At 37.3% G+C, this 72,089-nt stretch overlaps 4 protein-coding genes and 1 long non-coding RNA gene across 5 annotated transcripts; all 5 read left to right on the forward strand.

Moving 5' to 3' along the window:
* The first annotated feature begins 25,719 nt into the window (after positions 1-25,719).
* On the forward strand, positions 25,720-29,447 carry LOC117724787 (olfactory receptor 10A4-like). The gene is made up of 2 exons (XM_034524707.2): positions 25,720-25,819; positions 27,917-29,447. Exon 2 carries the CDS (start codon positions 27,920-27,922, stop codon positions 28,883-28,885), a length of 966 nt encoding a protein of 321 aa, XP_034380598.2. The 5' UTR covers positions 25,720-25,819; positions 27,917-27,919; the 3' UTR covers positions 28,886-29,447.
* Positions 29,448-39,407: 9,960 nt separating this feature from the next.
* On the forward strand, positions 39,408-41,305 carry LOC117724299 (olfactory receptor 2G3-like). Its single transcript, XM_034523979.2, has one exon. The coding sequence runs from the start codon at positions 39,491-39,493 to the stop codon at positions 40,454-40,456; it is 966 nt and encodes a 321-aa protein (XP_034379870.1). The 5' UTR covers positions 39,408-39,490; the 3' UTR covers positions 40,457-41,305.
* Positions 41,306-45,449: 4,144 nt separating this feature from the next.
* Positions 45,450-51,616, forward strand: LOC143435270 (uncharacterized). Its single transcript, XR_013105407.1, has 3 exons — positions 45,450-45,633; positions 48,018-48,281; positions 51,268-51,616. It is a non-coding gene; the product is annotated as an uncharacterized LOC143435270 (long non-coding RNA).
* Positions 51,617-51,637: 21 nt separating this feature from the next.
* LOC117724745 (olfactory receptor 2B6-like) lies at positions 51,638-52,982 on the forward strand. Its single transcript, XM_034524648.2, has one exon. It carries the CDS (start codon positions 51,755-51,757, stop codon positions 52,763-52,765), a length of 1,011 nt encoding a protein of 336 aa, XP_034380539.2. The 5' UTR covers positions 51,638-51,754; the 3' UTR covers positions 52,766-52,982.
* Positions 52,983-65,863: 12,881 nt separating this feature from the next.
* LOC117724796 (olfactory receptor 14J1-like) lies at positions 65,864-71,253 on the forward strand. Its single transcript, XM_076916921.1, has 3 exons — positions 65,864-66,063; positions 66,918-67,003; positions 67,775-71,253. The coding sequence occupies exon 3, from the start codon at positions 67,806-67,808 to the stop codon at positions 68,766-68,768; it is 963 nt and encodes a 320-aa protein (XP_076773036.1). The 5' UTR covers positions 65,864-66,063; positions 66,918-67,003; positions 67,775-67,805; the 3' UTR covers positions 68,769-71,253.
* The last annotated feature ends 836 nt before the right edge of the window (positions 71,254-72,089 follow it).

Here is a 72,089-nt window from a genome sequence, read left to right on the forward strand (position 1 = left end):
CCCCTGATTCCAGTGCCTTGCTTTAACTTTTTCTCCATTCAGCTTCATGTTGGTTATTGGCTTGCTGTATACCCCTTTGATTATGTTTAGGTATGTGTTTTGTATCCCTGATCTCTCTAATACTTTTAACATGAAGGGGGGTTGGATTTTGTCAAAGGCTATTCTAGTTTCTAATGAGATAATTGTGTAATTTTTTCTTTACCTTTGTTTATAATGTATATTACATATATTGATGAATTTTCATATATTGAACCATCTGTGCATCCCTGGGATGAAACCTACTTTATCATGATGGATGATGTTTTTAATGTGTTCCCATACCTTTTGCCAGTATTTTATCGAGTATTTTTGCATTAATACTCATGATAGAAATCAGTTTGAAGTTCTCTTTCTTTGTTGAGTCTTTGTTTGGTTTAGGTATCAGTGTGACTGGCTTCATGGAATGAGTTTGGCAGTGTTCCTTTTCTTTCTATTTTGTGGAATAATTTAAAGAGTATTGTTACTAGCTCTTCTTTGAAAGTCTTGTAGAATTCTAAACTAAAATCATCTGGCTTATTTTGTTGGGATATTTTGAGTGTCTGCTTCTACTTTTTTTTAGAGGTGAGAGGGCTATTTAAATAGTTTACCTGATGTTGATTTAACTTTTGGTAAGTAGTATCTGTCTAGAAAATTGTCCATTTCATTATGATTTTTGACTTTTTGGGGGGGAGTACAGGCTTTGGAAGTAAGAACTAATGATTCCTTGAATATCCTCAATGTCTGTTGTTATGTCTCCCTTTTAATTTCTGATTTTGTTTATTTGGATACTGTCGCTCTGTCTTTTGTATAATTTGGCTAAGGATTTTTTTTTTTTCTTGTTGAACTTCTCAAAGAACCAGCTCTTGGATTTGCTGATTCTTTTGTATTGTTTTCTTTGTTTGTAACTGATTGATTTCAGCCCCAATTTTGACTATTTCCTGTCATCTACTCTTGTTGTTCATGTTTGCATTTTTTAGAGCTTTAAGATGCACTTTAAATTGCTGGTATGAAAACTCTTTAATTTCATTATGGAGGCACTTAGAACTATGAACTTTTTGTCATTTATTTATTTATTTATTTATTTTACATTTCAGATTTTACTCCCGGTCCACCCTCCAATTTTTCTACATTCCATATTACTTCCCCACTTCCTGTGTCTACTAGGATGTCCCCATCCTGCACCTCCCACCCATCCAGACCTCTAAACTCACTGGGGACTCCGGTCTCTTGAGGGTTAAATGCATCTTCTCTGACTGAAGTCAGACCTGGCAGTCTTCTGCTGTGTATGTGTTGGGGGCCTCATAACAGCTCGTGTATACTACCTGGTTTGTGGTCCAGTGTTTGAGAGATCTCGGGGGTCCAGTTTAATTGAGACTGCTGGTCCTCCTACAGAGCCACTCTCTTTCTCAGCTTGTACCAGCCTTTCCCTAATTCAACTACAATGGTCAGCAGCTTCTTCCCATTAGTTGGGTGCAAATATCTGCCTCTGATTCTTTCAGCTGCTTGTTGGGTCTTCCAGAGTGTGGTCATGATAGGTCCCATTTTGTGAGTGTTCCATAGCCTCAGTAATAGCATCAGGCCTTAGGACCTCCCCTTGAGCTGGATCCCACTTTGGGTCTGTTGCTGGACCTCCATTACCATCCCTGCCATTATTTCAGCCAGGAACAAAGACTGGTCAGAGTTTTGACTGTGGGATGGTGACCCCCTCCCTCACTTGATGCTGGAGGTGAGCTCTATAAGTTCTCTCTTCCTACTGTCGGGCATTTCATCTCTCATCTCTCTGGTCTCTGGTGCATTCTGGAGGGTACCCTCAACCTCCTAACTCTCAAGGTTGCCTGTTTCCATTTGCTCTGCTGGCCCTCAGGGCTTCAGTCCTTTTCCCTCACCCAATACCATATCAGGTTCTCCTCTTCCTCCCACCCTGTCCACTTTTCCTCCCAGGTCCCTCCCTCCCCACTTGTGATTGCTTTCTTCTTTCTCCCAAGTGGGACTGAGGAGTCTTCACTTGGGTCCTTCAACTTGTTGACCTTTTTTTAGTTCTATAGACTATATATTGGCTATTCTGTGCTTTTCTTTCTTTGCTTTCCCTTCTTTCTTCTTTCTTTCTTTCTTTCTTTCTTTCTTTCTTTCTTTCTTTCTTTCTTTCTTTCTCTTATTGCTTAATATCCACTTATAAGTGAGTATGAACCATGCATGTCCTTTTGGGTCTGAGTTACCTCACTCAGGATGATATTTTCCAGTTGCATTCATTTGCCTGCAAAACTCATGATGTCCTCGTTCTTAATAGCTGAGTAGTATTCCATTGTGTGAACAAACCACATTTTTTCTATCCATTCTTCCATTGTGGAACATCTGGGTTGTTTCCAGCTTCTGGCTACCACAAATAAGGCCGCTATGAACATATTGGAACACGTGTCCCTGTGGCCTGGTGGGGCATCTTTTGGGTGTATTTCCAAGAGTGGTATAGCTGGGTCCTTGGGTAGATCTATTACCAGTTTTGTGAAAAACCTCTAGATTCATTTCCAGAGTGGTTGTACTAGATTTCAATCCCACCAGAAATGGAGGAGTGTTCCTTTTTCACCACATCCTCACCAACATGTATTGTTGCCTAAGTTTTGATGTTAGCCATTTTGATAAGTGTAATGTGGAATCTCAGGGTTCTTTTGATTTGCATTACTCTGATCACTAAGGACTTTGAACATTTCTTTAGGTGCTTTTCAGTCATTCAAGATTCCTCTGTTGTAAATTCTAGATTCTAGTTCTACACCCCATTTTTTAAATTGGGTTGTTTGTTTTTTGGTGGTTAGCTTCTTTTTTTAGTTTTTATTTTTTATTGGATATTTTATTTACATTTCGGATGCCATTCCCTTTCCCCATTTTCCCTCCCTAGAAAACCCTTATCCCATGTCCCCTTTTTCTTTTTCCTTTTTGCTTTTATACAATTTTTTTAAAAATGTTAATCAAATGCTTTATAAGTTTGGTAATGCTCATTCAGAAGTGTAACCCAATACCCAAGCTAGATATATCAACTATCTTTGACTGGTGGAGACACGCAAACATCAGCCTCCGTGTTCCCCCCTTCTCTCTCTCTTCACCTAGCTTCTTCTCTCCTTCTCCTCTCCTTACTCCTTCTCTTCTTCTCGGTACTCCTCCCACCTTAGCTCCTCCTACATATCACTCTTCCTGTTAAAATAAAATTTTCTCTCAAAATACAATTAAAGCATAATTATACCAATTTGTACCAGTGAGGTACAAGATAGTCCTAATACCCAGTCCATCATTTTGTTGACTAAACAGAACTTCTGTCATCTATCCTAACGAAAGCACTTAGTTTTGAACCTGGCTTTTTTTCTTGGCTTTAAAATGAATGTCAGCTGAAAACCATCCACTCAAATCTTTTCTCTCAAGGTAAATAGCCAGGATTGGCTATGAGACTATAAGTTTTCAACCCCATCAGAAATCCAGAATGACTGAGTTAACTGAAATTATGGGAAGCACTAAGCATAGCTTCTAAAACCTAGCCAATTTATAAAGACCGCTGAACACCTGGACAGTCCCCATACTACAAAACATTGGAGCATCCTGTCTCTTCAGCCTTCTGGCCCAGGAATCATCTGACAGACCTTAGTGATGCAGAATTATTAAGGGCTGATTACTCTGTCTAGGCAGATATAATCAGTCAACTATTCTGCAAGTGTGTCCTTTTCTGGACAGTAATTTGTCTGTAGATGGAAAGAGGCAATTCTTGCCTAGTGGCTGTCTCACCACAACTGGAATAACTCCAAAGATGCTCAATTTCTTCTTAGAATCCAAGACAGGAAGCTGTCAGAAGCAGACAGGTCTCTAATCAAAATGAAAATTAATACAGAAATATTTGCAACATCAATTCTGTGGACTTCTGACGTTTTGAAAACCAGCTATCCATGTAAGGTAATCTGGACTGTTGTCTGTTAACTCCTCTCAGCTATTTATAAATAAAATATAGGAAACACCCTAACAGTAAACTCAAAGCCATGAATTTGCTATAGGCCCTTTGCTATAGGCCCTCACAGGCTGACCATCTCAAATCAGTTAAAACAGTTAAAGAAGGACTGGGTCTAAGCCTTGTATTCCTAAATGTGTTATACAGGCACAATGCCTATGAGAGTAACAATATTCATCTTACTTTTATATCAATAAGAAGCTCGTACCAATGTAAACCTTAAATTTGAAATCAAAGTAAATTTTGTACCATTTAAGTAATTATAACTTCATCTTGATAATAATTATACAGATTTCTACCAATAGGTTATGGCTATGAAATAGATCCAAGCTAATCCTCTCTATTCCAACAAAACCACTACTTTTCCCTAGAAAGACAGCCCAATATTAACCACCTTAGTTCCCAAGCCCAGGGAATAGGGGCGCTGACTTTTCATTAACTTCTTCAAGCTGATTATGGGCATTGAGATATTAGAAGATGGGTGGAAGAAAGAGTAAATTGATAAGCCTCTGATGCTTTGTCTTCACTGCATCCAGATGGAATTCCAGGACATCAGAGGTTTGTGCAGGTCTGCTCAGCTTGCTTGATGAGCATATGAAAACAAGGCTGTATATTCTGCAATATATAATTCTCAAAACAAATTTTACTATCAAGATAATTTTTTAGAGAGCTGATATTTTATTAAAGATTTTGGTTCTAACAACTTTTCTTTTTTTTTCCTTTTTTAATTGGATATTATATTTATATTTTAAATTTTATCTCCTTACCCCATTCCTCCCCCACCCAGGAACCCCTTATTTCATCCCCCTTCCTCCTGCTTCTATGAGAGTGTGCACCCACCTACTCCCCACTTCCACCTCCCCACCCTCAGATTCCCCCCACACACACTCAGTGTTCAGCCTTTTTGGGACCAAAGAACTCCTCTCCCACCTATGCCCAACATGGCCATCCTCCCCTACATATACAGCTGGAGTCATGTGTCCCTCCCTATGTGCTTCTAGGCTGGTAGTTTAGACCTTGGGGAGCTCTGGCTGGTTGGTATTGTTGCTCTCCTCATGGGGTCACCAACCCTTTTAGCTCTTTCAGTCTTTTCTCTAACTTCTCCATTGGGAACCCTTGATCAGATCAATGGTTAGCTGCGAGTATCTGCCTCTGGGTATGTGAGACACTGGGGGACCTCTAAGGAGACAGCCATATCAGGCTGCTTTCAGCATGCACTTCCTGTCATCCATATCAGCATCTATTTTTGGTGGCTGCACATGAGATGAATACCCAGGTGGAATGGTCTCCATACAATCTCTCCTTCAGTTTCTGTCCCACACTTTGTCTCCATATTTGCTCCCTTGGTTATTTTGTTACTCCTTCTAAGTAAGACCTATGCATCTATACTTGTTCTTCCTTCTTCATGACCTTCATGTGGTCTGTTAGTTGAATATTTGTTGTTTCAAAAATTTGGGCTAATATTGGCTTATCAGTGAGTAAATACCATGTGTGTTCTTTTGTGATCGGGTTACCTCACTCAGGATGATATTTTCTACTTCCATCCATTTACATAAGAACTTCTCAAACTCTTTATTTTTAATAGCTGAGCAATATTCCATTGTGTAAATATACCACATTTTTTGTATCCATTCCTCTGTTGAAGGGCATCTGGGTTCTTTCCAGCTTCTGGCTATTATAAATAAGGCTGCTATGAACATAGTGGAGCATATGTCCTTGTTATATGTTGGGGCATTTTCTGGGTATATGCCCAGGAGTAGTATAGCTGGGTCCTCAGGCAGTGCTATGTCCAATTCTCTGAGGAACTGCCAGATTGATATCCAGAGTGGTTGTACCAGCTTGCAACCCCACCAACAGTAGAGGAGTGTTCCTCATTCTCCACACCCTCGCCAGCATCTACTATCACCTTAATTTTTGATCTTAGCCATTCTGACTGGTGTGAGGTGGTATCTCAGTGTTGTTTTGATTTGCATTTCCCTGATGACTAAGGATGTTGAGCATTTTGTAAAGTGCTTCTCAGCCATTCAAGTTTCCTCAGTTGAGAATTCTTTATTTAGCTCTGTACCCCATTTTTAATGGGATTATTTTGTTGTCTGGCATCTAATTTCTTGAGTTCTTTGTATATATTCAATATTAGCCCTCTATCGGATGTAGGATTGGTAATGATCTTTTCCCAATCTGTTGGTTGATCAAGGACCTCCACATAAAATCAGATACACTGAAATTAGTAGAGGAGAAAGTGGGGAAGAGCCTGAAATACATGGGTACAAGGCTTATGCTCTGAATCATGAATCGACAAATGGGACCTCATAAAATTACAAAGCTTCTGTAAGGCAAAGGACACTGTCAATAGGACAAAACGGCAACGAACAGATTGGGAAAAGACCATTACCAATCCTAGATCTGATAGAGGGCTAATATCGAATATATACAAAGAACTCAAGAAATTAGACGCCATGCAACAAAATAACCCCATTAAAAATGGGGTACAGAGCTAAACAAAGAATTCTCAACTGAGGAAACACAAATAGCCTAGAAGCACCTTAAGAAATGTTCAACATCCTTAGTCATCAGGGAAATGCAAATCAAAACAACACTGAGATACCACTTCACACCAGTCAGAATGGCTAAGATCAAAAATTCAGGTGATAGTAGATGCTGGAGAGGATGTGAAGAAAGAGGAACACTCCTTCATTGTTGGTGGGGTTGCAAGCTGGTACAACCACTCTGGAAGTCAGTCTGGCAGTTCCTCAGAGAATTGGACATAGCACTGCCTGAGGACCCAGCTATACTACTCCTGGGCATATACCCAGAAAATGCCCCAACATATAACAAGGACATATGCTCCACTATGTTCATAGCAGCCTTATTTATAATAGCCAGAAGCTGGAAAGAACCCAGATGCCCTTCAACAGAGGAATGGATACAAAAAATGTGGTATATTTACACAATGGAATATTACTCAGCTATTAAAAATAAAGAGTTCGAGAAGTTCTTAGGTAAATGGATGGAAGTAGAAAATATCATCCTGAGTGAGGTAACCCGATCACAAAAGAACACACATGGTATTTACTCACTGATAAGCCAATATTAGCCCAAATTTTTGAAACAACAAATATTCAACTAACAGACCACATGAAGGTCATGAAGAAGGAAGAACAAGTGTGGATGCCTAGGTCTTTCTTAGAAGGAGTAACTAAATATCCAAGGGAGCAAATATGGAGACAAAGTGTGGGACAGAATCTGAAGGAGAGGTTGTATGGAGACCATTCCACCTGGGTATTCATCTCATGTGCAGTCACCAAAAATAGATGCTGATATGGATGACAGGAAGGGAAAGCTGACAGCAGCCTGATAAGGCTGTCTTTTTAGAGGTCCCCCAGAGTCTGACATACCCAGAGGCAGATACTCGCAGCTAACCATTAATCTGATCAAAGGTTCCCAATGGAGAAGTTAGACAGTAAACTGAAGAAGCCAAAAGGGTTGGTGGTCCCATGAGTAAAGCAACAATACCAATCAGCCAGAGCTCCCCAGGGTCTAAACCACCAGCCTAGGAGTACATATGGAGGAACACATGACTCCAGCTGTATATGTAGGGGAGGGTGGCCTTGTTGGGCATAGGGGGGAGAGGAATTCTTTGGTCCCATGAAGGCTGAACACTGAGTGTGTGTGGTGGGGAATCTGAGGGTGGGGAGTGGGAGTGGGAGGTAGGTGGGTGCACACCCTCATAGAAGCAGGAGGAGGGGGGATGGGATAAGGGGTTCCTGGGTGGTGGTGGGAATGAGGTAAGGGGATAAAATTTGAAATGTAAATATTATATCCAATAATAGAGGGGATAAAAGAAAAGCGGTTAGAACCAACATACTTAATAAAATGTCAGCCCTCTTAAAAAAATTATCTTGATAGTAAAATTTGTTTTGAGAATTGTATATTGCAGAATATACAGCCTTGGTGTATCTACTCAACAAGCAAGCTGGGCAGACCTGCTCAAACCTCTGATGTCCTGGAATTCCATCTGGATGCAGTGAAGACACAGCATCAGAGGCTTATCAATTTACTCTTCCCCCCACCCCTCTTCTAATATCTCAATGCCCATAATCAGCTCGAAGAAGCTAATGAAGAGTCAGCACCCCAATTCCCTGGGCTTGGGGACTAAGGTGGTAAATGTTGGGCTGTCTTTCTAGGGAAAAGTAGTGGTTTTGTGGGAATAGAGAGGATTAGCTAGGATTTATTGCATAGCCATAACCTATTAGTAGAAATCTGTACAATTATTATCAAGATGAAGTTATAAATTCTTAAATGGCACCAATTTACTTTGATTACAAATTTTAAAGTTTTCATTGGTACGAGCTTCTTATTGATATAAAAGTGAGATGAGTATTGTTACTCTCATAGGCATTGTACCAGTATAACACATTTAGGAATACAAGATTTAGACCCAGTCCTTCTTTAACTTTTTTAACAGATTTGAGATAGTTAGCCTGTGAGTTAAGGGACTATAGCAAATTCATGGCTAGGGGTTTATTGTTAGGGTGTTTTCTATGTTTTATTTAGAAATAGCTGAGTGGAGTTAACAGACAACAGTCCAGATTACCTTACATGGATAGTTGGTTTTCCAAATGTCAGAAGTCCACAGAATTGACATGCCAAACATTTGTGTATTAATGTTCATTTTGATTAGAGACCTGTCTGCTCCTGACAGCTTCTTGTTGTGGATTCTAAGAAGAAATTGAGCATCTTTGGAGTTATTCCAGTTGTGGTGAGACAGCCACTAGGCAAGAATTGCCTCTTTCCATCTACAGACAAATTACTGTCCAGAAAAGGACACACTTGCAGAATAGTTGACTGATTATATCTGCCTAGACAGAGTAATCAGCCCTTAATAATTCTGCAGCAGTAAGGTCTGTCAGATGATCCTGGGCCAGAAGGCAGAAGAACAGATGCTCCAATGTTTTGTAGTAGAGGGAGTGTCCAGGTGTTCAGAGGTCTCTATAAGTTGGCTAAGTTTTAGAAGCTATGCTTTGTACTTCCAACAATTATAGTTAATTCAGTCATTCTGGATTTCTGACAGGTTGAAAACTTATAGTCTCATAGCCAATCCTGGCTATTTACCTTGAGAGAAAAGATTTGAGTGGATGGTTTTCAGCTGACATTCATTCTAAGCCAAGGAAAAAGCCAGGTTCAGAACTAAGTGTTTTAGTTAGGAGAGATGACAGAGGTTCTGTTTAGTCGACAAAATGATGGACTGGGTATTAGGACTATCTTGTACCTCACTGATACAAATTGGTATAATTATGCTCTAATTGTATTTTGAGAGAAAAGTTTTATTTTAACAGGAAGAGTGATATGTAGGAGGAGCTAAGGTGGGAAGAGTACTGAGAAGAAGGGAAGGAGTAAGGAGAGGAAAAGAAGAAGGAGAGGAGAAGCTAGGTGATGAGAGAAAGAGGGGGGAGACAGGGAGGCAGATGTTCACGTATCTCCACCAGTCAAAGATAGTTGATATATCTAGGTTGGGTAGTGGCTTACACCTCTGATTGAGCATTACCAAACTTAAAAAGCCTTTGATTAACATTTTTTTTTAAATGTATAAGTGCAAAAAGAAAAAGGGGGAATGGGATAGAGGTTTTCTAAGGGGGGGGGGAGAATGGGGAAAGGGGATGGCATCTGAAGTGTAAATAAAAGATCCAATTTTTAAAAAAAGGAAAAAAAGGAAATTCCCCCTTGTGCCAGTGAGTTCAAGGCTCTTTCTCACTTTAGAGTTTCCCACTATTAGATTCAGTTTATCTGATTTTATGTTGAGGTCCTTAATTCATTGGGCCTTGAGCTTTGTGCAAGGTGACAAATATGGGTCTATTTTTATTTTTCTACATACAGACAGCCAGTTAAACCCACACCATTTATTGAATTTATTTTCTTTTTTGCATTGTATATTTTTGGCTTCTTTGTCAAAGATCAAGTGTCCATAAATGTATTGTTTTGTTTCTGGGTCTTCAATTCTATTACATTGTTCAACATGTCTGTCTCTGTACCAATATCATGCAGTTTTTATTACTAGTGCTATGTAGTAAAGCTTGAGCTCAGGGATGGTGATTTCCTCCAGCCATTCTTTTATTGTTAAGAATTGTTTGTTCCTCTTACCACTGCTTTCATTGTATCCCATAAGTTTAGGTATGGTGTGCCATCATTTTCACTGAATTCTAGAAAGGCTTTAATTTCTTTCCTTAAGTCTTTCCTGACACAGGGGTCATTGGGTAAAGAGGTGCTCAATTTCCATGAGTGTGTAGGCTTTCCGATGTTTCTGTTGTTGAAGTCCAGCTTTATTCCATGAGGATGTGATAAGGTACAAGGCTTTATTTCAATATTCTTGTATCTGTTGATGCTTTAATGTTTGTGTGAAATATTCTTTAGATATATGTTAGGCCCATTTGATTCATAATATCTGTTAGTTTTTGTGTGGATGACATGCCAATTGTTGAGAGTAGGGTGTTGAACTCTTCTACTATTCATGTGTGGGGTTCAGTGTGCAATGTAAGCTTTAGCAATGTTTCTTTGCAACTGTGGGTGCCCTTATGTTTTGGGCATAGAGTTACAGAATTCAGATATCATCTCAGTAGAGTTTTCCATTTTTGAGTATAAAATATTCTTTTCTCTCTCTTTTTATTAAAACTTTCTTGTTGAAAGTCTATTTTATTAGATATTAGAATAGCTACCCCAGCTTGCTCCTTGGGTCCATTTGCTTGGAAAACTTTGATCCAGACATTTACTCTTAGATAATGTCTATCTTTATTGCTGACATGTGTTTCTTTTTTGCAGGATGATACACTCTGTTTTCAAATCCATTTTGTGAGCCTGTGTCTTTTTATTGTAGAACTGAGTCCATTGATATTGAATGATATTAATGACCAGTGATGGTTATTTCCTGTTATTTTGATGATAGTGGTGTGTGTGTGTGTTCCTTGTTTTGCTTGTATGAAGTTACTCATTTCCTGTGGTTTTTTTTGGATGTAGTTATCCTTCTTGGGTTGCACTTTTTCTTCTAGTATTTCCTATGGGGCTGGATTTGTGATACATATTTGTTTGAATTGGATTTGTCTTGAAGTATCTTATTTTCTGCATCTATGGTGATTGAGAGTTTTGCTGAGCATAGTAGTATAGGTTGGCGCCTATAATTTTTCAGCAGTTTCAAAATATATGTCCAAGCCTATCTAGCCTTTAGAGTCTCTGTTGAGAAGTCATGTGTAATTCTCATAGATCTGCCTTTATATGTTACGTGGCCTTTTTCCTTTATCACTATTAATATTTTTTCTTTGTTCTGTTGATTTTCTGTCTTGATTATTATGTGGCATGAAGATTTTCTTTTTTGGTCCAGTCTGATTGGTGTTCTATAAGTTTCTTGTATGTTCATAGGCATTTCCTTCATTAGGTTGAAAAAGTTTTCTTCTGCAATCTTGTTGAGAATATTTTCTAGACCTTGGAGTTGGGACTCTTCACCTTCTTCTATTCCTATTAATCTTAGATTTGGTCATTTCATGGTTTCCAAGATTTCCTGGATGTTTTATATCAGGAAGCCTTTAGATTTAACATTTTCTTTCACTGATATATCAATTTCTTCTGTTATATCTTCTATGCCTGATCTTCCTGTATTCTGTTGGTGATACTTGCATCTTTTGTTCCTGTTCTCTTCCCTAGGTTTTCCATCTCCAGAATTCCCTCAGTGTGTGTGTGTGTGTGTGTGTATGTGTGTGTGTTTATTTGTGTTTTTTGTTGTTGTTTGTTTGTTTTATTGCTTCTATTTACACTTTTAGGTCTTGAACCTTTTCATTTATTTCCTTCACAAGTTTCATTTTATTTTACTGTGATTTATTTGTTTCCTCTTTAATGAGCTCTAACAGTTTTATTGTGTTTTCTCTTATTTCTTTAGGGATTTATTCGTTTCCTTTTTAAAGGCCTTTATGATCTTTCTAAGATTGGATCTGTGGTCATTTTCTTCTGCTTTGGTTGTGTTAGGATGTCCAGGGCTTTTGTAAGTTAGCTGTGCTTGGAAGGTGTCATATTGTGCTGGCTTTGTTGATTATGTTATTTCATGGGCCTTTTGCCATCTGGATGGCTTTGGTTCCTGGACATTCTTATTGTAGTAGGTACTGGGGTGTGTGTGAACCTCAATAGTCCTTGTGTGGCAGGCCTGTAATAGGTATTCTTGGGCTATATCATTCCAGATAAACAGGTCAGTATGGTTCAGTGTCCACAGGTTTATGTGGCTCAGGACCTATAGATCTGATGAAACTGGGCAGAAAGTTGGCAGGTGAATAGAGGTCTACCTGGGCTATCAGTCTGCTGAGGGTGCTTAGCATACCCAGAGAACTCAGCAAGCAGGGAAGATTGGTTGGGGAAGGAAAGCTAACTGTTATAGTTTAGGCTCAGTGAGTCTGATGAAGGTTGGGGGAGAGGTAGTCAAAGAATGGAGGTCCCCCTGGGATAGCGGGCTGCTAAGGGCAGCTCTGCTTCCCCCAGAGGACCCAGCAAGCAGGGAAAATAGATGGAGAAAGGGAAGATTACCTGTATGGTTCAAGATGCACAAGTTTGCTGAAGTTGGGGGGAGGTCCCCCTGGGAAGCAAGCTGCTCAGGACAGCACAGCTTGCTCCAGAGGACTCAGCAAGCCTCTATTCACGTTAAAAATAATGTTTAAAATATTAATATTAAGAAACTCACAGGCATCTCAGGCCAAGCAAGCAGGTGAATTAGATATATATTATTGTGCAGGATGTGGAAGTCAAACTTGTGAAGAAAAAAGTGGATTGGAGAGGGAGGTACCACCAGCTCCTTCGGTTCCTCAAAGAGTGCTGATCTGGTGTACACAGCACCAGATCTATGATGACTCCTGGAACACCTGTGAGAAAGCACAAAGGAACCAAGGCCTGGGTAGTGGCTTCTCCCCCTGTCTTCACCAAAGTCTTAACAAGGGATGACTTCCCCACTCACCCACCCACCCACACTCTTCTTTATTATCCCATCTCTGATCCTTCTGAGTGACCTCATCAGGCAGGGTTTTCATTGGGGTACAGTGAAGGTTTGGCAAGATACAACTGGCTGAAGATTAAGAGGTTTGGGGTTGGCTCAAACACTACATATATGCAAGTGCACTGCACAATAAACCCAGATATGCACCCTGATGCTGATCTCTTGAGTCTGATTTCCCGGATTCATCACATGACTCTGTCACCTATCAAGCCCCATGCTCTGTCCCCACAGATCAACACATCTCACTCCATTCCTCCAAGTCCAATTCCTCATCCTCAGTTTTGTATCAAAACACGACTCACAGTTACTGATATCCAACTCCAACAGACCATGTGGAACTCAAATCTTCCTTTCCCCAACTCATTTGACCCAACCTTCAACATCATCAGGAATTCTCTGAGGTCCTGCTGGTTACTCCTGCCAGGGAAGAAGATAGTCTAATTGTGGATCTTTAAGGCTCCCCTTTTTTCACTTTCCTTTTCACCAATTCCAACTCTCCAATCTCACACCCATCTCTGTAGCAGATCACCTCTATTCTTCCCCCATCTCCAGCAAACCATGCAGATGATCTTCTGAACCTTCCTCCACACTCACCATCTTATCTCAGACCCAACTTCATCTGAATTTTTCTGGGAATATGCCATCCCAACCTGACTGTGAACCAAATGAGCCAGCAAAGCAGGTGAGTGAGGTTCAGATGCTCACATACGCTCTTCTTCTCCATAGCCAATCGTCTGTGTCAATCCCAGCACTGTAGCAGACTGCCTGTTTTGGCCTCTCCCCACTCTCTGTTCCTGTTCCTAGGAGACTGAGCTTATCCTGGCAGAACAGCATGCTTTCTTCCTTCTTGTGGGCCATTCTTCCCCTACTTCCTAACCCATTCCCATTCCCAAGTGTCAGCTTGAAAAAATTAGAAAGATATTTTACCTAGAATATAGTATGGTACACCTATCAGGATCACAGAAGAATTCCTTTCCAGGCAAAACAGAGTTTTCACATTCTCAGCCAGGCAGTGGTGGTGCATGCCTTTAATCACAGTACTTGGGAGGCAGAGGCAGGTGGATTTCTGAGTTTGAGGCCAGCCTGGTCTACGGAGTGAGATCCAGGACAGCCAGGGCTATACAGAAAAACCCTGTCTCAAAAAACAAAACAAAACAAAACAAAACAAAACAAAACAAAACAAAAACGAAAAAACCACATTCTCCTAAGGACCAGAGAGGGAAACAGAAACCCAGGGAACAAAACACCCACCCAGCACAAACAAGAACAGATATCAGCACCCAGAATTAATATCTTCCATTGAATTATAAAGTATGGTAAAACACAAGAAATAAAAGTCAGGACAATATGTTTCTACCTCAGTCTGCAACCGTACCACAGAAGACCTTGAATACTGCAATGTAGCTGAAGCACAAGAAAAAGATTTTAAAATGGCATTTAGGAATGGTTCAGAGGTAATTCAAGAGAAAATGAATAAATCTCTTAAAGAAATCTGTGAAAATACATACAATAAAAGCAAATGAGTAAAATAGTTGAAGTCGATAAAGAAAATTCAAAATGGGGAAAATCTGGAAATGAAAAAGTTAGGAACTCAAAGAAGAATTTAAGAGGCAAGCATAACCAACAGTTTAAGAGATGAAAGGCAGAATCTCAGGCATCAAATCATAATAGAAGAAATGAATACCTCCATCAAAGAAAATAATAAATATAAAAATATGAACATAACACATCCTGGAAATCTAGAACACTGTGAAAAGAATAAATCTAAGAATAATAAGAACAGAGGAAGGTGGGGAAAGACTAGACCAGGAGGACTGAGTGGAGAGGGAGAGTGAAGAGAGAGATGAAGGAGAAAATATGGGGAAAGACAGCTAAAACTGAAGGCCATTTGAGATACCGTACACAGGCATCGAAAACTTATTACAATAGAAGCTTCCTGAATATATGCACATATGAAGGCTACCTAAATGATATCAACAAATAGTGGAGGAGACAGAGCTCAGATGGCCATCTTTGTCAACAAATGAAGCTTCCAGTACCAGGATTGAGTTACATCTGAGTTGTTGGAAATCTCTAAACAATCTAAATTATTGCCCAGACTTCTCCTCAAACTGACAGCAAGGCCACATTTCTAAAGATCATACCTACACAGCTCTCTGAACAAGAAGTTGAGCAGATGCCTACATAGAACCTTTACCCCTGTGTACTAGAGTCTTTGCTACAGGAAGGTACTCTCTAGACTACCAAAAGAGAAACATAAACACTAAACCAGCTACAAGTTCTTTATCTGTAATGGCATTCTGTCTACAAGATATGCTAGAGCAATTGTGCTGGCTAATTTTATGTCAACTTGACACATTTTAGAGTCATAAGTGAAAGAACTTCAGTTTCAAAAAATGCCTCCCTAAGGTTTGGCGGTAAGGCATTTCCTTCCTTCCTTCCTTCCTCCCTACCTTTCTTTCTTTCTTTCTTTTCTTTCTTTCTTTCTTTCTTTCTTTCTTTCTTTCTTTCTTTCTCTTTCTTTCTATGAAACCATTACTTATACATATAGTGTAATGCACTGAAAATACATTTATACAGATTTCTTTATAAGTTTTATATTACTATTTAGTTAATGTGTATTTTCTCAAACTATGTAAACACTAAATATAGGTTTTTAACATGCCCAGCTAATGTTTATTAAAACATTGACTACCACATATTTGTTTTAATTAATTAATTAGTTGTGGAGAGCTTTGGGGATCCGCTTGGAGGGATTCTGACATTTGTCAAGAACAAGGAAATGGGCTTCAGGTAGGAATCTGATATTGGGCCATGACAAGGAAATAAGTTCTGGTAGGAATCTAATTTTAGGCTAAAACAGGGAAGTAATTTCAGGCAGGAATCTAAATCTTAGGCTAGAACAAAAAAGTAGGCTTCAGGCATGAATATTACTTTTGGCTAGGACAGGGAAGTAGGCTCAGATATTTTGGTCATCCTGCTTAGTCCTTAGGAACAGGGAGTGGGGACTTTGTTTAAGACCTTCCTTGTTCCTTGACTTTTTGCATCTATTGTATTGCTTATTCCTCAACCTAGAACTGACCTTAATACTTGCATGTAATTAAAATGGTATAAAAGCAGATTGGGAAAAATCAAACTGACCTCAGCCTCAGAACTGGCTGGGGTCAGTTTGATTTTTCCCAAAAACTGACTGGGCTGGCCTGGTCAACTGATTAATTAATTTACTTTATATTCCAATTACAGTTCCCCTCCCTAGAAAGTGAAGGCAGAAAGAGTGTGAGAGCCAGAGGAAATAACATGTCACAAAAGAGACCCCTTTCTGTATTTCTGGCTTCCATGTGTACTCTGAGTTAACTGCACAAGATAAAATATTTTAGCTAGAATCTACACATGAAAGATAAATTACAGTTTTTTTTGTGTCCAAGTAAACTACTTTGATATGGTTTTTGCTGTTCCATCTATTTACCTATTGTTTTCATATTTCAGTTTTCTTCATAGCTAAATACTCCACTGTTTACTTTTCATATCCATTCATCTGCTGATGGTCATCTAAGTTGATTCCATTTTTACCTATTATAAATATAGCATTAAAGAACATAGATGTATGAGTGTCTCTGTAGTAGGCTATAAAGCCCATCAAACATTTGCTAAGGAGTGATATATCTAGGCCATAAGGTAGTTCTGTGTTAGTTCTTTTGGAAAACTCCAGACTTTAAAGTGGCCTTGCTAGGTGATAGTCTCACTATCAGTATATAAAAGCTTCCTTTTGTCATATCCATGCGATAATCTTCTATTACTTGTGTTACTGATGATGGTCACTATGACTGAGGTAAGGTGTGATCATAAACTAGTGTAATTATATTAACTAATTAGTTCTTTAGTTAATTAACCTGATGGATAATTGAGCACTTTTTAAATGTTTCCTAGAAATTTACATTTTACTTTTGAGAATTTTGCTTGGTTTTATACACCCCTCTTTTAAAATCACATTATCTTTTTTATTAATTAACATATTTATTTACTTTATATACCAATTGCATCATCCCTTCCCACTTCTACTTTCAGTTCCACCATCTTTTCCTCCCTTCCCCTATTTCCTCTCTCTTCTTTCTCTTCAGAGAAAGAAAGGCCTCCTATGGATATTAACAAGCCTTAGCATATCAAGTTGCAGTAGGACTAGATGTATCTTCCATTCAGCCTAGGAAAGGCAGCCCTGTTAGAGGAAAGGGATCCAAAGGCAGGCAGCAGAGTCAGAAACAATCCCTGCTCTAACTGTTAGGAACACACACAAAGACCAAGCCTAGGCCTAGGCCTATCTTAGGCATACTCCCTGGTTGGCAGTTCAGTCTATGTGAGCCCCTATTGGCCCAGGTTAGTTGATTCTCTATGTTGTGGTGACCTCTGGTTCCTTCAATCCTTCCTCTCATTCTTCTATAAGATTCCCTGAGCTCTGTCTAATGCTTGGCTTTGTATCTTTCATCAGCTGTGGGCTAAGCCTCTCAGATGGCACTTATACTAGACTCCTGTCTGCATGTATACCAAAATATTATTAATAATGTCAGGGATGGTCCACCAGGTCTGCTGATACAAAGTCAAACAGTCCTCTGAGGTGAAGGGGAGTGAGGATGATTATGGGGAAGACAGAAAAAAGACTCACAGATAAAAGTCAGAAATTGGCAGGGCTGTCCAGTGAATAATACAGCAGCCCCGAGTTTATTTCTCATAGGCTTTTTATACTTTACAGTGCCATGGGAAACAAAGTCACAAGCTAGCAGAAACAATTCCTGATGTGCATACAGGATATCTGTTTCCATTCAGAGGCCTTCCTTTTTCCTCCACCAAAATTAATAGAACATTCAGCCCCTTGCCCTGAGAATCAAGTGTGTCTCCTCTTATCATTCCATGCATAAGCAGGACAGAAAATCTGGCAGAAGACCTTCATCTGCCTTGACTCTCTCTGACAGGCAAGCTTTCACAGAAGTAGGCAAAAGTGGCTCCGAACCGGGTAGGGTCTTTCATATGGCATGGGTCTCAAGTTGGGCCTGTCATTGGTTGGCCATTTCTTTAGTTTCTGCTCCATAGTTATCACTGCACTTATTGTAGGCAGGACAAAATGTGAGTCAAAGGTTTTGTGGGTGAGTAGGTTACCCCATTTCTCCAATGAAAGCCTTTTCTAGTTACAGGAGTGGCCATTTCACATTACATATCCTCTATTGCCTGCAGTCTTAGCTAGGATCTTGCTCATAGATTTCTGGTGGGTGTTTCCATTGACCTAGGTTTCTAGCTTGTCCCTGAGGTGCCCCCTCCTGTTCTCTCTCCTTCCATCCTCCCCAGACTTAAATCCTTCTGTTCTCTACCCATACCTTCTCTCACTCTGTTTCTTCCCACCATCTATCCCCAACAGCTATTTTATTTCCCCTTCTCAGTGAAACTCAAGTATCCTTGTTTCTTAGCATCTTTGGATCTGTGGTTTGTAGCATGGTTATCCTGTAATTTATGGCTAATATCCACCTATAACTGAGGACATATCCCATTTGTCTATCTGGGTCTTAGTTACCTTAGTCAGGATGATCTTACCTAGTTCCATGTATCTGCCTGCAAATTTCATGATGTCACTGTTTTTAATAGCTGAGTAATATTCCATTATGTAAATGTACCACAGTTTCCTTTATCCATTTTTTGGTTGAGGACCATTTAGTGTGTTGTCAGTTTATGGCTATAATAAATCCACTATGAGCATAGCTGAGCAAGGGTTTTTATGGTATGGTGGAACAACTTTTGGGGATATGTCCAATAGTGACATAGCTCGTACTGAAGTAGAATTATTCCAGATTTTCTGAGAAACCTCAAGATTGACTTTCAAACTGGTTATACAGGTTTTCACTTTGATCAACAATGGAGGGTTGTTTCTATTGCTCCACAACCTCATCTGCATGTGAAATCACTCAAGATTTTGTTCTTGACCATTCTTACTGGTATAAAATGGAATCTCCTAATCATGCATTTCCCTTATGACTATGGATGTTGAAAATTTCTTTACATTTGTCTCAGTCATTAGAGCTTCCTCTGTTGAGAATTCTCTGCTTAGATCTGTACCCCATTTTTAATTGGGTTACTTAATTTGTTGATGTCTACTCTCTTGAGTTCTGTCTATCTTTTGGATATCATCCCTAGGTCAGATGTAAGGTTGTTGAAGATGTTTACCCATTCTGTAGGCTGCTGTTTTATCCTTTTGATGGTGTCATTCACCTTATAGAAGCTTTTCAGTTTCATGAGGTCCCAATTTATTAATTTTTTACCTTAGTACCTGAGCTGTTGGTGATCTTTTCATGAAGTTGTCTTCTGTGCCAATGCATTCAAGGTTATTATCTACTTTCTCTTCTATCATATTTAGAGTAACTGGTTTTATACTGAGTTCTGTGATCCACTTGGACTTGAATATTATACAGAGTGATTGATATGGATCTAGTTTTATTCTTCTGAACACAGATATCCAGTTAGTCCAGCACCATTTGTTGACGATGCTTTTTTTTTTCATTGTATAGTTTTGGCTTTTTGTCAAAAATCAATGTCCATAGGTGTGTGTGTTTACTTCTGGGATTTTGATTCATCTCCATTGATCAACATTTCTGTTTTTTTGTTGATGCTGTGCAGTTTTTATTACTATTGCTATGTAGTACAGCTTAAAATCAAGGATATTGATAGCTCCAAAAATCTTTTGTTGTTGTTCTTTTACTTTTTCTTTTTTATTATTGTAAAAGTTTGTCTTAACAATCCTGGAATTCTTGTTCTTCTATATGACGTTGAGAATTGTTCTATCAAGGTCTGGAATTTAGATGGGGATTTTGTTGAATCTACATTTTGGGGGGTAAAATGAGCATTTTTCACTATGTTAATCCTAGCAAAATATGAGCATGGGAGATCTTTCCATCATCTTCAATTTCATTCTTCAAAGATTGAAGTTCTTGTCAGATAGATTTTTTACTTGCTTGGTTACAGTTACAGTAGGATATTTTATACTATTTTTGCTTGTTGTGATGGGTGATGTTTCCCTAATTTTTTTCTCAGCTCATTTATTGTTTGTATATAGGAGGACTACTGATTTATTTGAGTAATTTTGTATCCACCCACTTTGCTGAAAGTGTTTATCAGCTGCAGGAGTTTCCTGGAAGGGTTTTGGGCTCATTTTGTATACTATCATCTCATCTGTAAATTATGACACTTTGAGTCTTTCTTTCAAGTTTGTATCCCCTTGATCTCCTTTAGTTGTCTTATTGCTCCAACTAGAGCTTAAGCACTATATTGAATAGACATTGAGGGATTGGACAGCTTGTCTTGTCTCTCATTTAAGTGGGATTGCTTTAAGTTTCTCTCCACTTAATTAAATGTTGGTTAACACCTTGCTGTATATTGCCTTTATTGTGTTTTGGTATATGCCTTACATCCATGACCTCTCCAAGACTTTTATCATAAAGGGGAGTTGGATTTTTTCAAAGGACCTTTTCAGCATCTAATGATGTGATCACGTGATTTTCCTTTGTTCAGTTTGATTATATAGTGAGCAACATTGCTGAATTTTCACATATTGAACCACTCCTGTATCTCTAATATGAAGGTTACTTGATCATGGTGGATCATGATTTTTGCTGTGTTCTTAAATTCAGTTTGCCAGTGTTTTATTGAGTATTTTTGCATCAATATGCATTAGGAGAATTGTCCTGAAATTTTTGTCCTTGGTTGACTATGTGGTTTAAGTGTCAGGGTGACTGTGCCCTCATAAATTGAGTTTGTCAGTGTTCCTCTGTTTCTATTTTGTGAAATATTTTGATATATATTGTTATATTTTGATATAGGTTACTGTTATTAACTCTTCTTTGAAAATCTGGTATAATTCTTCACTAAAAGTATCTAGCGCTAGACTTTTTTTGGTTGGGAGTTATTTTTGTAGTCATAAACCTACTTAAATTGTTTAAGTGATCTTAATTTAGCTTGGATAAGTGAGATTTATCAATAACACCATCTAATTCATTTAGATTTTTTGAATTTTGTGAAGTACATATTTTTTAAGTAAGACCTAATGATTCTTTGAATACTCTCTGTCTGGTGTTATATCCCCATTTTCATTTTTGATATTATTCATTTAGATATTTTTCCTTGTCTTTTAGTTAGTTTGGCCAAGGGTTTGTCTAACTTGTTGATTTTTCTGAAAGAACCAGCTGTCTTTGTTTGTTGATTCTTTCTATTGTTGTCTTTATTTCTAATTTATTGATTTCAACCCTGAATTTGATTATTTCTTACCATCTTCTCCTTTTGGGTGTGTTTGCTGCTTTATTATCCAGACCTTTCATGTTTGTTGTTAAGTCATTAGTAGGAGTTCCTTGTAGAAAGCTGGATTTGTGGATATTGGCTAAATTTGGTTTTGTCATGGAATATGTTGATTTCTCCATCTATGGTGATTAAAAGTTTTGCTGGATATAGTAGTCTGGGTTGGAATCTATGATCTCTTAGAGACTGTAAGACATCTACCCAAGCCCTTCTTGCTTTTAGAATCTCTGCTGGTTGGGTCTAATTCTGATAGGTCTGTCTTTATAGTTATGTGGCATGTTTTAGTATTCTTTCTCTCTTTGGTACACTTAATGTTTTCATGATTATGTGGCAGGAGAATATTCTTGTCTGATCAAATCTATTTGGTGTTCTGTAAGATTCTTTTGTCTTTGTAGGTATCTCTTTATGTTGGGAATGTTTTCTTATAGGATTTTGTTGAAAATGTTTTCTAGGTCTTTGAACTGGGAATCATATTCTTTTATTTCTATAATTCTTAGGTTAGTGTCAGGTTATTGTTTCAGATTTCCTAGATATGCTGTGTTAAAAAAAAAACCTTTTAGAAGTAATATTTTCTTTGACAAATGTACTGATTTCTTCTATTTTATCTTCTTCACCTCAGAATCTCTCTTCCACCTCTAGTATTCTGTTGGTGATGCTTGCATCTGTTGTTCCTGTTCTCTTACCTAGGTTCTCCATCTCCATGATTCTCTCAGTTTGTGTTTTCTTTATTGCTGCCATTTCCATTTTCAAGTCTTGAACCTTTTTATTCATCTCCTTTACCTGTTTGATTGTATTTTTTGGCATTTCTTTAAGGGATTTATTAATTTCCTCTTTAAGGGCCTCTGTCATCTTCATAAGCTTTTCTTGGGCTTCAGCTCTCTTATCCAGGTTATACAGGCCTTCCTGAGATCTAGTGGTATGAATGGCTCTTGATGATTGTATTCTTATGATGACCTTTAGCCATCTGGTTGTCCCTGTTGCAGGAAAGCCTCCAGGAATCCAGGCATAGTTATACACTGGATAATGGAGCACAGGGGACTGAATGCAGATTAAAGCTGTTGCTTGTGCTTTAAGGGAACTTGGTAGGCAGGGAAATGGGAAGGAGCACATTTACTTGGTGTTTCTGGTATCCACAAGCCTCAGAGAATGCAGGCAGAGTTGACCACCAGAAAATAGAATGCAGGGGATGGGGCACAACTCACAGCTGCTGAGTTTGTCCCTGGGAGGAACCAACAGGGGTGGGTGCAAGGCTTTTATCTAGATATTCCTGGTGCTTCGGGCCTTCAGGGATGTTGGGAGAGCTGTGGAACAGAAAATGAAGTGCAGGGAGCAGGACATACCTTACTAATGCTGTGGCAAGCAGGAGATGGGGTCTGGTGAAGTTTTACCTGGATGTCTCTGATGCCTATAGGCCTCCAGGAATGTAGCCAGAGCTTTGGATCAGAAGATGAAGTTCAGAGGATAGAGCACAGCTCACTGCTGCTAGGTATGCCCCAAGTGAAACCTAGCAAGAGGGATAATGGGGGAAGAGGCCTCACCTTGTTGTCTCTGGTGCTAGGAGGTCCTCAGCAATGCAAGTAGAGCTGTGGACCAGAAGTTGGAGTGTAAGGGACAGGGCACACTTTACCAATGCTAGCTATGTCAAAGGGTGGAGATGGTAGGAAAGATACTGGGGATGTCAGCACATTATCATCATAATGTTTAGTCTTTCATTTTTGATTGTTTGTATATCCTAGACTAGTGGTTCTCAATCTGTGGTTTTGACCGCCTTGAAGGTTGCATATCAGATATCCTGCATATCAGATATTTGCATTAAGATTTACTAACTAGCAGAATTACACACATGAAGTTCCAACAAAATAATTTTATGGTTGGGTGATCACCACAACATAACAAACTGTATTAAAGAGAGGCAGTATTAAGAAAGTTGAAAAACACTGTTCTAGACAATAATCCTCTATCCTACAGCCACTTGATTAATTTACAAAGATGCAAAATATATGTGAATTGAAAGGACAAAATCTTTAATATACGGTATTGGGGAAACTGAACTTTATAATGCAAAAAAATAGTAGAATTCAATCTTTATCTTTCATGCTGCAAAAAACACAATTTTATATGAATCAAAGACCTCAAAATACAACCTGATACTCTTATACTCTTAGAGAAGAAAATAAGAAATATAGACACGGATATAGACTTTCTGAATAAGATTTCAGTAGCAAATACACGTTGGTAAGGTTGCAGAAAGAGTCTTTAAATTAAATTATAGGTTCCATGCAACTCCCATCAAAATCTCAGCAGACTTTTTCTTTTTCTTTTTATTCTTCTTTGTGGGGATGGAGGTGTTAGAGATATAATTTCTCTGTATAACCATAGCTGTCCTAGAACTTAATCTGTAGATTAGGCTTGCCTTGACTCACAGAGATCCACCTACTTCTTTCTACCCAGTGCTGGGAATAAAGGTGTGTATCACCTCATCTAGCATATGATTACTGTAGCATCTTACATAGGTAAGGCTAGCCTTGAACCTTTTATTCATTTTTTATGTTTGGCTCTCTCAGTGCTAGAATTATGGAAGTACATAACCACCTCTGAATTGGGTTATGATGTTGCATTAAGTTAATGAAATTGTGTGTGTGTGTGTGTGTGTAGAAAGCGGGGGAGTGATTGTTTGCACCTAAGGATGAGTGTCTAAAATCCAGAAGCAACAGATTTCCTAGAGCTGGATATAGGTTCTAGAGTAGAACCCAAACCCTTTGCAGATTTCCTTGAGCCTTTTCTCAAGCTCAAGTTTATGATTTTGTATGAATAGATTTCTAGGATTTTTCTCCATGAATAAGGTTTTACAAAAAAAATTTAATTAAATATAAAAAGCAGACTCCAGTAGCATAGGAAATGAGACAGATATTCAACAAATATGATGTAATTTAACTAATTGTACTTTTGATCCTATTGGCCAGAATTAGTTATGAATGTATCTTGTTACAAGCGAAGCTATGATTTCAAACTAAAAGGAATTATTATACTTCATGTATTAGTTTTTATCCTGCCATTGTGAGGAGCAAGGATCTATGAAAGAGAAAAAAATAACCTTATTGTTCACACACATACACACACACCCCCGTAAAACTAATAGAAATCCTCTTGGCTCCATATCCCATTCTCAGAATAATAACTACTAATGCCTAAGGTAACATTAATTTAAGGCAATTACGTTTTATTTCAGAAAAACTATATTCAAAAATATATAAACTCTAATGTCTAGGGCTGAGATAACATGTACTGTATGTAGGCTGTCACAGATGGTACTGTGCCTAGTCACTGCAGAGTCTAATGACAAGGAGAATGTCCCACTCAAAAGAATAAATTATTCTCCCTACCATTCCTATTTTGCATCATTAAAACCTTAGATATTCAGTTATTGATTTTTCTTTGTAATAAGCGTTCAGTATGTTATTTATATCTTCCATGTTAATGCTCAAATTTTATCTCTTTTTATTGGACCTAATTTTGATAAAAATAACTAGAGACATAGACAAAACCACATATGACTAAGAACATGTCAAATCTATTAACCTAAATAATTTATAATAAATAGAACAAATATTAGTTTCATCAAAAGAAGATGACATGAAAGTTAATTATGTATTTTTCATGAGTATTTTAGATAATACTTGGAAAATGGGAAACATTAGTGTTTATATTAATATTTTCCAATGATCAAATAATAATTTACAATACTACATTTTATTTCATATCAAAGGATGAGGAGAGCATACAGCAGCACTTATAATTAAACTGCATCATTCATTATATTTATTTCTGATTTCTCCAGCAATTACATTTACTTCTTTTCCTTCCAAATCATCATTTGTCTGTAAACTCTCACGGAGCTGACCAGTCTGACTCTCAAGAGGAAATTCAGACTGCCTCCTGACCCTCTTCAATGAGAAAAAACTCCAAAATCTCCAGGGGAAAGTGAGAGAATCAGATCTCTGAGCACAGAGGATAGCAGTAAAATATATTTACAAACATTGTTTTCAAGAATGTGGAAATATCAAATATATCATTGTGTGACTATTACAACCATTATCTGTCTGTCTGTCTATCTATCTATCTATCTATCTATCTATCTATCTATCTATCTATCTATCATCTATTTACCTATCTATCATCTACCTATATTTCTTTATCTTCCTGTATCTATCATCTTTCATCTCATGTAGATGTGTATGTGTGTGTGTGTGGGGGGGGTTCTGAGTTATTGCCTCAAAGGACATAGTGTTCTTTCTCTCCTGGGATACACAGGCCTCCTGACCTCAGATGTGATTCTTTACTACAACAAAGGTTTTTTAATGCACAGGCTTAAAGATGATAATGAGAATGTGGTAAGAAGAAAGCACAGAGAAAGCACGAAGGTAGCTAATCAGAAGCAAAAGAAATAATTCTCCCGTCTTGTGCTGGGATTGAAGGTTTGTGCCACAGCTAAATTGTCAATACTGGACTTAGAGAAAGTGAAAGAAAGTATAAAAATGAATAACTGATACTCAAGACATTTTTGAGTTCCTGTTGTTATTTATTTAACCTCTCCATCTCTGAGGAATGTTAACAGTCAACTCAGAATACTAGCTTCTTTGCCAGAAAATAGCTTAAGTCTATGGAAAATCAACACAATGCTGAGACGTGGTGACCCTTATTACATAATGCACAGTAATCTAGTTAAGTAATCCAACAATCTCTATTGTGTCAAGTTAAAGTGTTACTCAGATGGTAACAAATGTTCCTTTGGTGAGTGATTGTAGGAAAACTGGAAAGTCATGGATGAGCCTCCTAATAATCTTTTCCTAACAATCTACATAAACTGGGTGCACTATTATAAAATTTTAGGACAGTGACTACATGGAGGTGATGGTGAGCATTTCCTGAGAGTTTCCACTCACAGACACTGCTGTGTTTCAGAAACAGTTTAACAGTGTATCATGCTTACTGTCAGCTCACAGAAGATAAAAATCATTTGGGCAAGAGAAAAAGCGAGAAAGAGAGCGCTAACAGGTATAGCATGTGTATTAGATAATAGTTTTATAAGTATTTAGAGCCCTTCTGATGCTCCAACTTTTATTTGACTCTGAACTCTGGAAGGTATAAAATATACTTATTACAGGCTGAATTTCTCTACTAAAAGTTTAAAATGAACAAATATGCACAGACTGATAGGTTGACAGTATTTACTGCCATCCATTCCTCCACAAGGACTGCCTCCATTTCCCCAGTCTCAGGGGTCCTCATCATTAATGCAGATGTTTGCATTGGGCTGCTGCAGTTTAAGTGGGATGAGGGTATTTACAAAGGACTTTTTTTTTTTTTTTTTTGAAGTCACCAGTTAAGCCCTAGTCAGTCATTCCTCTTTGTGGCTACATTTCTCCTCTGGCCTCTAAATCTATATCACTGGGGAAACTGTGTAGCTCCTTCCAGATGTGAAAATATACAACAGGTATACATATACCTGCAAATTTAACTGACAGATGAGAGTTTATAAACTCAAAAAAAATTACTGAGGAGTCAGAACCCAATAAGAAAATATTGAGTTAAAAAATGGTAGTAGAAAGTAAGACCCTGTCTCAAGAAAGAAAGGAAGAAAGGGCATAAGGGAGGAGAGAGAGAGAGAGAGAGAGAGAGAGAGAGAGAGAGAGAGAGAGAGAGAGAGAGACAGAGAGACAGAGAGACAGAGAGACAGAATGGCTAAAGAGAGCAAATGGTAACAGGAATGGAGAAACAAAAATAAATTTGAAGGGACCTTTTCATACTAGCATTGACAACTGCCTAAAGGAAACCTACATGGACAACTGACCATCTGTTTACCTTTCTCCTTTGTTAGGACAGTATCACTCTGCAATCTAGGCTATAATTTAACTCACAGTGACTTTCTGCCTCAGCCACAAAATTCTTGGGAGTAAAGGATATATCACCTTTCTCAGTTAATATTTTGTCATTTAATGGTTGACAACTACATATATATTGGGAAAGAAATAACCAGCAGTATGAATAGGGAAAGGATTTAATTTTTTAAAAATTGAGCTCTAATTACCAGAGGCTCTAGAATTAATAAAATGATGTGCTATAGAAATGGTTCAGGGACTAGTGTACTTGCTGTTCAGATGTGAGGAGTTGAGTTTGTATCCACAATACCCATGAAATACTGGGCATTCTAGCATTTATATGTAATTCCAACACTAAGCATGAAAAGCAAAAAAAGGTGGATCCCTGACTCAGTCTAGCAAAAAGAAGTAGCTCTAGGTCAAGTAATAGACCCTGTTTCCACAAATAAGGTGGAGACTAACCAAGAAAAATGTTTGAATTGGTATCTGAACAGTACAAGCACATATACACATGTACATTCATATATTTGTCACAAACACTCACTCACACACACACACACACACACACACACACACACACATACATGAGAGGGAAGGAAAGAGACTTGGAGAGATAAAGACAGATAGACAGAGTGTGAATAATTTCCCTCATCTGCAAAAATTCTTGTAATGATTTGCTGTCCTTTCTTTCAGGCGATGAATGTCAACTGCTCTCTGTGGCAGGAGAACAGCTTGTCTGTCAAACACTTTGAATTTGCTAAGTTCTCTGAGGTCCCTGGAGAATGCTTCCTCCTATTCTTCCTCATCCTTCTCATGTTCTTAGTATCACTGACAGGAAATGCACTCATAACCCTTGCCATCTGCACCAGTCCAGCCCTACACACCCCCATGTACTTCTTTCTGGCCAACTTGTCTCTCCTGGAGATTGGCTACACTTGCTCTGTCATACCCAAGATGCTGCAGAGCCTTGTGAGTGAGGCTCGAGGAATCTCTTGGGAGGGATGTGCTACACAGATGTTTTTCTTCATATTCTTTGGTATAACTGAATGCTGCTTACTGGCAGCCATGGCCTTTGACCGCTACATGGCCATATGCTCCCCACTACACTATGCAACCCGAATGAGTCATGTGATATGTGCCCGGTTGGCAATAGTTTCATGGGGAATGGGATGTATAGTAGGATTGGGACAGACCAATTTTATTTTCTCCTTGGACTTCTGTGGACCCTGTGAGATAGACCACTTCTTCTGTGACCTTGTACCTGTCCTGGCACTTGCCTGTGGAGATACATCCCAAAATGAGGATGCCATCTTTGTGGCAGCAGTTTTCTGTATATTTAGTCCATTTTTACTGATCATTTCTTCCTATGTCAGAATTCTGTTTGCAGTGCTGGTGATGCCTTCACCTGAGGGGCGCCATAAAGCTCTGTCCACCTGTTCCTCCCACCTACTTGTAGTCACACTCTTCTATGGCTCAACATCTGCCACCTATTTGAGGCCCAAGTCTAGCCATTCACCAGAAGTGGACAAACTCTTGGCCCTATTCTACACAGCGGTGACATCCATGCTGAACCCCATCATCTATAGCTTAAGGAACAAGGAAGTTAAGGGAGCACTGAGAAGAACTCTGGGGCTGAAGAAAGTTTTGACAATGAATAGGTAACTGAGGATCCTGAAGTGCTCTTGGGAAAAGGTGCACAGTCTGTCAAAATAAGCAAACAAAATCACTGTGCTCTTCCTGGCTGTTTTATAAGAATTTTTAATAACCACCACTTTGATTTTGAGTATTCTCTTATTAGCACCTTTTTAAATAGCAAATATTGAGAAAGTATGCTTGCTATTAAATAACTTTAGTAGGTTTGTTCATTACTTAAATATTTTTGTCTTGTAAGAGTTCAAATCATGTGCTAATATCTCAGGAACCTTGAAAATTCTCTGTATACATTCTCAGCCATTGCCCACCCCCTCTCATATATCTGTTACCTCTGCACTCTACAGAGGTTCTCAAAACATGGTACTTAATGCTTTAATAGCATTATGATGCAGATTATTTCCTCTCATAAAAATATTTAAATTCTTCAGACTTAATTATATACACATGTAATGTAGAATTAAATAGTTCTTTTGTGGATTCTGTTTATAGAAATGTAACCACTCCAATAATGCAAATTGTCAACTCTGAAACTATATGCTACAAACCATTAAAGAAAAAGTATGAGAAATAATTGCTAGAATTTTCTATCATGTAAATGATTTTAAAGCAAATATTAGTGATATTACAGGAGAAAAACAAAAGTAAACAAAAATTTATTGGTATATTTGTGAGATTTTCTAAAATTTATGCATGTGCAGATAAACTGACATACATTTGGAGATTTTCCAACAAATTACTTCTAAGTGATCTCAGCTTGTTATGCTGCAATTCCATATTCCTCAGCACATGTAAACCTATTGAATTGGACTGGGACAGCTAAGTAGTTTTCAGGGCAGTGAATTGTTAGTCTCTGCTCTGTATACCATTAGATCAATCCACACTCCAGGGTTTGGACACCCAGGGCCTAGAATTTTTGGCACAGGACTAGTTTCTCCTCCCCCATATGATTTCTAGTAGGGTAGTGGAAAAGAACTTCAGCAAGGTGATTCTCAACATCATAGTTTCAGACATACAGAGACCCAGACACACACACACACACACCCCATATACAGGAATTGAAGTGGGTTTACAAGTGATGGAAAACTAATGTAAAAGGTCAGATCGTATCAGATAATTGGATTATGGATGTCATCCCATAAGAAAAGAAACCAGAGTTCCTTGGAGAAGTAGTGGAATCATTTCAAAGATAAGACAACCATCCATCGAAATCATGAAGCACATGCAACATGCTGAAAAGACACAGGAGCCAACATGGAAGAGCTTTCAATGGCCAAAGTTGAAGCAATTTAAGCACCAAAACAATTAATGGTAGAAGTTATTATAATACACAAAATAAAATGAGTATCTTGAGTATACAATGAAACAAAAATAAAATTCCAATTAAGTGTGCAGAAAGTTTGAGATAAATTTTAAAAATTACCATTACACTAAAACTACAATACTGTTGTAGGCATGATTCACCCAAACAGAAGGACAATAATTATATACTCCTCAGACTCATTGTTCTGAGCCTAGTTACATGCAGTAAGAACCATTAAAGCTGAAGTATTGGGGGAAATTTACTGCAATGCTGAAAACAATGCCTAAAGTTTTGAAGAGATACAGAATATTTCCATAGTCTCTAAGTATTTCTCCTTTGACTTCTATTACTTTAAAAGAAAATACAAAAGGAAAATACTTTAAAATATTTTTAATTACAAAAGTAAAATGTTTAAAATAATTTCATAGCCCCTTAACCATGTGGTTAAGATGCCAGGCATCCCCCCTAATTCTGAACTGAAATAAACAAAGCAAGAAACACTTTTTGGTATTTGTGCCAAATACATACAACATAAACCTAAAAGACAGAAATCACTATACAAGTCCAAATTCAGAGACATTCTAGCAAAACAAATAATTATTTCTCTTCAAAGGTGTGGTCACAGAAGATAAAAATACTAATGAACTATCATAGGCTAAAATAAATTAAGATATATAATAACTAAATGTCAACTGGATTTCTGAATTGGATACTAGCATAGAAGATGTACAGTAGTAGAAACATTTCTGTCATGATTAGGCCAACATATCATGTGACTTGTAATATTGTACTTTTTCCAATTTCCTGATTATGAGAATTAGTCATTACATTATAGAATATAAAATTCAGGAATTGGGGTAAGATGTAAAACATTAGTACTGTTTCCTATAAATATGACTTTCCTGTACAGTTTTATTTCTGCTTTCCTATTATTTTTATTTAATTAGTTTATTACTTTATTTACATCCAAAATATTGTTCCGCACCTCTATTCCCCCCCCACAGAATTCTCCCACATATCCCCCATCCCTTCTCCTCATTTCTTCTTTCAAAAAGACCAAATAACATAGTGAACTGTCATTAATTAATGCCTCAAGTAATTATGAGGCATGCTTAGTCCCTGAATAGCTGTTCATTTGGCCAATTTGAAAATCTACAACATTGATAGTGCAAATATCAGGAAATAGCTTCAAAAATGATTTCCAAAAATGAAATATCCTCCAGCTACCAGCTTGTCAAAAAAACAAAACAAAAAAATCCCTTCTTACCCAACATATCATTGCATGTTATAAACAAGAAAGTTAAGGAAAGATTCTTTCCATGAGAACTCATATGCATATGGGAAATATAAAGCACTGTGAGAGCAAGTCTATCCTTATAACATATATAGAGAAAAATGATCGGACAAAACCAAAACCAAATAGGAACCTGCCTAGATTCAACTGAAGACAGCCAATAGGACAGACCCTGAGCTCCTGTGGTGTATTCTGCATGAGTTTATGGGATGATACCTTCAAAAGAAGACATGCAAAAACAACAAACTAAACACAAGCTGCAATATTTATAAAAGCTTAACAAGTATGTGGAAAGTACTATTTTTCAGCTATGTGCTAGTATACTAATGCTTATTAATTTGTATATTTATTGCATTTTTAGATTTTAAGTGATTTAGGTGATCATATCACTTTTCATGTGTTTGATTGCATTATAGATCAATAAAATGTTTGTTTGAGTGTGATTATCACTGTAAATATTAATGTCAATCAAATTGTGTCAACCAAGAACTACTATTCTGTTTTTATACTTTTTGTTTTACATGTGTGAGTGTTTTATGTGCATGTATATCTGTGCATGATATGCATGTCTAATGCCCAGGAGCCGAAGAGGGTATCAGATCTTCTGAGACTGCAGTTACAAACAGTTATGAGCTGTCACATGGGAGCTGGAATTGGTCCCAGGTTCTCTGGAAGAACAGACAGTGTTCTTAATCACAGAGCCATTTCTTCGTCTTCAGCAAATGCCATTTTTATAAATATAGTGCTTCAGCTAACTTGTCTTCTGCATAGACCACTTTTTTCTCAAATATGATAATTTAATTTTAAATACACATACAACTGCTTCTTACCTTCATGTAGACTCAGTTACTTTGGTATTTATTTATTTATTTATTTATTTATTTATTTATTTATTCACTTTACATTCTGCACACTGCCCCCCTCTAGTTCACCCCTTCTACAATCCTTCCCCCTACCCACCTTCTCCTCTGAGCAGGTTAGAGCCCCATGGGTATCCCCTCACCTTGCATATCAAGTCTCTGTGATGCTAAGCAAATCCTCTGCTACTGAGGCCAAACAAGGGAGCCTAGCTAGACAGGGGTGGGGAGGTAGATGACATATCTAGGAAAAGACAGATAACTGAGATAAGGGAGATGCCCAAGAATCAATGGGGGTTTCCTTAGCTGTAACTCACAGCATTGATGATATGGAACCTGAAGAGGCCACCTCCTGTAGCCAGGCAGGAACCATAATGGAATGATAGGAACACCAACTTTTGACCCAAAATGTATCTTATCTACAAGAAATACATGGAGAAGGGACAGAGCAGAGACTGAAGGAACTGCCAACCTATAAACAGCCCAACTTGAGACCCATCCCATGGGCAAAAACCAATCTCTGACACTATTAATGACATTCTGTTATACTTGCAGACAGGGGTCTAGCATGGCTTCTCTCTGAGAGGCTCTACTCAGCAGCTGACTCAGATAGATGCAGACACCCATAGCCAAACCATGAATGGAGCTTGGGGACTCTTATGGAAGAAAAGGAGGAAATGGATTATGGCCTTTAAGGGGATAGGAACTCCATAGGAAGACCACAGAGTCAACTAACCTGACCCTTTGGGCTCTTGGAGACTGAACCATCAATCAAAGAACATACATAGGTTGGACGTAGGCCTCCCAGCACTTATATAGCAGATGTGCAACTTTGTCTTCATGTGGGTCCTGAACAAATGGAGTGGGAGATATCCCAAAACCTGTTGTCTGTATGTGCGATATCTGTCTTTTTAAAATAATTTATTTATGTACTCACTTTACATCCCAATATCACTGCCCACTTTCCTCCCAGGACCCCCTTCCAAAGGTCCTTTCCCACTTCCTCCTCTTCTCATCTCTGAAGAAGTACCTCCTCTCTGGGTACCACAACCCCCTGTTCTTCCCAGCACTTCGGTAACTGCAGGACTTGGTGTGTCCTCTCTCACTGAGGCCAGACAAGACAACCCATTTAGGGAACAGAGTCCACAGTCAGGAAACAGATTCAGCTACCACTCCAATTGTTGGGGGACCCGCATAAAGATCAAGCTACAAATCTGCTACCTATGTGCTGGGAGCTTAAGTCCAGTCCATGTTTCCTCTTTGGTTGGTCGCTTAGTCTCTGGGAGTTCACAGAGTCCAGGTTAGTTGACTCTGTTGGTGTTCCTGTGGAGTGCCTATCCTCTTCTGGGCCTCAATTCTTCCCTTCTCTCTTCCAAAAGATTCCCCAAGCTCCAGCCAATGTTTGGTTGTGGATATCTACATTTGTTTCTGTCAGCTGTTGGGTGGAGCCTCTCAGAGGACAGTTATGCTAGGATCCTGTCTGCAAGTATAGCAGAGTATCTTTAATAGTGTCAGGGATTTGTGCTTGCCCATGGGATAGGTCTCAATTTGGGCCAGTCATTGGTTGGCCATTCCTTCCGTCTCTGCTCTATCTTTGTCTCTTCACATCTTGTAGGCAGGGCACATTTTGGGTTGAAGGTTTTGTGTGTGGGTTGCTGTCCTTATCCCTTCACTAGGAGTTGTGCCTGGCTGTAGAAAGTGGCTAATTAAGGATCCATATCCCCCCACTGCTAGTATTTTCTGCTAGAGTCACCCCCATAGACAACTTGGAGTCTTCCCCTGTCCCAGGTCTCTGGCACTTCCTAGAGATGCGCAAACCCCACCTCAGATTTCCATTCTCTTTCCCCTGCTTTCCTTACACCTGATCTCCCCAAAACTCACTCTTTCCCCATCACTCCTTACAACCCATTCCCTCCTTCCATCCACCTCAATATCTAGTTTGCTAAATGCATTGTAAAAATCAGCATTTTGGAAATAACATTATATAAGTATTTAATGTCAATAAGGGTATAGGAAGTATTTCATAAGTAATTATGGTCGATAATTAGGCAAAATATGAACATATTAAATTTTAAAGAGGCCCAAATTACTACCTATATTGTTAGAAGAGATGCTGTCTTTATTACATTCAACATAAAGAAAAACCATTTATACATTCTATGCGTTAAATGAGTGATACATATCACACAATCTTATTTTTAAAGCTCCATTTATTGCAAACATTTACACATTTTAAATTATGACTGTTTAAACCTTCATGAGCATACTTTATTGTAAAGTTAAAGTTTAGATACACAGGTTGATGACAACAGCTATTTCAGACTCACAGAGGATACATCAGGGAGTTACCTGTTACCTTGCCTGTGGCTTCCTTCCTTTTTTGTTTTGTTTTGAGTTTTTTGTTGTTGTTGTTGTTTTTCGAGACAGGGTTTCTCTGTGTAGCCCTGGGCGGTCCTGAACTCACTCTGTAGAGCAGGCTGGCCTCGAACTCAGAAATCCGCCTGCCTCTGCCTCCCAAGTGCTGGGATTAAAGACATGCGCCACCACTGCCCTGCTCCTTTTTCCTTATAAAGCCTCATCTTATTTGCTGCCCCTGCTGTGAGACTGATCAGAAAATGCCTGAGTGTATACAACCCAGAAGCCCCTGATGAAAAATATAAGAATAAACATCTCCAAATAATATACTTATTGAAAATTTTTTGGTAGACCTTAACACTTGAAACAAAGTGCAAAGAGAAAACCCACTTTCTAGAGTATTAATTACCACATATAGGACATAGTAGCTGTAGGAAGCATTCTCAGGTGATCTCAAACTTCTGCACCTATGACCAAAACAGCCTTCATGAAGTTGAAGATTTATTTTCTTGTCAAGAAAATCAGTTTGTCCCTTGACAGTGGTATCCTCTGTCCATTACTAGAGCAATGATCATGCTTTATGAATGTGAACAAATAAACACATGCCATTTTTAATTTCTTCATAGAATTTCAAAAAGAACATGAAAGAGATTATATAACATTCCAGAGAGGAAATAAAGATTATTAAGATGATTCTATGGGCACCTATACCTATGTAGGCATATGCTTGTCTCATGTAAGTATATACTACATATATTATATACTATATCAATGTATTAACCACTATATTATATATATATAGTATAAATATATATTCACATGAAGCAAGCATATGCACATATATATGTGTATATGTAATATATTATACAGAATTTATATAGTTATACATATTAATAAATGCATATAGAGAGGAAGCTGAATAAAGATTACTGGGGTGAGTGGTGAGGGATGAGTGGGATTTGGATGCATGATCTGAAATTCACAAAGTACCAATAAAAAGTTTAAAAAAGATTTTTTAGAAGAAGGTTAAAATATGTTATTGATCAAATAGCTGACTTACTGAATACCAAGAAAGAGGGAATAGTAATGAAGAAGTGGGCTCTATATCCAACTAAAACATGAAAGATAACTGCAAAGTCATTTCAAAATAAATAGTTTATTTATTTTTTTAATTGTGTTCTATTGTACAGTGACTCATGTCAGCCAAGCTTATGCTCTTCACACAGCATTGTTCTCAAATGGCAAAATTCTTCTCTAGTTTTATCTCACTGATTTATAAAAAGTCATAGGTTATTCTAAGAATTCTACTATGTAATTTATAAACTGATATCAGTAAATTTCATAAATGTATTTGAGAAAAAATTGACAAATATTCTTATCTGAACTAGAAATAAAGTATCAGTGTTGCATTAAATAAGCGTGAAACCAAGACTTCATTTTTCTGGCACTAAAATCAGACTACCTGAGAATGAGCTATTATTCTAAAATATTCACTATTATTGCTCAGAGCCACATATCAGAGAGCTCAGTTTAATCCTTGTCTTTCAGTTAAATAGTTTCCTCTTACTTAAATATACTTTCAACCATAATAACCATCACAAATATGTTTGCAAGTAAAAACACAAGGCATATAAATTCATTTGCATTATCTGACTTCGTCCTACTATGTAAGTTTGTATATCTACAAATTGTACTTCATCCTAAATTACATTAAGGGATACCTGAAAGTCTTTGTTACTTAAAAAAGTAAGAAAAACATCTTAACCAGATATCAGTCTTTTACATTTTCCTTCTATTTTTTCAAACCTATTTTAATTTCCTAAAAATAAAATTTAAGAAAAGTCTAGAGACTTGAATAGGCACTATATATAAGCTCTTTCCATGGCCCCTTGAAAAAGCCAAGCTAGTCAACTACCTTAGTCATCAGGTGTATGATGTGAATGAAGATTATAGCATGATGCCCTTTGCATACTACCAAAATGCCTGAAATTATAGGACAATGAATACTGAGTGTGGCCTAGATGCTAGGCAGATGCAGTGTGTCAATGTGGAATGCAATGGCTCCATCAACTCTGGATGTATGCCTAATTTCTGACTAAATGATCCTATTCCAAGAACTACTACCAAAATACTTACATTTTTATTTACCCAAATATACATACAAAAATATCCAGAGCAGCATTCTTTATTAAAGGCACAACTCAAAAATAGTCATTAACACCATAGCACATAAATGGTTTATGGCATATTAAAACAACAAAACCCAGTGTGAATGAAGGTACTCTGCTGTTAACATGGGCCAAAATAAATGATTCTCAGAAAGATGTTGTTGAATTAATGGTGACAAAAACAGCAACACACAATTATTCTTCCACTTTGTTAAATTCATAGTAATAGTTACACAGTGCTCAATAAAACATATTCAAGTGTGCTAATGTAGATATGAAGAAATGATAGAGAAGTAGAAAATTTAGTTATGGTTTAAAAAGTGAAATTATTTGAGTGGTACACTTGTACAAATCAATATGTTAAATAAATTATTGATGGAAATTTAGCATAAAAAAGTTGAAATGTCTTAAACATTCTATACAGCTTTAAGATTATGAAGGCAAAAGTTATTACCTTTGGTTTTTTTCCTTATATTTAATAACTGAAATATTAGAGATCACAGAATCTCCTTCTAAATGGCCTTCTGGGAAAGTTCAGCTTTGGATGCAATACAGCATGAGCTTAATTCCCATAATGGGAGGCCCCGGCCCCTGGAATATTTCCATCACAGTGGCCTGTATCTTTGCACAATCTCTCCTGATTTGCTAGTCTTCAGAGAATTACATCTTCAAATAGTAGCCCCTACAATCAACATGGGGCTGAGACACTGTCATTCAAGGTAATAACACTACAAGCTCTGAGTCTCAAATTTCAGTATTGTTTCCGTGTTATCGTACATATGAATGACTGAAGGATACTATTTTCTGCATTAGTTTTCTGTCACATATGTCCTGTTTTATGTCTATACATGTGTGTGATTCTTAACGAGACTCAGATTTCAAGTGATGCTCACTCACCTGGGTGAAAAGAGACAGGAAGGACCTCAGGTGTCATTAGGTGTGTATCAGGGAGAAAAACAATTCTTCTAAAAAACCCAAGATGAGCATATTCTAATAGAGAACTGGTCCATGGCCATGAATTTGTCTTATCATATTCTCTGGCGTCTCCCCATGTTTGGAAGTGTTTTAGAAGTGATATAGAATGTTTCATTTGATCAAGATGAGTAATGTTCCCACAAACAGGAGTAGAACAGAAGTGGCCTGTTTGACTTCATTTCATTCCTTTGATGGCTTCAAAGTGAGAAAACAACAGCCATGTGTTTGTGTTTATATCCATGCATAGTTATGCAACTGTGTGTGCATTTATTAAAATTGGAACTACATATTCTATATATGTTACAGACACTATAAGCTAATGCAATATGTGTAAATATGTATATAAGAATGTGTTTGTGTATATGTCTAGATTTCTGCATACTATTAGTATATATGTGTGTGTGTGTGTACATACACACAAGATGGTTTGCTCCTCAGGAGTTCTTTCATATCCCTTTTTATCACTGTGTTGCCTTCTTCCTAATTTCAGTCATCACTCAGATAATTCACACTGGTTTTGGTTATTGGGTTCTGGATCCCTTACCCAACCCTCCCTGACTTTTTTGTAATAGTTTTACATAATAAATAAAATTTGTTAATAGTTAAGAATTATTTCATTTAAATTACATCCACAATTAATTTTCCTGATAATAAAAATGTGCAGGATATGAAATTGTATTTAAGGAAGAATTTTAAGGTGTGAGTGATTGTACTGATATCAGGTAATCAACTGCATTACACATGGACATAGTGGTTACAGTTTGGGGTCACAAAAGAAAGCAGTGAGTTCACCTTAGATGTTTGTATTTGTAAATATTGAAAGTTTCTTAAAGTTATTCCTTTAATCTTCTTGAGCAAAAAATAATAATTGTTAGGTACACATAGAAGCAGCCTATTCCATTTGCCTGAGGAGCCCTAATTACACTGGCAAATGTGTCCTACATTCAAATTTACCCACCTTCTTATTCAACATATAAACCCAGAAAGCCAGTAACACCACCCACCACCACATAGTTAAGGAACAGAGCTGTGTAAATGCAATCTAATCCTATTCACCACAAGTTGGTAGCTGGTAGACTGGAGGAGCTAATGATTCTCACAAGAAACATGTTTCTGAACTCACGTATGCATAAAACATAAAACCCTGACATACATGTTAATATGGTTTCATCAATATAAAGCATGTTTTATATCTCACATCAAAATAGCCTTTATAATCTCCAGAACCTGTTCATATTTTTTTAAAGAAACTTTAAAAAAAAACTGTCTAGTTTAAGGATTATAGTTGAAGGAAGTAATTTTTAAATAATTAATTATTTCTACTAAGCATTGGGAGACACTAAACTTTTTATTTAATTTGAGTGAATTGTTATCAGCTATTACCAGATCACATACATTTATTCCTTTGATATATTTTCTTCTGTGACAAACTCTGTTTTAGCTTCTCATAGCTACTACCCAAGCAAAGACTTTGATTCTACAGTGTCTTTGTGCCTCTCTAAAGAGTCATATCATTTCTGTGACAAAATATACTTCAGCTTCCAAAAGACCCTGTCAATGCAAGTTTTTTCAGTGTCAGCATTTATAATTATTTTGTAGACAATAATATTGTGACTTTCTTTTAATTTGTAATAATTTCCTTCTTGTCTACTCCAGGTGAAAGGGATGATTAACAGCAGTGTCAATAGTAACTTCATTCTGGTAGGTTTCTCAGATCAGCCTCAGCTGGAAAGAAGACTCTTCATAGTAGTTTTAATTTCCTATCTTCTCACTCTGGTGGGAAATACAATCATTATTCTGATCTCTTCAATAGATTCTAAACTCAAAACCCCTATGTACTTTTTTCTCACTCACCTCTCCTTCGTTGACATCTGTTTCACCACCAGTATTGTCCCCCAACTGCTATGGAACCTGAAAGGACCAGCCAAGACTATCACAACTGTGGGATGTGCAGTGCAGCTCTATGTCTCTCTGACTCTGGGCTCTACTGAGTGTATTCTCCTGGCAGTAATGGCTTTTGATCGTTACGCTGCTGTCTGCAAACCTCTCCACTACGTAGCTGTGATGAATCCACAGCTCTGCCGGGCTCTAGCAGGAATCTCATGGCTCAGTGGAATAGGAAATGCTCTCATCCAAGGAACAATCACTCTTTGGCTCCCGCGTTGTGGCCACCTGTGGCTCCACCACTTCTTCTGTGAAGTCCCCTCCATGATCAAGCTTGCCTGTGTGGACATTCATGCCAATGAGGTCCAACTCTTTGTAGCCTCATTGGTCTTGCTGCTCTTACCCTTAGCACTGATACTGACGTCCTATGGGCATATAGCCAAGGCCGTTATAAGAATCAAGTCATCCCAGGCTTGGCGTAGAGCCCTGGGCACATGTGGGTCCCACTTGATGGTTGTGTCTCTCTTTTACGGGAGCATCACAGCCATCTACATCCAGCCAAACAGTTCATACTCCCACACCCATGGGAAGTTCATCTCTCTCTTTTACACTGTTATAACCCCAACCCTTAATCCCCTCATCTACACACTGAGGAATAAGGAGGTGAAAGGGGCTCTGGGACGGCTCTTCAATAGAGCCTCTGGAGTGTGCAAACAAAGCAGAGCACATGGTGACAAAACTTTTTGACTAGAGGATCCTGAACATACTGTCATATAATCTTGCACTGGAGTCATCTTGGCCTATGAAGTTCACTATATGTTTTGCCAGTGTTGCAATGCACTTGGCCTCAGGCCTGTCTTCTCAATCTCTTTCCAGGATGTTTTGGGGCTTAAGTGAAGCAACATTTCCCCACATCCCTGGAAGTCCATGACTTCTGTTTCTCACACTCTCTTTATTCTCCCTTCCCTACTTTTTTTCCTTTGCATATGAACTCACAAACATTACCATAATGGTCTATAGCATGTCTCTCCTCAGGAATATTCTAATAATTCAAGAAAGCAGCTTTTCACATGTTTACAGCAAATACCACCATTAATATTGCAGAAAACATTGGGGAAGTTAAACTACTGACTTAGGGTTTTAACTCCACTATTTCTTTTCTGAGCTTATGCAGATTTTAGTAAAAATCTTCATTTCCATGTGGAGTATTAAGAGTAATGTTCATCATTATGATAACCAACATATTTCATACTAAATGATAAATAAATGGCATGTTTTTAAACTTCTACTTTTTTGAATATAATGCTGTTGATATACTCAGGCTTATCATGTTTGATATAAAGTAATACTTCTTACCCAGATTGTATTTATGTATCTACTTCCATTCATATATGAATAAAAACATAACCTACTTGAAAATGTGACCAAAATTATGTAATCATTGATATATATTTCTTTATAATATATACTTTTTAAAATGTGATTCTTCAAGCTAGAGATATGGCTCAGAGTTTAAGAGCACTGGCTACTCTTCCAGAGTTTATAACTTCAGTTGCTAGCTACAACCTGGTGGTCCATAACCCTCTATGATGAGATCTGGTGATGTCTTCTGGCCTGTAGGCTTACCTGCAGACAGAATGCTGTATATATAATAAGTAAATAAATCTTTAAAAAAATGTTATTCTGTCATTCAGTTTTATTAAAATATTTCTCTTATATTTTTGAGATTATAATTATGTTTTTTCCCACTCTAAACCCTCCCATATGCCTCTGCTTGTTCAGTGTTGTAATGGTTTGCATATGTTTGACCCACAGAGTGGCACTATTAGGAGGCTGGAGTAGGTATGGCTTTCTTGGATGAAATGTGTCACTGTGGGGTAGATTTTGAGACCCTCCTTCTTGTTACCTGGAAGACAGTACTCTCCTGGTTGCCTTTAGATCAAAATGCAAAACTCCAGAACCATGTCTGCCTGAATGTTGCCATGCTTCCTGATATGATGATAATAAATTAAACATCTAAATCTGTAAGCCAACCCCAATTAAATGTTTGCCTTTATAAGAGTTGTCTTGATAGTGTCTCTTCACCACAACAGAAACGCTAAGACCCTAATTGCTTGATTTTAATGATGGCAATGGAATCAACGGCATCCTTCCAAGACAGATGCTCTGTGTGTGGAAATAAATAGTAGCATCTGGAATAGGAAAGACTGAGGTCTTACTGCTTCATTTCTAACATGAATCTAACTTTATGCTGTATTTGAAAATACTCAGCAAGGCGTCTGTAAGTAACATGAATCATTAATAAACTGTTTCTCATCCTAACAAAACTTTTATAGTCAAGGAGAGGATATGACTTTGATGGAGATATAGATATTTTCCAGAGATAAAGTATCCAAGCAATTACTAATCATTGTTGATGCCTTACTCAATCCATTTGTAATAATCAGATTAGGCTTTATCCATCTAAAATAAGTTTGTTAGATATTTTATTATGTTCATGTGTATATTTATGAAACAGTTTGCTGTGATGGGATTGACTCAGTGCAATCGAAGGGTGGTGACTTATTTGTAGGTTTGCTTTCCATGATTTATTATTTATAAGGTGTGGAAAAGATGTATTTTTCACACTGACATGAACTCAACTGTAAATGACATTCTCGCCAAACAGCATGGGTTATCCACTATGTTTAGTCACCTAGTGCACCATGCTGCCACTCACAACATGGAAGATGTTCACCCAGTACAGCTATAACATGTGGTGTTTATTTTATTTATTCCTGAAAAGATATACTAGCACAACCAGTTTTCACTGTATAATTACCTTCTTTATGCTTTTCTTATACTTAGTTTTATACTTATGAGTTATATATTTCCCTATTATCTTCCATTACTTGTTTGAAATTTTCTAGTATCTGTACATAGTCCCTCATTGAAACTCGATCAAGAATAAGTTTATAACTTGTTATAGATCTGTAATCTTTTCTCATTTAAAAATTGTTTTTAGAAAAAAAAGAAGGTAAAGAGTGACTAATCAAAATATTAACCATTTATCATTCAATCAGTAATAGTTTAAGAACCACTGTAAGCACATCACTATAAGCAATTAGACGATGCATGTACTGCCCATATTAATACATAATACTCCATGTAAGGTATTATGAACAAGAAAAAAACTTAAGTCAAACTACATATATAGTTAACTTTACTGATTTTTGGGGTGTTTGAGAAATTAATAGTAAATGATGTATTTTCCACTAACTGCCATTACTTTGCAGATGATATAACTGCAAATATATTCAAACAGAAGAAACTTGTTCTCGAGTTAGGAATATCTCAATGTGCTGAAGAACAGAGGACACATTTCTGAAGAGTGGAAGTCAAGTCCTTCACTTCTATTGATAAAGGTCAGAATTGATCACACTTTTATAACTGTAATTATATAAACTTCTCTTGAATAATTCTATTGATTCATCTTCATAGTGATCCACATGAGTGGCTAAAAATGAGATCTGATCAAACATGATCTACTAAAACAGAAGTGTTATTTGTCATTCTCTTAAAAGATATAAATGTTGCAATGAATAAATACCATTATAAATATTTAAGAATGTTTAGAGCCAGAAAGTAGTTGAGGACAGAGAATACATAAGCAAACTTCTGTAAGACGAGAAATGAATGAGAGGCAGTGAAACACTCACACTTAAAAGGGGTGGGAGACGGCAGGTAACTGCCTTAAGATAATTAGGGCAGGGAAAGGGACACAAGTAAGAATAAAGGAACTGGTACTACAGGATCCTAAGAACAGAAGAGAAAGATAAAAACCATGTTAGAAGGCAGAGTGTGTTATGAAACTAAAATCACAACTTAAAACTTTATATAAAACATGGATAGTCTCCAAGTCCACACACCCAGATAAGAGTTCTATGATGTCACAACATTTGCAAGCAAAACTTGCCCTTCAAAGCATGGGGTCCAAAGCCTGTAGAACTCCTATATCCACCCTGCTAGGTTTGATTGAGTTTTCTGTCAGTCAAGACTCTCCTAGAAAAAGCATGCAGCTTTAACTTGAGTGTTTCCTCATTCTGCTCCCAGAACCCCTGTAACACTCTGTTTAAAAATCTAGAACAAGGGGCTAAAAAGATGCTGACACATTTCTCAAGTGTGATGCCCTGAGCACCATCAGGAATTCAGAGAGTGTTATACTCCTGTTCATTTTGTGAATACATCATCTCACTTTTGAGTAGCACCTAAGACACAGCCTCTGGCATTAGTAGGAAGAACAAGAAAAAAAACCTTCATGGACTTTCACTATTCTTCATGAGAGACTTATAGTTGATTCAATATGGTTATACATTGCTGGTTTGTTTAGGTTTCCTACTTTGCCATTCTATATTGAGGTGTGATTGTGTGTGTGTGTGTGTGTGTGTGTGTGTGTGTGCATGTATGTGTGTTTGTGTGTGTATACATACCTTGAAGACAATTTTAATTTTCAATCCATAAACTTACTTTTTTATATTTAATGAATAAATGCATTACATTGTAACTATGTAATGAATAATGCCAAGATTGGTGAGAATTTAACATGCCTTATTCTATTCTTATGTAAATAACATTGCATTGAAGATGTTTGTTCATCCACCTCTGTGTGAACTTGTGGGAATCTTTGTCAGATATGATGGATGTTCCTGTGACACTTGCAGACGACATAAAATCCAAAGCTGCCTTCCAAGCTTTGTATAGATGATACTATATAACCAATTTGATAGAAAATCACACTCTTTGTTCTTTGCCAATTTAAGTAAAAGTTGTATCCAACTATGACTTTAATTATATTTTTACATATAAGAATAAATATTTTGTTATACATTTAAATGATAAACAACACTTCTTGCCTTGATGTTTGTTATTGTTTCCACTAAATTAGTATAAAAATATGAATCTGTTGGGTTCTGTCTTTCCTATGCTTCACAGATGCCTTTGGAATTTGTCTGTAGTTTTCTGTTTGTTCTCCTTCCTTTATGGTAATCATCTCTTCACCTTTGTAGAAATTTAACTTTTATCAAAACATATCTCATTTAAGGCCTCAGAGATTTTAATACCTTTTCCCAATTATTTCATTTGTATATTAAAATTTTTATTGTTTTAAAATATGTTGATGTGGGATTTTCTAAATTTTTCCAGAGAATTTAATTGAAATAGGTACAATCACGTTGTGTGGAAGGGATTTTTCTCCTTGATGATGTGAGATTCACAATTGATACAAGGAATCTTCACATGAACTTCAGTTCATAAAATGAGAGAGAGAAAAAAAATTTAAAGCAAATCCAGTACATAAGTAGAGAGTAAAAATATGGAGCCAGAAGCTAGCCTAGGAGATCTATGTAGGTTATAAGTGGCAACAATTCAAAACTTTGCCTAAAAGATGAGTGGTGTCCAGGTCCATACAAACAAATATATAATCAAATTTCTCTTTATACATATATATTTCACAACTGTATGAAGTTGTACCAGTTTTCTCAAAACAATAAACACATATGAAGGAAAGTTTATCTATTACTAGTTCCAATCTAAAAGTTGTCTTATTTGACCAGGTCTTATTTGAATTGGTTTGATTTCTTCTTTACTAAAATAAAGTTTACATTTTGTTTTAAATTTCTTTTTCTTGTTTGTTTCTGGGGTTTTCTTTCTGTCTGGTCCCTCAGGTTCTCTTCTTCTGGACATGCCGGCAACAACTGTGATAATTACGCTGAACCTCAGAGGTTTAAAACAGGATGCAACTAAGGAAATTGGGGAAAGCTCCCTGTTGATCTGTGAATCCGGAAAAAGTCATAAATTGGAGTTAGCTACTTAAATTTGGCCTTTTCATAGGTCACAAAGACGAGATTCAGACAGAAACTGGTCCGCATGCCCTAGCTGAGCCACAGGTCAGTCTCCTTCCATTCCTGATCATTATGCACAAACTCCATAGACTTAGCACCAGGAAAACAAAGGAGGAATCTGGAGAGGGGAGGTGAATCAAACCAGTCATTTATTTAATTTTGCTATGGCTCCCAGGAATGGCATGGAAAAATATATAGAACAATAATTTTAAACTGAAATGTCATCCACATTTTCATTTTAAGAACTATGAAAACTGTACTGATACTGGACTCAAAATCTAACATTATTCGATCTTTGTTTTTTAATTTACATGCACAAACTTGAGCAAGTGCTGGATGTAATCTCTTTATACTTGTTCTTCCCTTCAATTGAAAAACCAATAATACTATTTACTTAGAGGCTTATTGTAACAACCAATCAAGTATGGCCATGAGAAGGATCATATATATATATATATATATATATATATATATATATATATATATATATATATTTGCATTTAGAGAAAACCTGATAGGTGCATTTTAGTACCCATAGATCCTTCTCATACAGTTTTATTAGAAGGTTATGAGAATATACTTACACTGCTCATGTTATTTACATTCAGAAACTTGTATATTCATTTATATCTGTAGATAAACTTTTTAGCACTTTCCAGATTGACTTTTGCATTTCAATGTTTGTGGGTGTTAAAATAGAAAATTTTGTGTACAAATCTATTTAGTACTGAAAGCCCAAACATATTAATAACTTCAAAGCTGTTTAAATTTGACTATTAAAAATAAGGGCATCTAATAACCAAATCAGGAGTTAAAACCATAGCAATATCTAAGCAAATTTGGCTTAGTAGCATATATCTGAGCCAGTGTAGAAAGTGAGGAGCACAGAACAATTTAAACATCTGACAGGGTTAGCCCTCTGCCTTAAGCCCTAACATCAGAGTCCCATCTCTGGACCCTCCATTCCTTTCACACTTTTTTATGAGACCAATTAGATACATCTTGCATATCTAATTCCTCCCTTCACGGGGACCACAGCATGTTTTTACTTCTGATTTAGGTAAATTAAATTTCCCTAACCACCATAATTATCTTATATATCAGAAAGTCAACCAACCCTCACCCCATAGTCCTTTCAAGGCAAATAAACTGGATTGCCTAAGTTAGCCTTAACTGTCTCCCACATTTTACAGTTTTGTTCTTTCTGTGCTTCTATGTAACAAGCACTGATTTCAGCATCTTCTGTGAGTCAGTGCAACAGGTGTGCATTCCTCAAATGAGTCTTTCCCTCCCATTCTTTGTTCCTTCTCCACTTTTTTCTCTCAATTCCACCTTATGATATAAGAATTGATCTTTTATCACTATTCACTTTTCTTCTATATTCCTATAAATATTTAATATTTAGGAGTGTATAAAGTACTGTAGAAATATGCTGTTATCCATATATAAAAACTGTACTGTTAGTACTGTTATTAATTTATTACACATATAATAAATTTTATTATTATATAATATATAATTATTTAATATATATGCTAATATTACACATAGTGTATTATGTATTTAGTATTTATATTAAATACTTTTAAATTATATTAAGTATATATGGATATCATATGGTCAGGGAGAAAATATCTTCCCCAAAATGTGCTTGTACACATTTTACTTAAAATCTCTGAAAAAATACATTAATTATGATCCTATATTCTACCATGTTTCAAAACAATAAGCAGTATTTTATTAATATTATATAATATATAAGTATATTTAATATTATATTATTATATGTAACATATGTATGTGTGTTTATAGTATATATATATGATATATAATATATATAATATATCACATATTTTAGAAAAATTATATGTATATATGATTATAAAATATATTTTATTACATTATATTGTATTGTAGTTGTATATATTTTATGATTATATAATTTATATAATATTAAAATCACAGTTATAAATTATAACTATATAGTTTGAAATTATTGGAAACAGTCCATGCATATTTCAGAAACTCAATAGAAACAAAGTCCTGTACCTACTTGGAGAGAAATGGTGGGGAAATGTAAAGATTGGGAAAATGGAGTGATAATCACTGTGAAACACAGTAAGAGAACCTTGGCTTTTATTTACAGTTTAGAAAAATACTATGAATTTTTCAGAACTTCAAAGATAATATTCTGAATGCAGACTTTGCAAAGCACTCATCTACACAGGACAAAGGCAACATTCTGCAGTTGTCCTTTGAGAGATTCTAATTGTGCAGAAGTTATGTGAATGCTGAGTACCATCCATGACTAAATCTGCAATCTAAGCAAAAACTTCATCTGTTCTCAAGGCAAAATTTGGGTCATGAGTACAAAGAAAAATAAAGGTTGTCTTTAATACCAAATAAAACTCCATTCTTCTACTCTACAGGAAATGCTGCCTGTTCCATCTCCTTGAAAAGTAATACAAGAAATTAGCATGTTTCTGAAGCACTGTTTCTAAAGACACAGTTCCTGGGTGAGAAGTGGAAAAGGAGTGGAATTATGTGGGACAAATTTGAAATGAGGAATGGAATTAGTGTGGTAAAAAAGAACTAACTCTATAAGGTAGAAGTCTCAATAATCAACTTAATTTTCCATAGATGGTCATAGGCATCTGGAAATTTCTGGAGCAACTTCATAGTAACTTTACTGTGTAAGTTATTCATATCATTGCTATTGGTTACATTTTAATTTACATCATATATCAAATTGTACAGCTATTTTTTTAATTACAAAATAAATGAATTTTAATTTTCAGTGGTTGTGAAAGCAATACAGAGTTTATATCTAAGTACTTTGATTTGTTTTAACTGGTGGAATCCTTAAAAGTTATGAAGTGATACCCATAACTTCACAACATATGAAGTTATGAAGAATCAAAGCCCACTGATTCTTACCAAGTAAATAAGTGTATTTATTGGTTAGTGACAGGAATTTTATACTTAGAGGTATAAGAATAAAAGTGTTAAGGGTAAAACATATAATATTTTTTATTATATCTCAGGCATGGGATAAAAAACTAAAAGGTTTTTCTGGAAACAGATGAGATAAAATATCAAAGGAACCCATTAAGTTTAAAGACAAGAAGAAATAGTGATATCAAGATACTAATGTAATCTTACCTATCAGAATTTTTTTTCAAATTAACTATTATGAAGTATACACCTATTATATGGTATATAGTCTAATACATGCTTTTGTTTATAAAGTCTTATAGTTACTTGTCACTTATAATCACCCAATTACTCTAATCAAGAAAACATACTCAGTTCAAAACCCAGACTCCTACTATATATATGTGTATGTATACATGCTATGTATATTACTAACAATATATATGATATCATATATATGGTATATACTTATATCCACATATAAAAATATATACCATATATATAAAATCTCTTTATGGATATAATCTTGGTATGTGTGATAAATATGGAATTTACCTTGAGAGAACTGCAAATTCTGAAGGATTAATAAAGAAGAAAGTATTTCAAAATGATTTTTATAGTTATGGTAACACTTTCAATAGGGATATGGACAGTTCAACTTTACATCAGCATGAGAAGCAGGGGAAGAAAGAGCTTCGTAAGTCAGTGCAACCTCAGCAGGCCTCAAGCCATCATTTCTGAAATGCTGAGTCTAAAGCTGCTTTTCTATATAACTCTTTGAATATCAAGGACCACTAAAAAAAGTCTTGCTGAGATATGAACAATCAACTGTGTATGAAAGTTCCTAATGAACTAGCATCCTCTCAAGATGAAAATAGGACAATAGTTGGAAAGCTACAGATTGTGGGTCATTAATCTGAATTCCATGTGTCTGCTTTCACGTTTCTTTATCACTACAGATTTAATGAATAAGCAAATAAGAACTGGTTCAGATGAAAATTCTGATGATACAGGAAAATATAAACCAAAGGGAATTATCACTTTTGGATACCAAAATAATTAGGATAAAAAAATTAAGGCATTGGGGTTATGACTAAACTCTGTTTTAGATTTAATGATGTCTGTCTTTTTCTATAATTTCTTTAGACATGGACATGCAATGTAGTCCAGGCAGGCTTCAAGCTTTCAATCCTGCTCTGCCTCCAAAAGGCTGAGATTGTCGGTATGCTATCACATTTATAGATTTATAGATAGAGACTGAGGTCTAGCTTTGAAGAAATATCTCTCCCTATCATTCCTCACTGTTATTCATTTAATACCCAGAGTAATAACACAGACTTAGAAAATAGGCCTGGCTAAAGAAGCCTTTAAGATTTTCACTGTCTTATTGTAATGATAGGGTGGGATAAAACAAGGGGTCAGAAATAGTCAATGAATCTGAAACTGACTTCTTATCAGTCATGTAATTTTTTTTTTTTTTTTTTTTTTTTTTTTTTTTTTTTTGGTTTTTTCGAGACAGAGTTTCTCTGTGTAGTTCTGACTGTCTTGGAACTGGCTGGCCTCGAACTCAGAAATCCTCCTGCCTCTGCCTCCCAAGTGCTGGGATTAAAGGCGTGTGCCACCACTGCCCGGCTCAGTCATGTAATTTTTACTACAACCTAATAGATATCTGTTAATGATGCAGTGTGTGTAGGTACACAATAAAGCAAACATAGTATTTTTGGAAACTTCTACTACGTTAATAAAGAATCCATAGATAATTGATATAGAACTGAAACTGGGCTAGGCTTGCAATTTACATTATATTGCTGAATATGTTTACTTATATAAGTGTTGCTATGCTTGTTTTAGAAAAGAAGAATATTGAAGCACAAAACAATGACACTCAAAATTACACAAAATTAGTAAGCAGACTAACTGGGATTTGAACAAAGAAGAAAACAATGCATTTTATAAAATAACCAAAAAGAAATACAGGACGAATTTATCCAAATATGGGAATTTAAACAAAAACAAATTTAAGCATGTGTTTATTTTGTGTACATACATTTGTATGTGAGTGTGGGTATTTGAATATGAAGGCTTGTGAGAGGAGATTAATGTCAGGAATCATTTCTTCAAATTTATTTTAAAACACGGTATCTTATTTTTCTGCTGCTGGCAATGAACATACGGACTTCTAGCAAGTCCTCTGTCTCCCATCTTACTGAAGAAGTATTGGGATTACAGATGTGGTTCACTATCCCCACATGTGGCCTTATTGCTTTTTTAATAATGTAGGAGGCTCCAGTGATAAACCTTGGGTTATATGGCTTGGGCCACAAGCCTTTTACCAACCAAGCCTATTTCCCAGCCCAACAAAAACAAATTTAAGACAAGAATTAGAAGAATTGGCCATTGAGGTTACTTTTCATACGTGATAATATAAAGAATTTTTGAGATTTAAATGGGACAGCTGAGGTGGTAGACATGGTAGAACTAGTGAGTCGTATCTCAGAATAAAGGAGGCAGAAGGGAAATTGTACATGTGTGTGTGCTGATAACACTGAGCAATTAGAAACTGATACACAGATTACACAAGGATTTAAATATTTGAAACTCTGGTGTTTATCTAAGATTAAAAGTCCTTTATATGGATATTTTTAAACAGCATGTTCACAATCTACAAATATCTTAGGCCTGAAATTCTAAAAACTTGCTTAAACGTTTTGCCTTGTTCTTCTATGATGCTTTTTATCTCGCCAGAGGATGGACGGAAGAACTTGGAAAGAACAAAAGGAGTCCTGACATGACATCTTATCACCCAGGTTTTATGAAATGTTCCAGGTCCCAAGAGATTCCTGGTCTTATTCTCATTGTGAGAAAGATAGATGTGTCAAAGTGCCTCAGCCCTGTCTAAAACACAGACCCACTGCACTCTGCCTGTGCTACTTTGTTCAAGTGGTTTGGAGAAACTTTGTCTTCTCCAAATTTGTGTTAATTTATACTATGTTGTCACTACTAAATGCCCAAATTATGTCAAGCCAATGGTATTACTGCTGAAACATTTTAAAAGAAAATATACCAAAATCCAGAGAATAACTAACCTGAATTAACCAGCAATCAATTCCCCAGGTTCATTACTGATCTTTCACTATTATAACCATGTCGATACCCTATACAGAGAGAAAACAGGAATCTTATCTCAGCATGTATTACTTCTAATGCTCCAATGTTTCCTCTTAACTGAGTAATGACCATCCCTGAAATTGAATATTTACAGGGTAAAGCTAGAATTTTACCTGTTAATACTAATATGTGGATCAACAATCAAAGCTCAGTAGATGACTTCATCTTATTGGGATTTTCTGACCGGCCTTGGCTGGAGACACCTCTCTTTGTAATTTTTCTGGTGGCCTACATATTTGCTTTATTTGGTAATATCTCCATTATCCTGGTTTCCCGCCTAGATCCCCAGCTTGACAGCCCCATGTACTTTTTTGTCTCCAACCTTTCTCTTCTAGACCTCTGTTATACTACAAGCACTGTCCCTCAGATGTTGGTCAACCTTAGAGGGCCCGAAAAGACCATCAGCTATGGTGGCTGTGTGGCCCAGCTCTATATTTTCTTGGCCTTGGGCTCAACTGAATGCATCCTTCTGGCCATCATGGCCTTTGACCGCTTTGCTGCCATTTGCAAGCCCCTTCACTATCCTATCATCATGAACCAAAAACGGTGCATTCATATGGCCACAGGGACCTGGATTAGTGGATTTGCAAACTCTCTTGTGCAGTCCACCCTCACTGTGGTAGCCCCAAGGTGTGGACAGAGGGTAATAGACCATTTCTTCTGTGAAGTTCCAGCCCTTTTGAAACTAGCTTGCATTGACACAACTGTGAATGAAGCCGAGCTTAATGTTCTTGGAGCTTTGCTGCTCTTGGTGCCTCTCAGCCTCATCCTGGGCACCTATGTGTTCATTGCTCAGGCAGTGCTGAAACTCCGTTCTGCTGAGAGTCGCTGGAAGGCATTTAATACCTGTGCTTCACATCTGCTGGTGGTCTTCCTCTTCTACTTCACAGCTATCAGTATGTATGTTCAGCCTCCCTCAAGCTATTCTCATGATAGGGGCAAGATCATGGCTCTGTTCTATGGTATTGTCACACCTACCCTCAACCCATTCATCTATACTTTAAGGAATAAGGATGTGAAGGCTGCCCTGAGGAGGGCACTAACAAAGGAGTTTTGGGTCAAGACAAGGCAATAGCTAAAAAAGACCAAAGAAGCAAGAATAAACAGATTTGCTTCTCAAAGATGATTCTGGACTTGGAATTCATGAGGGAACCATCTAACAAATGCCACAGAGATCACAAGAGTAACTGGACCAAGAAGGAAACAGTCAACTATTGGTGAAACATATACTGCATTTACATACTTATAAAAGTGCAGTAGATCTCTCATTGTGGCAATAACCTTAGGGTATGCTTGAGCTGCAAGCAGGATTGAGCACAGTGACTGAAGGGTTCATAGAACACCACACGGCCACAATGTTTGTGATTCTGAGTCACAGCAAAGACACTGGTGTTGAAGTGCATAAGAAAAATCTGTAAGAAAATTTGCAGATCACAGTTTTATACATAAATTATTTTGCAAAAAACCTTGTCTAATATTTCATCACATACACAACACATTTTAGGGTTGTTACTCAATAAATAGGCCATGCCTTAAAAATGTCTAATCTAGAAAAAGGCAGAACAGTGCACCGATTTGCACAAGAAACACTAACTAGAACACCAAATGTTGAAAATGTTCTAGCTGAAGAAAGTTAAGTCAAATGATATTTTTACACTTGAAAAGGCAGTTTTTCATTCAAGGCATATTCATTCTATTTCAATGTATGGTTGTGAGAATAATAATATTAAATTTAAAACTTTGGTCAATATATTAAATATTTTATAACTTTTTGCTTTTGACTGATTAACTAACACATATTGGGTAAAGCTGTAAAGGAAATTTGAGTTTAGCAAATACTAGCATTAATGCCTTAATAGGAGTAAAAATCATATTGAATCATAAACACAATTTCTTCAACAAGTATAAGTTTTATGTGTAAGGCAATTTGTTTCACTCTTTTCACCAAATGTGTGCAGCAACACTTTTCATAATTCAATGTGCATGACAGGGAGAGGAAAGGGGACAGAGAGGTGGGGTGAAGGCATCTGGGTAATACTTGAAAGTGCTTTAAATTTTCCTAAAAGTACATTGAATTTAATACTTAAAATTGAAGTTATAAAAGAAATTGTAGATGTTTTATTAATAGTGAGATTTACAAGAAAAAACAAGTTCCACAATTTGGAACCAATCTTGAAGCAAACTTTAATTAAATACTGACCATGATGGACTCTGGTCAGGTCTGCTCTCTGAAATACCAGCAAATGGCAATGAGTCACATGTCATAGGGGCTTTTAAAGGACAAAACCATATAGCCACCATATTTCCCATGTGGCTTGTTATTTTTCAAGAACTACAATTTCTGGAACTCTAGAAATTTACCTGGCCCTTGGGCAGGTGGGGTTTATAGGTTGAATTTGGCTTTTACTGTGCCTAAGTGAAAAAAAGTTATTTCTCATTTCATTAACCTATGCAAATTTCTATGCGATAATTTATAAAATCATAAACATATGCTCATTATGAATAATGTGTCATTTTCATACTGTGAGTATACATTCATAGGTTTTCTTTATACAAATCATACAATATAAAGTATAAGGTGTGAATATCTAAACATGCACCTAATAAATATTACTTCTTTTTTTCTGTCACTATTTCTAAGTAATAGATTAAGGTCTTGATAAAAAAAATTTTAATGTTCTGAAAATCCTTTTTTTGTTTTACTTTTTAAAAAAAATTTTGTGGAACAAATGTTCTAGGGTGAGGATTCTGAAATTTAATTTAAATGGGTTTGTGATTAGCAACATTAATGGTCTATACTTCCAAAATTATGGAAACTTGGAATTAAAACCATTAAGATCTCATCAAATATAGAATATGTGCAAAAATCTCATCCATAACTTAAAGTACTCCAGCAAATTGAGATGCTACAGTTCATGAGACTTTTCTTCTCATGTGTGAATGCTATTTGTTTACCAGACAACATATTTAAAAATATTTTATAGTTGCTTCTTTCAGCAACACTGATTAACCCAAACAATGCGATGAGTCTTTCTTTCTTCATATGGACAGATTAGTCCTATTTAAGTCTTTTACTTACTCTGTCCTTTGTTAACTCACAGAGAAGACTTCTAGCCTTCTGCTTCTCAGTGTCATGCTGTAGACATAAGTGCTCAGAAAACAGAACAAGGAGGACTGAGCTACATACACTACAAGGACTTCTGCAACATTTCTATCTCTTTCTAAAACAAAGAATACAACAGTGCATTTCCTGTCACTGATGCCAGGGTAACTTCTCTTTTTTCCTGTGGTTCCAATTGGTGAGGCAAATGAAGCTGGAACATTAGAGAAGCCTTTTGTAAAACCTTGGTGGCCCATTGTTATACAAGAAGATAGTCCATTTCCTCAGCTAAGTACAATCTGAAAAGGAATACAAGTCTACAAAGCTTTTTTATCTCAGCATTTCTCACAAACTATTGCCTTTTATTATGTGGGATTCTCAACAATACAACATACAATATATGCTAACTTGTATCAACAAACAAGTGCATAGTATTAATGTCTATTCTTCAAGCAGTGTTAATTCTCAGAGACCGTGTGATGTTGAGAGTAAATGAAAAAATTACATCTTTGTTTGCTTAAGGTTTCCTTCAAGTCTAGATAAAACTCAAGCATTAACCATTAAAACCTTTATTATATATTGGAATAAGCATTTAGTTATGACAGCAGTGTGAATTCCTAAACAAAATCACCAAAGAAATGTTTTGCTGTTGTGAGATGTTCATATAATTCCCCAAGCCCACCATGTTAGGATTAGACAGCAAAAGGTACCTTGTTGGGTCTGTGCCAAGTTATGCTGCATAGACCACACTATGCAACATATCTAATAGGAGAGGTTTATTGGGGAAAGTGGAAACAGAGGCTGTCTTGAGTGAAGACATAAAAGAGAAGTAAAGACAGGCAAGCAGAGAGACAGGGAAACAGGGAAAATGAGAGTCCTGACATCTAGAAGGACCTTTTAAAGGATGTGCCTGTTGCACAGGAAAAGACGGAGCTCACAATGAGAGTGAAAATGTGCCACATCAAGCATCAATAGCAGGTAATAATGTAAGCTGCAGGTGCTAAGCCAATGAAAGGTAGGCTGATGGAGTCCCTGATTTAGAACATTCCTCCCTTTTGTTTGTTCAAAAAGGTGAGGAAATTGAAAGGGGTGATGGTGAGGCAGGAATGAGGCCCCAGTGCTCCTTACACTGCTTCCTGTTGTCTGAAGTTGATAACATCTTTGGAGATTCAAGTCCTAAGAATGCTGGCTAGTTCACTGACTGTCTAGGATCTGTGGGATGATCTTGGATTCAGAAAGTACAGGCAAAGCAATCTGTGAGGCTGGACCATCTGGGGCTAGCCTTTGAAGCTGTCTGGGATGTAGATGTGGAGGAAACATTTGGACCTTGCAGGATGCTAGAACAGATGAGGGGCAGAAGATAGTCAAGGGGTTTAAAGGAAAATTATTTTTTCTTAGGTCCATGGTCCTGGTAGTTGGAGGAGGGGAGTCCTGAGACCAGAAAAAGGGGAAGGGATCCTATCCATAAGAATAAACAGATGTCAGAAACAAGCTGTTGATTGACAGGGATACTTATCTGGAGTCCATTTGACCCATGAGAGGTAGATTCAAGAAAATTCCCTTACCTTTACAAGAACTTTTTTTTAAATTAATTTTATTTGTTCATATTTCAGCCACTGCCCCCCTCCTAGTACCCTCCCATTACTCACTCCATTCACCCTCTCCCTTGCCTTTAAGAGGGTGCCCCCTCCTTCCCCTTCCCTATATCCTCCCCTCCTTGGGACCTCAAGTCTCTCCAGAATTAGCCGTATCTTCTCCCACCTAGGCCAGACCAGGCAGTCTTCTGCTATATATGTTCTGGGGGCCTTGGACCAGCCTGTGTATGCTGCTTGTCTGGTGGCTCAGTCTCTGGGAACTCCCTGGGGTCTGGGTTAGTTGAGACTGCTGGTCTTCCTATGTGGTCACCCTCTCCTTCAGCACTTTCAATCCTTCTTCTAATTCCTCCATAGGGGTCTCTGACTTCAGTCCACTGGTTGGGTGAAAGTATCTACATCTTTCTCAGTCAGCTGCTGGTAGGGCCTCTCAGAGGACAGCCATCCTAGGCTCCTGCACATCATGGCGTCAGTAATAGTGACAAGCCTTGGAGCTTGGACAGCTCCATCCAACCCCCACCGCCTGAAATGTATTCCAAGTTGGGCCAGTCACAGGACAGCCTTTCCTTCAGTCTCTTCTCCATTTTTGTCCCTGCAGCTCTTTTAGACTGGAACAGTTCAGATCAGAAATTTTGACTGTGGGTTGGTAACCCTGTCCCTTCACTTGGGGCCCTGTTTATCTATTGGAGGTGGACTCTGAGTTCCCTGTCCCCACATTAGCATTCTGTCTAAACTGGCAACAGCCAGGTATGCTCCTCCTCACAATTACCTGGCAACAGCCAGGTAGGCCTGGCCCACTATAAAAGGGGCTGCTTGCCCTCTCCTCTCTTTCTTACTCTCTTGCACTCTTGCTCTCTCTTGATCTCTTGATCCCTCTGTCCCCTTGTCCCTTCCCCTTCACTCCCCCCCCCCCAGCTCTTTACATGTTCATGGCCAGCCTCCACTCCTCTACTCTCTTTTCCTCTCTCTCTGCCTTTTTCTGCCTCTGCTACCCTCTTAACTTCCCTCCCCATGCCCTGAATAAACTCTATTCTATACTATACCATTGTGTAGCTGGTCCCTCAGGGGGAAGGGATGCCTTGGCATGGCCTAGCTGAGACATCACCTTCCCCCATACCTCACCACACACCCATAGAACATATTCCCTTTCTCTTTCTCTTTTTATAAACATATCATCCACTGTTGGGCATTGTGGCTAAAGTCACCCCATTGAATTTCTCACCTCCCAGGTCTCTGGGAATTTCTAGAGGGTCCTCCTATCTCCCATTCTCAAAGGCTGAATATTTCCATCCATTCTCCTGGCCCTCTGGGTTTCTCTTATGTTCCCTTCCCTATACCTGATCCTTTTCCCCCTCCCCTTCCCCTCTGCCACCCAAGTCCCTCCCTCCCTCTGCTTCCTGTATCCACTTAAAAAAAAAAAAAAAAAAAAAAAAAAAAAAGAGGTGTCCTAGTTTGCTTGCTATTGTTATGTGTGACAAACACCATGACCTAAAGCAACTTGAGGAGGAAAGGGTTTATATCTTACAGCTATAGTCTATTGTAGAAGAAAGCAGGGGGGAGAAACCTGGAGACTGTGACAATGGAGGAATGGAGGAGTGTGGCTCACTTACAAGCAAGTTTTTTATGTTTATTAAAAAAGAAGATCAGTTTTAGACTGTTTGTAACATGTACAGAAATCCACACTGTAGAGATGTCTTAGACATGTTAGCAATAGCATTGTTTGTAGTTTGTACTAAAATCCATATTGTAAAAAATACACTCATAAATAGCATTGTTTGTAATTTGTACTAAAATCCGTATTGTAGAAGAGATACACTCTGGTTCTATTTATCCAGGGATCTGTGTCAATTTCCTTGGCCCATATATGTCATGCAAATATTCAGATCTGCTGCCTGAAGACAAGTTGATGTCTGAGAGCTTTCTGAGCAGATCTCACCCCTCACCAGCTGTAGCAGTAGCGATAGTTGTCCACACCACTCATCTTGGAAAGCACTGAAGATCTGGCCTGTGCAACATGGGTGTGGGTGAGCTGTCCCCATCCCTCCATGGTGATGGTATTAGAGAGAGTTGGCCCCACCCTTCACATGAGCAGTTAGGGGAAAGCTGGCCCTGGTGATGTGGGGGTGGAAGAGCTGGCACGATGTCCAACTCAGCTACCACCCAGGCCCAGATCCAGGGCTTTGAGCTGGCCCACCCAGACATCTAAACTATTAATGAGCTGCTGGAGTGTATGAAGGAACTATTTCTACAGAATCTCTATGACTCAGAACAACAGCAGGAAATCTGAGAGGATTCTTGGTGAGGGTCTAGTATTGATGGTTTTGCAGAAGCCAGAGGCCCCAAATCAGACCAATGATGATTCATTGCAATGAATATTTGCAAGTAAAGCTGTTTGGGCAAAAGGGTGTACTGTATGACACACCAAGACAAACTGCAGTTTCCACAGAAAGATGGAACATTTTTGTTTTGGTTTTGTTTTGTTTTGCTTTGGGGGGGGGGGGTGGTTACAAGGGTGGAAGACAGATATGGAGCAACTGGGGAATGAGTGGGATTAGGGCCCATGATGTGAAATTCACAAAGAATCAATTAGAATGTTAAGTTTTAAAAACAACAGAGACTTGACCAACTACCTAGACAGTCACCTTCATGGTCATTTTGGAAGAGGTCCCAGGTCAGTATCAGTCTATGGCTGCCAGGCTTAGAAATCTGATAGACTTTTCTATAGGGTAGGAACTTGGGGCAACTGATCTACCTTTCTAGGCAAAGTAGAGCAATTCACTCTCTCATGTCCTACTTGTCCAGAGTTTGGACAGCATCTGGCAGCAGACAAGGTGAAGGGCGGTTTTTCACCCAATAGCTGGCCTTGACACATTTAAAGCAAGCTCCCGGTGGAGTTTGTTCTGTGCCCATCTTCTTTGGAGAAGATCAGGGGTGCCAGGAGATGGCATGTATCTCTATCATGAAAAGCTTTTTTTATTGAACATTATAAATGCCATTTTCTGTAGATCTCTGAAGAGTTTGAGGACCATCTATTAAGTATACCTGATTTAATTACTTGCTTTAGTTACTTAACTTTGAAAACTGAATAAAACTTATTCCTGTAATTAATTATATTACCATGACTACAAGTACAGTTCTGAACACATTAAAGAATTTGTTTATAAGATGATTGACAATATTAACTTACATTTCTTTTTTTTAATGATTTATTATTTATTTATTTATTTTATGTATGTGAGTACACTGTCGCTGTCTTCAGACACACCTGAAGAGGGCATCAGATCCCATTACAGATGGTTGTGAGCCACCATGTGGTTGCTGGGAATTGAACTCAGAACCTCTGGAAGAACAGTCAGTGCTCTTAACCGCTGAGCCATCTCTCCAGCCCTAACTTGCATTTCTTAATTATCCTTAACAGTTTATAATAATTTAGTAAGTCTAAGATTTACTTAATAAGACTAGGACTTTATGAGCCAGGCAGTGGTGGCGCACACCTTTAATCCCAGCACTTGGGAGACAGAGGCAGGCGGATTTCTGAGTTCGAGGCCAGCCTGGTCTACAGAGTGAGTTCCAGGACAGCCAGGGCTACACAGAGAAACCCTGTCTCAAAAAAGGAAAAAAAAAAAAAAGACTATGACTTTATATTCCATATCTATTATATTTAGGCTTTAAAATAACAATTTTTAATTGAAGCTCTTCTAGTATCAAAATAAAACTTTTAATCATAGACACAGTCCATAGAGAGCATGGCAACTTTGTTGATCCTTTTATAGTGCACCATTATAGGCCATTGCAGTTTTTGTATGGCTTAGTTTATCCAAATAGCTAAAGCTTAAAAGACAAAGGAAGCTAGACAACTATTACTGTGAACATGAGTAGACCTTAGAAATTTATAAATTTTGATTATCAAACATATTTTGCTACTTTTCTAAGTTTTCTAGCAGCCTGGTGTTAACCAGTTATCAAAGACATAAGTCATTAGGCATACATCTTAAGTTACCTTTTATTAATCTAAATAGAGCCTAATAACCTCAAATTTTTATCATCATATACAGTATATTTGAAAAAGAATTGAATGGCATATACAGTATGTTGTAGCAAATATAACCTTAATTTTCTAGCATTATACATAATTCAAAATATTTGAGCCTTGTTTTTACCTTAGTATAAAAGAAGATACAGTGAGAAATGGAGAGGACTAAGAAGTTTTACAATTGTTGCTTTATGCCATGTCATCATCTTAAGATGGTGAGGTCACATAGCATGTACTGTTTAACCTTAGTAAAGATGGTTGCCAGCCACAAGACTGTTTACATCCTGATGGGATCACCAGCAAAGATGGGGGAGAGCCACATGGTTGCTATTTAAAAGCAACAATTTTCCTACTTATACAGATATTAAGATATATTATATAAAAGGCTTATAATTAAAATGATATATATTAATATATGATTATAAAAATTTACAAATTCTGAGATAAGAGTTTACAGTATAAACTTAAGAATTTTTTTGAGATTAGAGTGCAAAAAAAAAAAATCATAAAGAAAAGATTTCTAAGACTGGGAAGTAGAACCTCAGAGGTAAGAGACTTTTGGAAATATAGAGCAGAGCAAGTTTAAATTTAAGATATTTGAGGATCATTTTTTGTGGCAATAGAAATTGTTAATGATTTGTGAGCATTTCAAAACCAAGTTTACCAATTTTTGGCCATTGGTTGTACTAAGATCAAGCTGTTGTAATAAAATCTGAGTCAGTGGAGGAACAGAGAAAGGGAATTGCAAAGCAGAACACTGTTGCTGTAAGTTCTAAGAGTGAGGTGTGAGCTGAAGTTTCAGGACTGCAGCCTAGAGCCAGAGATGCCCAGGAGAGAGCAGGAGCGAAGGGAGATGTCCACATGGACCAGAAGGGTTCAGAATAAACCTTTTGTTTTAAGTTTAAAGTCACATTTTGCTACAATTTATATAGATTTCAAACCATACCCAATGAGCAATTTACAAATCTTGAGATAAGAGTTTACAGCATAATCTTAGGATATTGTTTTTGGATCTAAGGCCAGAGTCACATGAGGACAAGGTGGGCTAGAGGGAAGCAGTAGTTTAAGAATCCGACTCCAGAATTTGGAATCAAATTCATAAACAAATGATCTGCATACCTTAAGAGGGTTATTTCCAGCAAGCTCTGCAGGTTGTGCTGAACACACCACAGCTGGCCTTCTCCTTTGTTTTTCCCCCTGCTCCCATCTTAACACCGTGGGGGTTGGGGGTTGGTGGGGGAAGGGCAGGGAGACCAGACAGAAACAAACAGGACTCAGTGAAGAAAAAAGAAAAGGGGAATTAGGAATTTTTATGTTCCCCTGATCATTTGGTTAGCGGCTTATCTAAGGGATATATGAAGGCCAAATTTGACTGAAAGGGGCAGATACGTTTAGAGGCTCTTAAGTTGGGCACTTGATGCAGTGGTCAGAGGTTCTCCAAGAAAAATCCCAAAGGGAAAGAAGGAGGTGGATGAAGCAGTTCCCATATGTGAGATAGAGAAGGAGCTCCAAAGCCTGAAGTCCAAGACATCCCAAAGATTTACGGAGGACCAGATAAAAAAGACCCAAGTTGGACAGTGGGTTGTCACTTCACAGTCCAAGGGCCAGGGCTAAAAAACCAAGGAGATGTGGATGCCTGGTACCAGGACTTTCCAACAAAACCAGAAGGTGAAAACATGAAGTCTCACCAAAGAGTCAGAGTGGGTACTACACCAGAGACTCAGGGAAGCGTTTACACTGACTGACATGGATCAGTCACCAATCGATGGATGACGAACCATTGTTGGAAGACTGGAGATAAGATATAGGGTCCTAGTGTAGCTCAGACCCACAAGAAGGGAGCACACAGGCACCAGGATATCCTACCGAGTCTTCAGCACCTACTTTAGGATTAGGCAGCACCTGGACCTTGACTAATCCAGGTCAAGGTACACTGCATAAATCATGCCATGCAACAGATCTAATACAAGATTATTGGAGGTGGAGGGAGCAGAGGCCACCTTGCAGTTGGGGTATGGGAAAAAGAGATACAGACAGACACACAGGGAGACAGACACACAGGGAAACAGAGACATGATGTTGAGAGGGACCTTTTAAAGTGTGTGCATGTCACATAGGAAAATATGCAACTCATAGCCACAGTGAAATTTACCACACTTGGCAGTGACAGATGATGGTGTAAGTTCCCACAGGTGAGGTAGAGAGGGAACTTCTGGTGCTAAGATGCTGAAGTGCCACTCAGGGTGGAGCACCTGATTTCCAACACAGAAGATCTATTTGATTCTGTCCACATCACAGACTTGCCAGAAGTATTTCAGAGACTGGATGTAAAAATCATTTTGAATTTTTCACCATATAAATACATCTCATATTTCTACATGAATACTTCCTACTGTTACCATTAGAAACCAATGGGAAAGCCCAAAGACTTAGACTTGACTCAAATGTAGATTGAATTAATTTATTCTTACTGTTAGCAAAAGAACAATTGCCTTAGAGCCAAACATGCTGTGCTGTAAGGAGCTAAAAGAAGAATTTATAAAGATGAGAATCAAAAGTTTACATTATAATTATCTGGAATTCAGGGCTGGACAAGAAAATTGTTTTACACTCCTCAGTTCTTTTTTTGTTCCACTATATAGTAATAAAAAGACCATTTCAATCCTATAGCAATAAGCAAAGATTACAAAAGCAGAAAGCAGGAACAGCATTATTTTACTCTTATCTTACAAGCAGGACACTAAAATCTCTTAGGTATTCCAGAGCAAAGATCAATGGCCCTTAAAGGATGCCTCATACCATCTTAAGTTTCCTTAGCGACCCCATGGAAGTTATGTGTAAGTATTATACACGGATGGGGACTATGGGGGAAGTGTCACTAATTGACTGGGATAGAGCAGGCAGTAACACAGTGACATCAGGTTAGGTCTGGCTATGACAATCCCACACTAGAAAGAATTTAATGTATCTAAATACAAGGTTAAGTGCATTAAAGAATGTGTAATATCAAGCAGGTAAATCAAAATAATTTAACATTGAAAACAATAAAAATTATCCTTACATATTGGCAAATATTGCAAATGGTGGCCATCAAATAGAAAGAAAAGTATAGACACATATTTAACAAGTTAAAAATATTCATATTGTTAGGTTTCAAACCCAGGACAAACAGCTGAAATGCCTGTTTAACATATCAAAGCAGATACTGGCTGCAAGTTCACTCTATATCCTTCAGGACCCTGTTCCAGTGTCCACCTAACTATTTTGGTTATGTAATCTTTTCATCTACTCTCTTTGAGGCACCTGGTACCCCTCTTGCCCCTCTCCTTTCCCCTCCCTTCTCTTCACATGGCTCAGGGTCATGTCTACTCTGGACTTTCCCAGATGTTCTTGACCTTGGCTATACTCCCCCACATGTCTATAATAAACTTTTTCCTTCACAATACCTAGAAAAAGTCATGACCTTTCCTTTTTATTTCTAGTTTTCATAGCAGAACAAATTGTTGTCATGTTGATTAGAGGTAAATGGACAATTTCCAATGATGCTATGAGCAAATAAAAGTTTTGCAACTTGAGTCCAAGTATTTATTATCATTTCACCAACATACTAGACTTAGCATTCACTGACTACATGTGTGAATTCTTAAGAATAAAGAAAAAATAGAAAAATAAAATAAAGGATTGGAAAATGAAAAGAAAATTTTAGAAGAGTAGAAAGAACTTCATGATGAGTTTGCAAGTATAACTAAATAGTACACAAATAAGTAAAAGACAATCTTGCAAAAACAACCACTGGGGATGTATTGAACCCAAATCAATGTCCTACTGAGTTGACCTTCATAAGTTTTTTTGATTACCTAACCCCCATAGTTCCTACTTTGCCTCCTATAAGACCACAAGCTTTTGAAGTCTTTTCTACTTTCTCTATTAGCTATTTCATAGTTATGAACAAATGTCCAGTAAGAAGAAACGTTTGGAATAAAGAGTTTCTTTTGGCTTAAAGTTTGAGAAGATACTTCCATCACTGGAGAAGACATGGTAGCAGGAACATGAAGCTTCTGATCATGTTGCATCAATATGGAAGAAGCAGAGAGCAAAGAAGTGTTAGAAAACATCAATGCCTGGTCCAAATGTACAACATAATGGAAAGAAACATAACCTTCCTAAAATTCCAACAACCTTCTGAACAATGCCATCACTAAGCACCAAGCATTCAGACACATGAGCCTGAGAAAGATATTTCACATGAAAAGCACATTAACTGTTAAAATGAATGTTGAGTGCTGCTCTGCCTCACGTTGGGCACCAAAAATGTCAAGAACCACTCTAGCCCACATTTGGGGGCCAAAATGTCCGGGACTGCTCTATCATTGTTGGAACACACACTGCCAAAAGCCTTGGGGGCTAAACTGTCAGGGCCTGCACTGCCCTAAGCAGCTCTGGTCTGTGGGTCGGGGTTCAGCAAGAGAGAGAATAAGGACAGACTCGAAGAATGGAGACCAGACAGAGTGTGATTCAATCCCGTTTATTCTTCAGTCTCTCTTCCTAGTCCAAGTCCCAAGTCTTGAGTTCCTAGTCCCTAGTTCCTAGTCCCTAGTGCCTCCAAGTTCCAAGTTACTTCTTCCAAGTGATAAGTGCCTAATGTCTAATAATAGTTGCCTGTCTCAAGTCTTTAATTCCAAGTTCTTCCTCTAAGTGCCAAATACTTAATAATAATTTCTTCTGTCTGCCTCTCACCTTTTATATGTCTCACTTCTAAGCCATGCCTTTAAGTCATGCCTTTAAGTCATGCCCTTAGGTCTTGTCTCTAAATCTGATCTCTAAGTCATGCCTCACACACCTTTAAGTCTCACACACCCAAGGGAAAATCCTGGGTATCTAAAACAAGATGTTATCAGAGTGTGCTCAGCTGTTGTAGGTTATTGTAATCAAGTCTCTTGTCAGGGTATATGGCTCAAGATGGCTGCAAGGATGATAGCCGCCTTCTGTCAGCTCCCCACAAATGAAGACTTGAAATGAATCACCTTTACAGTGATTTTAGAAAAGACATGGTGTTTGGAGAAAGCTTGGAGCTCATGTAATGCTAACATGGTTTGATGCTAAGAATTCTTGTAATTGAGAATTCATATATACAAATATCTACTAAATATTTGCCTATTTAAGTGAAGCTTATACAAATGTGCATGCATTTATCAATGGCAAATTAAATTGAAATTAAAAATAAAGGGGAAAAGGTTCTTTTCATATATAACTCCACAAACATAAACTTCAGAAAGCAGATTTTTAAAACTATTTATTTCCTTTACCTGTTGTATTTGGATTACAACATTCAGTTAAATCAAGAGAATAATTAAGGAGTCTCCACTGGGTGAGTCCCTGAGGAAGAGCTCCTCAAAATTCCACACTCTGAACTCACAGTGTTTTCCTGAGAGCTAGCCTAGAGGAACAGCATGTCCCCTGGTGCCTGGACGGCTTCAAGTACCATGAACCTAATGAGAGGTTAAAGCATCCTTTGCTTCATATCATTTTTGTGTGAAAGGTCCTTAGCCTTCTTCTTATAAGAAAATCTCACGGGTTGATTCTAGAACAAAGATGCTCTGTCTCTAATATACAATGAAATTTGTTCCTACCAACTAAGATCAGCATCGGTGAGTTAAACTTCTCCAAATTCTATAAGATGCACCTAAGATTTAAGCAGCATGAGCAAGCATCCATATCAGGTATCAAAGGTGTGGCTTCTAATAAAACTTACAACAGCCTTCCTAAAAGAATAGTTTAGGAATAAATGTAAGAAAGTTGTCAGTCACTTCAGTGAGAACATGCAGGCGGCTGTGTACTAAGTTCTTCATTTTCCTATTTGCACAGGAATAAAGTTCTTTCTACCTTTTCTGCTTTCAAAGCCAATGTCGTCCTCTCTCTCTCTCCCTTTCTCTCTCTCTCTCTCTCTCTCTCTCTCTCTCTCTCTCTCTCTCTCACTTTGAATAGGCTGAAAAATACATGCAGTGAGTTAATCTATGAAAGTCACATGAATTATAGTCACTTCAATGTGCATGATCTGGGCTACCATGAATAAGCACTTCTTGGACTGCCTGTTAAGTTCAGAAGAATTTTAAACCAGGGAAATAACTGTCTTAAAATTATCAAATATTTTGTCAAGCAAAGTAGATGGTGTCCTAGAGGAAGAATTTCAAATACCAAACATCAAAATTCATTTTGAAATTGAAATTTCAAATATCAAAATATGATTTAGAAAAAATGAAACAGCATAGCCTTACAATATGATTGGTTCTTTGCGAGTAATCTAAGAAATCGTCATTATTAGACCCAGGTTGTTGAGAGGGTTTGATAAGTAATAATGAGTGAAGAGATAGAAGGTCAGTCAGAAAATATCTTGGGGAAGATAATGTTTGGTATACCAAGATTTTTGGATATCACTTGTAAAAATGAAATTATCAGAAAATGAAGTGTGAAATTAAGAAAGTCATGGTGATTTGTTTCACAGCTCAGCCCAGCATAACTGGAACTGCATAAAGTTGAAGAATGAAACTGCCAAAGATGAAAGAGTCATGTACAACAATGTAACAAGAGGTAATAACTAAAGAAACAATTAGTTGCTTGAATGAAATGTAAAGATGAAAGAGATGTGACAAACAGAGACATGCAGTGGGAGACAGCTAACCATGAATATGAGAATCCGAAGCAAAGAAGCAAGAATAAGGAGACTATAAGAGAATGCTGAGGATGGAACAAGGGCTTTTGTCTAAGATGGATGAGATGTAATATCTATATATTTAATACAGAGAGAGAGAGAGAGAGAGAGTATCATACTGTAACAAAGCAGTCACTGAGATTGAATACAAATGGCTAAAGAGTAGACACTGGCTTTGAAAGCAGAAAAGGTAGAAAGAATTTTATTCCTGTGCAGATAGGAAAATGTAAAACTTAGTGCACAGCTGCCTGCATGTTCTCACTGAAGTGACTGACAACTCTCTTACATTTATTCCGGGTTGTTTCTAATTATTTATAGTGTTTACCTGTAACTGAGTTTTCTATAGTCATCAGAGGAGGCTGCAATATATTACTATTTGTAATGTTCCATGCTAATGTTCCATGTATAAAGGATACTACATGACCTCATTCCCACCGGCTTTATTGAAGTAAAGCAAATTCAGTCATTCAGTTTTTCTAATATTGACAAGTCAGGCTCTATTCTAGAAAATTCTTATGACTTGTTGATTACATTTAAAATTTCTAGTTCCAGCAAATTGCTAAATATTTGTTAGAACTGAATGTTAACTAATCTCAGGGATGACAAGTTCTTCTTGCTATCAGTATTTTCTTCTAACTTTTCTTAAATAGAGTTAAACTTTGAGTCTCAAGAGTGACCATAATGAATGTGAGCTTCAAGACTGGATTCCTCCTCATAGGGTTCTCTGATAAGCGTAACCTTCAGATTTTACATGCAGTGCTCTTTTTGATCACATACCTGTTGGCCATCACGGGCAATCTGCTCATTATCACCATCATCACCTTGGATCAACGTCTACATTCCCCCATGTACTACTTCTTGAAGCACCTCTCTCTTTTGGACCTCTGCTTCATCTCTGTTACTGTTCCTCAGTCCATTGCAAACTCATTCATGGACAATGGTTTCATTTCTCTTGGTCAGTGTATGCTTCAGGTTTTCTTCTTTATAGCTCTTGCCTCATCAGAAGTAGCTATTCTCACAGTGATGTCTTATGACCGGTATGTTGCCATCTGTCGGCCACTACAGTATGAGACAATTATGGGTCCTTATGCCTGTAAGTGTGCAGTGATAGCTGTATGGATGGCTGGAGGACTATCTGGGCTCATACACACAGGTGTTAATTTCTCAATTCCTCTTTGTGGGAAGAAAATTATTCACCAGTTCTTCTGTGACATTCCCCAAATGCTAAAACTAGCTTGTTCTTATGAATTCATTAATGAGATTGCAGTGGCTGCATTTACAACAGCCACAGCCTTTGTCTGTTTGATTGCCATAGTGTTCTCCTATATTCAGATCTTCTCAACTGTAATGAGAATTCCATCAGCTGATAGTCGGACAAAGGTGTTCTCCACCTGTCTACCACATTTGTTTGTAGTCATGTTCTTCCTCTCGGCTGCAGGCTTTGAATTTCTAAGACCTCCTTCAGATTCCCTGTCAGCAATGGACATCATATTCTCCATATTCTACACTGTGATACCTCCAACACTCAATCCACTCATCTACAGCTTGAGAAATGAGGCCATGAAAGCAGCTCTGAAGAAAGTGTTGTCAAGAGAAGAATTTTCTCGGAGAATGGTATATGTAAAAGCTATATTCAATTTCTAAAGAGACAACAAACTGTGAGGCATTGCAACTATGTCCTAGATTAGAGAAGGGATGAATTAAATTTCTTTTAAGATTCTGTTTCAATGTTTCTCTTCGTTATGTCCTTCTCAGAGACAGTTGTATGAAATGAAAGATAAGTACTGGTAAGGATATGCATGGGCTCCCTTCTTTCTCCAATCCCAATATTATTTCAGATCATTTTTTTAAGGATGCACAGGAATTAAGAGAGAAAGTAGAGTTAGTTGCGACAAGATCCAATACCAATTTAAAGTTAATTTTAATAAATACATTTCAAACTGCCATTAGGTAAACTGATTTTGTCTGTGTGATACTAGATCCCTTATTGCTGTATAAAATTCCCTATAGGCTGTCAAGTTTCCTGCTATTCTTACATAGGTTTTCTTGCTCATAAAGAGTATACTATGTCCATAACTTATTCAGTCCCTTGCAAAATTCACGTTTCCTATATACTCTTTTCCTAATCCAAGTGAACCAGTTTCTAGTTTTACTACATTTTACCTTTTCACTAATGATGGAACAAAGCTATTTTTTTCAAATAAAAATTGGTAAAATTATGAATCACAATATTGTTTATTGATAATTTGCATTTACCTATATGTCTCACAGTGTAAATGCTTTGTTCCCAAGTATAATTTGTGTGTGTGGATATGATTATAAAATTTGGGACACATGATTACAGCTCACTAACGAAGTAGGTCCCAAGAATCTGCTTTTCCATCACTGAAAATGCTCAAGTTAAATCTTACCCTATCTGATACAAAGAGAGACTCCAGTAAGATCCTTACAGACAGGCAAAACACAACTGTGATGAGTTCTGTGTGCTGAGCACAAACTTGTGAGTGCATTAGCTTAAGTGTTGAGAAGCTAATGGTGTTGCTCACTTGGGTTACTAACCTGCTTTTTTTTCCAAAAGACTCATTATTTACAAAGTTAAAATATAAATGACCTTTCATCAACAGTGTTCAAATGAATCAAAATACATACTCTAATGACATTGGGAATGAGCAGTGTCAGAACAATAGATTTTTTTAGATCATTCTCTTGACTATATGCAATGTTTAATTTACTTTTTATTTTGAATATTAACATCATTTTAAACATGATTTAATGATCATCTGGATCTACAAATGCATTTGTCCATGTGTATAAGTAATTCCTTGGCTTTCATGCCTCATCCTCTTTTCTACATGAGTTCAATACTGTGCAGCATCTTCCTGAGTACTGTTTTATCCACTATATTTCTCTAATACAGGAAATCATCCATGAATTATATTACTATTAATAAAATTTAATAATTTATGCATTTTATTTTCTCTCAGAGAGAATTTTAAGAGGTCTAAAGAAAACAGTGACATAAAATGAAGATAAATAACATTGTAGGCTTCTCTGCGTGTGCCTCTGTGATAATTTGTAATTAGATTTAAGGGAAAATGTTCTTTAATCCTTAGCATCTTTGCATATCATTAGATTGAAATGTTGTTGAAGGGTGAGCCCACTGAACTCTAATCAGAAACTATTTGTCAGTTCATGGAAAGAAAATATGTAATACTAATTGCCCTATTAACTACCAGAGAATCGGCTATAACAGAGCATTAGTAGCTTCTACATTTCACTCTTTTCTCAGTTTTCAACTCACATTTTTAATCTAAGGGTTTTTTTTTTCTCACCACAGTTAATGATTCCTCTGGCCACTTAATTGTTCATGTAATTTAATGCTAGCTTCTCTCAACCCACAACCAAACAGTCAGTAATTAGTAATTGCATCTTCACCACTATCATGGCATGGTAGATAAACATTTTCTCAGACTAGTGCACTGGATAAACAATCCCAACCAATTTTCTGTTTTGAATGCAGTAGAGATTCCTTTCAATTTGAATTTTATCAACTGTATTGTAATGACATTTATACACACACACACACACACACACACACACACACACACACACACACATATGAATGGCATGCATGTAAAGTGTACACAGACTGAGCACTGAATGCAACCATTTAAATCAACAACCTCAATCAAAACAATCACAGAACCAAACTAGGATCCATGTTCATCAGGGAATCTTCTTTTCTGCTCCAGCCTTCTAACCTCAGGGACCACCAAATCACCTTTATCATTACACAGTTGTTTCTCTTTCTGGGTTTGTATCATTCACTTTTCAGCAGGAAGGTGTTTAACTGAGTGTGCTATTCTGAGGCTAAACTACATAGTTCACTTCTATCTGAATTGTGTTCTATTACATAGACATAGAGCATCTACTTTGCAGTAGTATGATTTGTTATGTCTTTTACTCATGGGATATCTTGTTCATGATTTTGTTGGCTGGCAAACAACTGCATTGACTTCAGTATAAGATCATTCTAAATAAAGCTTTTATGAATGTTTATATAGCATTTTAAGGTCATGTTTTTATTTGTTTTTTGTTGTTTTGATTAAAGGTGTGCATTGAAATTTTATACTTGTATAGTGTCTCTGATTACTCCCATGCGCTCTAATCTGCCTCTTACCCTTGCTATCCTTCTTTCTCCCCTCTTCTCTACAGATTCTTTTCCTACATTTCCACATAATGTTTCTCATTTTCCTTTGTGACTTTTTTTTTGACCAGGATGTGTGGCCAGAGATTTGGAATGACCCACAGAATAGTGATGAGTTTTCCATTTGGTACACAACTGAAGGCAATGACCATACAGTCCCCAGAATTCATCAAGTGCAAATAGTTAAACAAGAGCAAACAGGGAACACGTGAGCCTCTCCCCAGTGCATGATTGACAGGCCCAGTTTTGTTTAAGCCCAATTCAGCTTTCCATTTACAGTGGACTGTAAGAGGTGTGGGAGCTCATAAATCTTTTCTACTTCCATGTTGACTAGCTTAAGTTTATGTAGGTATTCTGGAGTCAATCATAGTTCTTGTGAATTTATTAGTACAGCAGTCCTGACATGTTCTGAAGACACTATTTTTCTGGTTCTCCAAGACTCTTACAGTCTTTCCATGCCCTCTTCAGTGATGGTCCCTGAGCCATAGAGATCAATAATATAACTCCATGGATGGCTTATTCTTCGTACTTTGACACATTGTGAGTTTATATTAGCCACTATTTTGCTGCCTAATGAAACTTCCCACATAAGGTTTGATTTCATAGTTTAATCTCTCAACTTGACACATATGCTGTCTGTTGTCACTATAAATCTTATAAACATGAGCAACCAGGACAGGAAATGCTTTATTTCATCTATAGTCCACAATCCATAATTGAGGGAAATTAGTGAAGGAGCTCAAGGCAGGAACTTGGAA

Source organism: Arvicanthis niloticus, chromosome 20 (assembly GCF_011762505.2).
Source record: "Arvicanthis niloticus isolate mArvNil1 chromosome 20, mArvNil1.pat.X, whole genome shotgun sequence".
NCBI classification, from domain to species: domain Eukaryota; kingdom Metazoa; phylum Chordata; class Mammalia; order Rodentia; family Muridae; genus Arvicanthis; species Arvicanthis niloticus.

Coding starts and splice junctions, on each gene's coding strand:
- LOC117724787 (XM_034524707.2), top strand. CDS start 27,920: ATGAATGTCAACTGCTCTCTGTGGCAGGAGAACAGCTTGTCTGTCAAA.
- LOC117724299 (XM_034523979.2), top strand. CDS start 39,491: ATGATTAACAGCAGTGTCAATAGTAACTTCATTCTGGTAGGTTTCTCA.
- LOC117724745 (XM_034524648.2), top strand. CDS start 51,755: ATGACCATCCCTGAAATTGAATATTTACAGGGTAAAGCTAGAATTTTA.
- LOC117724796 (XM_076916921.1), top strand. CDS start 67,806: ATGAATGTGAGCTTCAAGACTGGATTCCTCCTCATAGGGTTCTCTGAT.